This window comes from Bos indicus x Bos taurus, chromosome 26 (assembly GCF_003369695.1).
Source record: "Bos indicus x Bos taurus breed Angus x Brahman F1 hybrid chromosome 26, Bos_hybrid_MaternalHap_v2.0, whole genome shotgun sequence".
In the NCBI taxonomy this organism is placed as follows: domain Eukaryota; kingdom Metazoa; phylum Chordata; class Mammalia; order Artiodactyla; family Bovidae; genus Bos; species Bos indicus x Bos taurus.
The window spans coordinates 18,970,823-19,042,133 of record NC_040101.1 but is presented as its reverse complement, the minus strand read 5'-3'; the positions used below and the strand labels follow the sequence as shown (position 1 = coordinate 19,042,133).

The following is a 71,311-nucleotide window of genomic DNA, read 5'->3' as shown; positions in this document are numbered from 1 at the left end:
GGCCTGAGGTTAAAACCAGCCTAAGGGGATTTGTAGGGACTGTGGCTGCTGGAGAGGGCACACTGTTGTCCACTTTGCTTCTTCAGCCCTGCCCTTTTCTAGGAGATTCTTAGGCTTGTAAGTTACCAGTGCTGTGGTGGTACATAGGGGACGTCACGTTGTTTCACCCCACGATGCTTTGGAATAGAAGTAATCTGTGCTTGGCTCCCAGAGGTGCAGAGCTTGGTTCCCTATATTAGCACTTTGATTCCCAGATACTTTTATCTTATCTCTCTTTCCTGAAAAGATTGTTACTGAGGGAGGATTCTTTCTTCCTAATATATAGTTTCCTCACTGCTGACCAGCTGGGCCATAAACCAGATATAGGGCCAGCTGTTCACATGCAAGATCAGATATGATTAGCTGTTTCCAGGGTGATGGGGCTGGCTTTTTTCTACCTGCCCTTTCTCCCCTCCCACTTGCCCCTCCCTCCCTTCAATCTATAAATCTGTGGCCTGATCTGATCCTGTTTAGAAAAAAAAATGAAAGGCTGGGTTGTAACTTCTCCAGAAGGTGAGAAATAGAAAAAGGTGTCTGGCCCACTCAGAATACAATAGAGTGAGCCTGGAGTTTCCCACCTTGAGGGAAAGAGAAGAGAGAGGCAGGCATCCCTGGAGGCTTTCCGGAGTGAATAAGACTGGATCTGAGCCTCCATTTTCTTTTTCTTTTTTAATGTTTTATTTGTAGAGGCTTTATAGCATATTTTAAAGTTTGTTTTTTTTTTTTCTTTCAAGCTGCGCTGAGTCTTCAGGCTTTTCTCTAGTCGCAGCAAGCGTGGGCGGGGAATGGCGCCTACCGTCTAGTTGAGATGCGCGGACTTCTCTTTGCGGTATCCTCTCTTGTAAAGGCTTTAGAGCACAGGCTCAATAGACGTGGTGCATGCGCTTTGTTGAATGTGGGATCTTCCCAGATCAGGGATGGAACCCGCATCTCCTGCATTGGCAGGCAGAGACGTCTCACCTACCAGCTTCTTGTCCTGAAAGTCTAGGAGTCTGATGGATTCATAATTAACCCAGTACTCCATGCCAGTGATGCAACAGTTTCTTTCTGGGTCTTGCTTAGAGGTTCCTATCTTGAAGGTCTAGTCCACCAAGTACCAACCATCCTACAAGTAAGTGTAAGTCAAAATTGTTCTCACCTGCTGGGGTGTGAGCTTCAAACTTCCCTATTATGTTCTCAGTGCTTGTAAATAGTTGTGATGAAGTCAAGTAAAAAGAATCTCCAGGTAAGTAAATATTTAAACAGCTGTAGGACAGTGGAGTAAAGGTTGACTTTGTATAAAGGGGAGATGTGTTTCTTAGGTTGCAACAAAAGGCAATTCCTTGAATCCAAAGCCTCTCCTTTAGGTAATCGTGCACATACTACTCCCCAGAGGCCAAGGATGGGGCACTGGCCTTGGTTTTCTGATGAGAACATGCTGCTTGTTTCTGAAAAGGTTTGGGTTGTCCTAAGTGGCGCTAGTGGTAAAGACCTTTACCCGCCTTTATGCAGGGGACGTTAAGAGACACAGGTTCGATCCCTGGGTCGGGAAGATCCCCTGGAAAAGGGCATGGCAACCCACTCCAATATTCTTGCATGGAGAACCCCATGGACAGAGGAGCCTAGTGGAGTACAGTCTGTAGGGGCACAAAGAGTTGGACACGACTGAAGCAACTTAGCAGGCACACATAGCTGATTCACGTTGGTGTACAGCAGATACTGACACAACTTTGTGAGGCAATTATCCTCCAATTAAAAATTAATTCATTAATTTTTAAAAATGAATGTGTCCTTGCCTTACTTCATCTCTCTCTGAGGATTATACCCACCTTTGACCCATAAGAAGGACATGCTCCGCTATCTGAGCCAATCGGAGGCCTGGGTAGCACCTGGCTTGTCATCTGGGCGCCATCTCTCTGGTACGCAGCCATCTAAACCCAGCAGGATGTCCCTGCGGCTCCCCACCCTCTTCAGCTTCTGGTCTGGAGAGACCAGAACCCCTCCCACTTCCTGGCGTTCCTACTCTGTTTGTGTTAAAAGCTCCCAAACAGCTCCCTAGCCACCCACTCAGGGTTGTTCTCCCACGCTGTGAGCCCAGGGAACCAAGGCTGCAAAGCTGAGGACGCTGTCCTTAAAGCCTTGGCGAGAGGACAACTGTAAGATGCCCCACCCAGAGTACTGATACTCTTGTCTGAGATTTCTCCACACTGCCCTGTAAGAGGCAGTGTAACAGAAATGAGAGCACAAGTTTTTGCAATAAGACTTAGGCTGGTTGTGATGTTTTGTACTATATGAACCTTCAGTTCAGTTCAGTCACTCAGTCATGTCCGACTCTTTGTGACCCCATGAACCACAGCACACCAGGCCTCCCTGTCCATCACCAACTCCTGGAGTTTACCCAAACTCATGTCCATTGAGTCATTGATGCCATCCAACCATCTCATCCTCTGTCACCTCCTTCTCCTGCCCTCAATCTTTCCCAGCATCAGGGTCTTTTCAAATGAGTCAGCTCTTTGCATCAGGCGACCAAAGTATTAGAGTTTCAGCTACAACATCAGTCCTTCCAATGAACACCCAGGACTGATCTTTAGGATGGACTGGTTGGGTCTCCTTGCAGTCCAAGGGACTCTCAAGAGTCTTCTCCAACACCACAGTTCAAAAGCATCAATTCTTCGGCACTCAGTTTTCTTTATAGTCCAACTCTCACATCCATACATGACTACTGGAAAAACCATAGCCTTGACTAGATGGACCTTTGTGGACAAAGTAATGTCTCTGCTTTTTAATATGCTATCTAGGTTGGTCATAACTTTCCTCCCAAGGAGTAAGTGTCTTTTAATTTCATGGCTACAGTCACCATCTGCAGTGATTTTGGAGCTCAAAAAAATAAAGTCAGCCACTGTTTCCACTGTTTCCCCATCTATTTCCCATGAAGTGATGGGACCAGATGCCATGATCTTCATTTTCTGAATATTGAGCTTTAAGCCAACTTTTTCACTCTCCTCTTTCACTTTCATCAAGAGGCTCTTCAGTTCTTCTTCACTTTCTGACATAAGGGTGGTCTCATCTGCATATCTGTTATTACTGATATTTCTCCTGGCAATCTTGATTCCAGCTTGTGCTTCATCCAGCCCAGCATTTCTCATGATGTACTCTGCATATGGAGAAGGAAATGGCAATCCACTCCAGTACTATTGCCTGGAAAATCCCATGGACAGGGGAGCCTGGTAGGCTACAGTCCATGGGGTCGCAAAGAGTCGGACACGACTGAGCGACTTCACTCACTTTTTCACTCTGCATATAAGTTAAATAAGCAGGGGGACAATATACAGCCTTGACATACTCCTTTTCCTATTTGGAACCAGTCTGTTGTTCCATGTCCAGTTCTAACTGTTGCTTCCTGACCTGCATATAGGTTTCTCAAGAGGCAGGTCAGGTGGTCTGGTATTCCCATCTCTTGAAGAATTTTCCACAGTTTATTGTGATCCACACAGTCAAAGGCTTTGGCATAGTTAATAAAGCAGAAATAGATGTTTTTCTGGAACTCTCTTGCTTTTTCCATGATCCAGCAGATGTTGGCAATTTGATCTCTGGTTCCTCTGCCTTTTCTAAATCCAGCTTGAACATCTGGAAGTTCACAGTTCATGTATTGCTGAAGCCTGGCTTGGAGAATTTTGAGCATTACTTTACTAGCGTGTGAGATGAGTGCAATTGTGCGGTAGTTTGAGCATTTGTTGGCATTGCCTTTCTTTGGGATTGGAATGAAAACTGACCTTTTCCAGTCCTGTGGCCACTGCTGAGTTTTCCAAATTTGCTGACATATTGAGTGCAGCACTTTCACAGCAGCATCTTTTAGGATTTAAAATAGCTCAAATGGAATTCCATCACCTCCACTAGCTTTGTTCATAGGGATGCTTCCTAAGGCCCACTTGACATCACACTCCAGGATGTCTGGGTCTAGGTGAGTGATCACATCATTGTGATTATCTGGGTCGTGAAGATCTTTTTTTGTACAGTTCTTCTGTGTATTCTTGCCTCCTCTTCTTAATATTTTCTGCTTCTGTTAGGTCCATACCATTTCTGTCCTTTATTGAGCCCATCTTTGCATGAAATATTCCCTTGGTATCTCTTAATTTTCTTGAAGAGATCTCTAGTCTTTCCCATTCTATTGTTTTCCTCTATTTCTTTGCATTGATTGCTGAGGAAGGCTTTATTTCTCCTTGCTATTCTTTGGAACTCTGCATTCAAATATGTATTATATCTTTCCTTTTCTCCTTTGCTTTTTGCTTCTCTTCTTTTCACAGCTATTTGTAAGGCCTCTTCAGACAGCCATTTTGCTTTTTTATATTTCTTTTTCTTGGGGATGGTCTTGATCCCTGTCTCCTGTACAATGTCACGAACCTCAGTCCATAGTTCATCAGGCACTCTGTCTATCAGATCTAGGCCCTTAAATCTATTTCTCACTTCCACTGTATAATCGTAAGGGATTTGATTTAGTTCATACCTGAGTGGTCTAGTGATTTTCCCCACTTTCTTCAATTTAAGTCTGAACTTTAGTTTAATTTAATTTAATATGAACCTTAGTTTCCTCATTTTTAATTACCTTGATCAGCTCATGAGAGGATTAGGTGAAATAATAGATTTTTTTAAACTTTTTATTTTATATTAGAGCACAGTTGGTTAACCATGTTGTAATAGTTTCAAGTGTACAGCAAAGTGATTCAGTTAGACATACACAACTATCTATTCTTTTTTCAAAGTTTTTTTCCCCATTTAGGTTATATATAATATTGAGTAGTTACCTATGCTATGGGCTTCCCTGGTGGCTCAGCTGGTAGAGTCTGCCTACAATGCGTGAGACCTGGGTTCGATCCCTGGGTTGGGAAGATCCCCTGGAGGAGGGAAAGGCTACCCACTCCAGTATTCTAGCCTGGAGAATTCCATGGACTGTATAGTCCATGGGGTCACAAAGTGTTGGACATGACTGAGTGACTTTCACACACACACACCTGTGCTATACAGTAGGTCCTTATCAGTTACCATTTTACACAGAGCAGTGTGTAATAATAGCAGTTTTATAATAAGGAACTATTGTGTCAGTCAAGAAAATCATGACTTCTGTTGAATGAATGCTATATAAACTCAAAGAAACAAACTGATGCTGCTATAGAACCCAGAGGAACAAATGAAAGATTTCATTGTCTCCAAGAACACCCAGAGCAGGTATAAACATGTTCACTGCTAACATCAGGTAATATCTCTTTTTGTTTATATCATATAGGCATTAGGCCAGAGGATCTTTGGTCTAAATTAGTGTCCAGGAAAAATAGAGCATGAGTCACTTATGTAGTGTTAAAATTCCCAGCAGAAATATTTAAAAATTAAAAGCAGCAAATAAGATTGATTACTTAGTTTATTCAAAATGTTATCAATTCAACACATACTCCATATTTTAAAATTTGAGATTTTATGTTATTTGCTTCATACTAAGTCTCCGAAATTTGGTGTATTTTGTACTTAAGCACATCTTAATTCAGACTTTCTTCGTTACAAGTACTCAGTTGCCACCCGGAGAGACTGCTTACAGTATTGGACAGTCCACGTCTGAACCTTCACTCTGAGCTATGCGTCTAATCACCTGGGAGATAGAGATGTTTTCTATGGGGCTGTTGGTTCTGGGAATTCAGAGCCAGAGCCTCTCTGAGGACCTTCTCACTGTTCATCTGACTCTTAATTGCTCTTGCCTATAAAGGAGCAAGTTGTCTGTGTCACTGTGTTCCAACCTTGTTGACGTGACCCTGAGAATAATAGTTTTATATGATGCACTGAATCCCCTACGTGGGGCCATACAGTACATACTGGTGTGCTATGGTTTGCCAGTTGGGAATCTCAGATCCAAACTTGCAAGGCAATCTGCACCCTGAGGGTTGTCGGGGGGAGGGAGGCAAGCTTTTTATTGCAATCTGTGCAAAAACCATTCTTACCAATCAAGTGCTCAATCTTAAGTAACACCTCCTTCCCACAAAGAATGAGCAAGTGGCCTCATGAGCTCAGGTGCCCAAGCTGTTGCTGTCAGCCACTTGAGTTGAGCAAAACAAGCTCCTCCAGCCGCTGAGCCTTGGGGTCATCTTGTCCCATGTGGTTGACAGTGGGGCCCAGAAAAGCACTGTGGCCACTCCCAGAACAGCAGACAACAAAGCAGAAAGAGCTGGGGATGGCACAGCTGAAAGATGTGACCCACTGACACCCCGCCCCCAGCCCCACCCAGCGCCAGCCCAGCCCACCTTCAGCTGAGTGAAGCAAGGCTTTGTGTGGGAAGTGAACTCAGCCTCAGGAAGCACGTCCAGGAAGGTGGGAAGCCCTTCAGAGGAAGGGGAAGGGAGCCGTTGTTCCACCCTGGGCATCAGGTTCTCCTTCCTGATGGTGGCCATTGGGCTTTCCTTCTTCTAGGCCAACGGTTCTTGATTCTCTTTGAGACACGAATCAGAGTTCCCAAGAGGAATGCATGTATAAACAAATGAGACTGCACAGGTTACATGGAATTAGTTCAGTTCAGTTCAATCACTCAGTCATGTCCAACTCTGCAACCCCATGGACGGCAGCAGGCCAGGCCTCCCTGTCTATCACCAGCTCCCGGAATTTACCTAAACTCATGTTCATTGAGTCAGTGATGCCATCCAACCATCTCATCCTCTGTCATCCCCTTCTCCTCCTGTCTTCAATCTTTCCCAGCATCAGGGTCTTTTCAAATGAGTCAGCTCTTCACATCAGGTGGCCAAAGTATTGGAATTTCAGCTTCAACATCAGTCCTTCCAATGAATATTCAGGACTGATTTCCTTTAGGATGGACTGGTTGGTTCTTCTTGCAGTCCAAGGGACTCTCAAGAGTCTTCTCCAACACCATGGGATGATTACATGGAATGAGTCATCCTTAATCAATGTACTTGGGCTATGGACTCAGGACTACCTGAACTCAAAATCTGCCTTTCAGACTCTGCCAACTCTTAGCCACGTGCCTTGAGTGAGTTAACTTGACCTCCCTTAGCCTTCCCTCTTCTGCAAAATGATAATAACTTCTTCATTGGACTGCTGTAAGATTAAATGAGGTATTGCAGACAGTTCAGCCCAGCAGGGCCCCATGGGAAGTGCTCAATAATATTCACAATCATTTCAAAGGCCTTGGGAACGGAGTTGACCTGGGAACCTAAGAGTGCTCCCCTGATGGTGTACTCTGAGTGCCACTAGCCTTTTGAAACCTCAGATAACCAAGGAAAAGGTAGGTATGGAATTCTGATAATCAGAATAGTCAATTAGGGCAACTTTGTCAAGTTGAGGGAACTTTGTCCCTTCCTTTTCACATCTCAGTGGAAGGGAAAACTTCAAAGTTAGCTCTGCCATGTGGGAAGCTAAAGGTTAATCCATCACAGCTTACATTTCATCCAATTTGTACCATTGCACCCTCTGCCCTGCTGTCCAACTGACTCCTGGGAGGGACATGACATCTCTTTCCTGTCTGATTCATCAGACAGGAGTCAACATGAATAGGTTCAGCCTATAGCTCTAGGATTCTTCCCACTCCAGTATTCTTGCCTAGAGAATTCCATGGACAGAGGAGCATGGCGGGCTACAGTCCAGGGGGTCGCAAGAGTTGAACATGACTGAGCAACAAAACCACCACCATAGCTCTAGGACTCTGCTTCTCTTTATTCTTGGGTCATGTTGCCTGACTTCTAAAGTCTTAGATTAGCAGTTGAAACAGCCTCAGATCTTTCCTTGATAAGTGTTTGCCAGGCACCACATGTCTCAGCTACTCCACCCGTCCTGTGCCGCCCCTTCTCATCTCCAGCTTCCTTCTTTGCCCTCCCTCGGAATGCCGATGGTGAGCATTGTTGAGCGGCTATTCCGGAATCTGAACCCAGTGAAGTCTTCTAAAACAGAGGAGCCAGAAATGCAAGATGAGTCATCTATGTTCTGAGGGCAGAGGCTTTATTCAAAGGAGAAATTCCACTTTAAAAATATAGGAAACCTGGTTTCTACTTCCAATGACCTGCCAGCCCTATCACATGAGGTATCTTGGCTGTTTCCAGACTGTGTTACAAAACTCTGGACTGTTGGCTTCTGGTCTTCTCCAACTGTTGTAAATGAGATGTGTGGTTCCTTTGTCCCTACAAAAGGGAAAATAGTGTACACCGTTCCCCTCCTGCTGACCAGAGCAGCGAGCGTGTGTGTCAGAAATACAGCTATTGGGTCAGACTCCTTACCTCGGACACCTCACCCTTGAAAGACATAAAACAATGAAGATTTGCACTTTTTAGAGGCAATGGGATGCCTGGACTGGCAAGGGGCTTGGTTTTTATTGATTTCTCAACGCAAATGGCTATGTGAAGGGAGGGACACGTGGAGGGTGTTGCAGAGCATTGTCGAACACGTGGATTTTTGAAGAAAGAGGCTGTAGGAAACCATAGTTGAGCGTGAGACAGTGTGGTCTGCTAAGTAGTGGAAGCCTGGGTTCGGGACTCCCCTCTCCTACTAAACTGATGACTCACCCTTGCTGGCTGCTTCATCTTTTGGGGTCTCGGGTGCCCTGGAGAATAAAGTTATGGTTGTTAGATCAGGGGGTGCCCCTTCCACACCCACACTCATACCCACATGGGTCATCCAGCTAGGATGCCAGCGCTGATTTACATAAAGCAGGGTGAGAGGCGACACTTCCTGCTAGTGTCAAAGCACCCTCCAGGTCTCGGCCCCTCGCTGGGCTTGAGCATCACCTCTCTTCTAGGGCACGTCATGAGTTCCACTCTGCGTCAAGTTGTCCTCCCAATTATAGGGTCACCAGAGCCAAAATGGCCCAATGAAGAGTTCTTTTTAACAGTCCAGTAGTTGAGCCCATGGACGATGGGGTGGCTGCTTGGAGCAGTGGTGGTCCAAGTGTGTCCCCCAATCAGCAGCCTCCACATCACCTGGAATTGTTAGTAATGCAGATTCTAGGGCCCTGACCCAGGCCCACTGAGTCAGAAACGCCAGCATGGGCCCAGCCATCAGCATAACACGCTCTACAGGGAACTATATAGCTCCCTGGGGTTTGGGAACCACTCAGAGCATCGTGCTCTCAGGCAAGTGTGGTGTCAGCAGGTGTTCAGTGGGTTGCTACTTAACTCAAGTTGACATTACCCCAATCAAATGAGAATCCTGCCCCCAGTTCCTATTGAACTGTATCTTTGTCTAAGCTACCTCTTAGAAGACTTTTTGTTTCAGGTCCCAGGTCAGGCTTAGGGCTGCGGGGCAAGAAGTATGTCTGTGGAATTAATGTGCCGACAACCTAGATGAGATTCTGGCCACCTAAGACCTCTTACTATCAATGAGGACTTGACGGCTCCTCCAGGCCGAGTCAGCAGGAAGTGGTGTTGCCTTCTGATTTAGATATTGGCCACCTGACCAAATTCAGCGAGCAGAAACCTAATGCAGCATTTCCACGAATTTCTGCAGGCCTGATACTCAGAAAGCATTCAAGTATTTGAGGTCTGCCTGTGGTGAAATGAACGTTTAGCAACAAAGCAGCCCCATACAAAGGTCCTGTGTGGTGGTCTGTGGCTCTGGGTCAGGTCCGGCCTTAACTGCTAACCGACTGCATGATGCTGGGTGATTTTTTTTTTCACCTGAAAAGGCCTCATTGGCCTCACCCATAAAATAGAGATTGCTCTCCAGAGTTGCTTGCGTGCCCATCCAGCATTTTTGCCTAGTGATGATGCCTTGCAGTCTCGAAGATTTTGGACTGGAGACTGATGACGAGTGACTTTAAAATGGAAAGAGAGAGGAGGACAGGCTGAACTGTGATGCCTTAGCAACCCTGCTTCTTCAGTGCTCGCTCAGCTGTGGGTGGTGCAGGCTGTACCCATCATTCTGGGTTCTAAATCCGACCCAGCTATGCCTATCCCTCTGTCTAGATTCTAGAGTGACTTGAAAACATTGTAATTCACTAATTTCCTGTCGTAATATTTCCAACCATATAGAGAATGTTCCAAAAGTCTTAGACTAGTTTTGTGCTTTAATAAACTCAAGTGTCAATATTAAATTGAAAAAAAAAAAAAAAAAGAAAACATTGTAATTCTAGAGGGGTCACCAGCCCATTCCAGAAGAGGGCTTATCTCTAAAAGACAGACCTCTGCTTATCCGAATCTTAAAGTTATAACTGGAGCCACTTAGAGTGGTGTCTCAATTTTCTCTCCCCCTAAAATCAAGGAGCACTTTCCCCCTCTTAGAGGAAACTAAGTTTTCCCTCTAAGGTTACTTAGACCTTCCTCTTCCTATCACAATCTCAGGGATTCTGCCCAAAAATGAAGATGCAAAGCCTTGTTTGCCTCCTCCTCTTCCCCAAGGTATGGGCTTTATAAAAGGTTTTGCTTGTTATAAGTTAGCTTTCTGAGCTGAGAACTCTCTCTCTCCCTTTCATTCTCTTTCTCTCTCCTTCCTTTTCTTCCTCTAAAGCCCATTGCATAACAATCTCCTGTTTTAACCTTTTGCCAAATCCTACACTTCTCACTGCCAGAGGTTACTGTGCAAATGTTTGAATAGGTAATGTCTACCTTTGAACCTCTATTGCAATAAGTTCAAAGGTTCCATGAGAGCTGGTTAGCCACTCTCAGTACGATACACATTGGCTTCAGGTGTGGTCCCGACTCCAGTGCTAAGGAAAAGGCAGAGGCTCCTGAATGTTGTGCTGAACCAGAACAGACAGCTGTGAGGGGCACATTTCCTGGAACCCAGGAGTGAGCAGACTCTTACAAGGTAAACTGCAATAATGCTACCCGCTCTATAGCTTATATGATATGGGATAGTAGAGATGGGGGTAACTGGGGAGAAAAAAGTTGGACGTTTTTCTCAGCCTAAGGCTCTTTTACAAGATGAAATAGCATTTGTTTGCATAGTGATCTTAGTTGACCTGCATGGGAGGCAAAAAAAATCAGCTGCAAAAGGGGAGTGGAGACATGGAAGGAATCTGAACTGCTAGCAGGAAATGGACTTGGAAGAGAGAGTGGTTGATTTCACTAAGTGCAAATAAAACAGACTTAAAAGCTTTAAGGGTTATAGCCAAAGCCAAGATGTAGGTTTCCTTCATCTTCCATTTTGAAATGTCTGTATGATTGGAAAGGCCATCGGACAGCTGCAGCCCCTCCCGTTTGGAAGGAAGCAGGGAAGGGAACCCTTAGCAGGCTTGCTGTCCGATGCTGGGGTCTGTACTAGATGTGTGTTATACATTGGCTTATTACCTCCTGTAAGGTAAGGGGGTATCATTCCCACATCACAGGTGAATAACATGCCTCTGGGCTCTTAAACAGCTCGGCCTGGGCTGCATAGCTAAGAGGAGGTGGGGCAAGAATCTGAGTCCTGATCGGTTTGCTGCCTGATGCAGAATTCTTGAGTGCTGTGAAAACTGTCCATCATTCCCTCAAAATTTGGCAGTGTCCCTGGTGTGTGTATAGGATTGAACAAGAATGCATCTCCAGGTGCTAGAGCTTTAGAACCACCCAGAATCTTCCAAACTTGAGCGTTTGATCCTGGAGAAAACCATCTTCTCCTGGTCCTAAGATCTTCGTCTGGTTGGTAAAAGAAGAAAGCACCCAGGGAAAAGCCCAGCAGCATTGAATGGCTGAGATTCGACACCCATTCTCCCATCCTCTGCTTTTTGCTGGAGGGAGCTACCCCTGGGGAGATGAGCTTGGAAACTTAGCAAAGACAAGTGTTCCTCCAGCCAAGAGATGAACCCAAATATGGAAAGGCGGGGCGGGGGGGCACCCTCATCCTAACCTACTTCAGCTTTCTTCCATGTCTAAAGTGGGATCCTGTGAGGTCAAGGGACCAGCTCCTATGTTCCCTGAGATTGGGGCGTAGCTCACTCTGGTTTTTCTGGTTGGAAGCTTTGAGGAACTCCTCTGTGTAGAAAGGGAATCCTAATACATCTCTAGTGAAGACCGGGGCTCTTGTTGGTTTTACGTTGAGCCTTCTTAAAGGGACTGAGGTTGGGGGAAAGTGCTGCTTAATTCTGGGGTGTCTGAGAGGTGGTGGGGAGAGATAGGGTTGGGAAAGGGTAGGAACCTCGTTTTTTTCTGCCTTCACATCTGAGAATAGAAACTCCCATGCCCTTCTGTAGCCACAGCAATAGGTGAATCTGATGAGACTACTATGCGTCCTGATGCCCTGAAGACCAGTCCTCAAGACGCTTTCAAGGTGTCTTCACATTCAAAGCAATTTTGATAATAATTGTTATTGTTTAGTCACTAAGTTATGTCCAACTCATTTGCAACCCCATGGACTGTAGCCCGCCAGTATATTCTGTCCGTGGGATTTCCCAGGCAAGAATACTAGAGCGAGTTGCCATTTCCTCCTCCAGGGGATCTTCCCAACCTAGGAATCCAACCTGTGTCTCCTGAACTGCAGGCAGATTCTTAACCAGTGAGCCACAGGGAAGCCCCTTTTATAAAAATATCAAGAAGTAGTCTGCCTTTTCACTGTTGTTGTCTCACGAGTGTACAGTGAAGTTTTTCAGAGGCTCCTGCGAGATGCAGGGTCAGTCTGACAGCTAATGGCATGCGTGCTTGTGGATTCCTGATTTCACAATTTCTCAGATTTTATCTGGGAGGTGACGGTGCGAGCTGCAAACATTTTTAATTAAACATTGGAGGCCTGAAGAGGATGTGTCAGAGGAAACAGACTCTCCGCGCTGTCCCTGTGGTTCTTGATGTGCTTGTTTTGCTGGCTTTTTCAGCACAGCTCCAGGATCTGAGGCAGGCAAGAGGGGACTGGGGAGAGGCGACAACATGCACGGCTGGCCAGCAGAGCTGGCTTCCAGGTGTCCACATGGTCCTGGGAAGGATGTGAGGGCCGAGGTGCCCTGTGGTTGGACCTCATTGTCCCAGGAATCCAGCATGGGTCTCACCTCTCTGCCAAGGGGGGTCTGCGAGGGGCACCTCCATCATCTCCGTCTGGTTCTCCGTCATCAGGCAGACAGAGCATGAGCTGTGAATGCAGGCTGGCTGCTGTATCAGCCCTCAGGGACTGCCAGTTAAGGCTCTGAAACCCAGCCAGAGGAGCTTTGGCGGCTTTTCTCCTTCTGGTCAGAACACTTCCACTTTCTGTTGTGAAAGAAAAACCAGGAAGTGAAGTCCCCGAGCACGTTAGAAGCCCGCTGTGGCCTGACTCCTGACTCAGGGCAGCTCAGACTCGGGGCTGACGGCTTGGAACCAGAGATCCTCAGCCTGCAGGGATGCTCTGAAGCCCCCCTGACCCTGGAGGAGCTGGGGTGAGGGGTGAGGACTCGCAGCAATTCATTTGCCAGGACTCACAGGCACTCAGAGCCAGGAGGCTCCACTCACTGGGAGCACCAAGAGATGTGGTCCCCTCACAGGGTAAGGGGGCAGGGGTATTTGGCAAGGGGTCTTGTGGGTGTGGGGCAGTAGCCTGGGGGGCATCCTGACCCCCAGCTCTGGGGAGCTTGGAACTTCCTGTGTCCCAAGCACGTGTCGGCACTTGCTTTCTCCCCGGTCTCTGAAGGACTTTTTTAAACCCTTCTCATCAGGAAGGTCAAGGGGGAGGAGGAATGTGGAGCAGGAATTGGTTTTCTTTTCTCCTGCCTCTCTTGGGGAAGGGAACCAAAACCCAGACCCCTTTTTGAGGGCCTGAGGCTCTGCCTACAGCTCCCCTGGGCTGTGCTAGGAGGGAAGAGAAGAGCACTACTGAGTCATGTTTGACTCTTTGTGACCCCATAGCATGCTAGGCCCCTCTGTCCATGGAATTTCCCAGGTAAGAATGCTGGAGTGGTTGTCATTTCCTTCTCCAAGAGATCTTCCCAACCCAGGGATCTGGGCTGGAGGGTGCCCTCAATTTTCCTGATGGATTTTGAGATCTTCCGAGGGGAAGAGCTGCTAGATGTGTGACAGATGGAATGAATGCTTTCTGGATGAAGCTGAGTCTGTTTTAAGGGGTAGGGCCACAAGTTGGCCTTCAAGGAGTGAGTGTTGGGAAGGGATTTCATTATTGGAGCTTACTCCCTTCTGTGGGTATCTGTCTTTTTGGTTATTTGAAAAGCAGGATTGAACCTAAACTCTGATTTGTAGGTAATTAGTAGTCTTCAAAAGTAATTAAATTAAGCTAAATTTAATTTAATTTAAAAATAAAAGATTGATCCAGTTAAAAATTTTTAAAAGGAGTCATTGGTTTGGGGGATACTGCCCTCTGTATTCCAGCATGGGAGTTACTTTATGGTTGTTCCCTCCAATTGATAAATATTTGAGGTTGAACACTGAATAGTCTTGGAAGAGACGTCATATAACTTCTTGTAAGTATCACTTATGCAGTTGGCACAAAAAAAGGAACAGAACCAGAAATAAAACAAGAGTCACAAATAATTATAGAACAGACAGGCAATAGAGCTAAGTAACGTAGATTATATGAAATAAGATGCAGGTCGGGGTGGGGAAGTCTGACAGAATGCAAGGCAGGCACACCCCAGATAAACATAGTCCAATTCAATCCCTAGGTAGGGAAAATCTCCTGGAGAAGGCAATGGCAACCCACTCCAGTACTCTTGCATGTAAAATCCCATGGACGGAGGAGCCTAGTAGGCTACAGTCTATGGGGTCACAAAGAGTCAGACACGGCTGAGCAACTTCACTCATTCAATGTAATATTGTTTTGTTTTTTTCCTAAATATTATCCAGACCAAACAGGATGCTTCAGCCAAGTATATTTGTTGAGGTCCTGACCTAAAATAATCTTTTATCCGAGTCATATTCTAACTCTCTGGGGGCAATGACACCTAAAATAATATCAGTGTATCATTGAATGCCTGAATGCTAAACATGCAGGGGGAACTCCAGATAAAAGAAATGGGCTGGGTGTTAGGGAAGGAGAAAGTATACAGAAACGAAGCGAGAGAGGGAAGTGGAAGCCAGTTAAGCACCAGATCATCATGGGTACTCTGACATTAAGACAATATTAGGAGATAGGTGGTGAAGGGAGTAGGCTCAGAGAGGTGAAGCCAGCTGTCAACTGGAATTGAAGCTACAGTCCATATGATGCTAAAAGACATGTTCCATCCACCTCTGTGTGGAGTTAGCCCTTCTTTGGATTTCCTAGATATTTTCATTTGTAAAAAGATTCTTATGTATGGTGACCTAGGTGGTAGGTAGGTAGGTAGATATTGACTTCATGTATCTATTAGAGACTTTTTAGGTTGACATTTTTCTAGAATGCAAATAGTACAGCTATCATTCATTGACTATTTACTGTGGGGGCAGTCCTGTGTTTACTGTTTTATGGGGCTTTCATCTCCTGATCTTCAAAAACAGTCCTATGAGGTAGGTATGTGTTTTTGTAGATGGGGAAACCAAGACGGAACAAACTGGATACAGTATGAAAAGACTGAGTGGAATCTGGCTCATTTAGTTCTGAGGGCAAACTCTGCCTCCATTTCTGATCAGTCTAGTTTAGTGCATGGACCTAAGAGCAACAAACTAGGAGAAATTTCTTTTTTGCAAATCCTCCCACTTCACATCCATGGAAATGGAAAGCAGATTGATGGGTGGTTGCCAGGGATGGGGAGGAAAGAAGAGTAACTGCTTAATGGGGAGAGGATTTCCTTTGGGGATGACAAAAGTGTTTTGAATCTAGACAGAGGTGGTTGTACAACATTATGAATGTACTAAGTGCCCACTGAATTGTTTACTTTTAAGTGGTTCATTTTATAAAGTTACATGATTGCACTGCCCTCCCTTCAAAAAAAAAACAACTCCCACTTCTTGGCAGGTGAATTCCTAAACCAGGATTTGGAGATTTCTCAGAAATCAGGAATGTGATTTCTGTTTCTGTCTGTCTCATATGCCTGGCTAGCAGATAAACTGACTCCCATTTGCGATATGACCTCAGGTGACCCACGTCTGGAAACATCCTGCCGGGGTGACGTGTCTCCAGCAGCCCTGAGGTCAGCCTTCGCTTTTACTCTCTCCACACCCTGCTGTAGACATATCCTGGTCTGTTTCTTCCCCCATGTAACTGTGCATCCTGAGATCAGAAATGCACTTCTCATTCCTCCCCTGGCACAGAGCCTGGTATTTCCCAGGCTCTTAATTCATGTCATTAATATAAATAAGAGCTTTGAAGTGCAGAAGGTTAGGCAGCCCTTGGACTGCTGTTGCCAGGCCATGGTACCCACCCTCTGTTGGGGAGCTGGTCGTAGATCTCTGGGTTTCTCCATGGGTCATTCTACTCTAAGAAGTTGAGGTGGCTGTGGGAGGATGCAGGAGTTTCACAAGGCTGAGAGAGACCTTGTGGCCTCCAATTAGAAATCCTCTGTTTGAAGGCAAATGAGGAGATGGTAATACATTTGCATATAAGTCAAAGGGCAATTACAGTACAAAGTCCATGATCAACTCTTCACTTTGGGGACATCTAAAAATAGAACATCTGATATTGACAAGGAGTTGGAAAACGAGGTAAGTGGAAGAGGGAAAAAGGAAGCTTATCTTCACTGAGGGCTTCCCATGTCCCAGACAGTATACTGAAAGGTTCATCCAGAGCAAGGATACTAATCTGCCCCTTCTGGAGTGCAATGGAGGGAAACTGATGCTCAGTGACATTAAGGAACTGTCAAACTAGGAGAAATCAAACAGGGCCACCTATCTGGTAGATGGTAGTGCTGATACTCAGGTACCTGGAAAGGATAGGGCCTTAAAAGTTTACCACTGGAGCTGAGACTTTGGGGAATAAAGCTGCTTGTTTGCACGTTGCCTTTTCATTCTGTTCATGGGGTTCTTAAAGCAAGAATGCTGAAGTGGTTTGCCATTCCATTCACCAGCAGACCATGTTTTGCCAGAACTCTCCACCATGACCTGCTGTCTTGGGTGGCCCTACATGACATGGCTCATAATTTCATTGAGTTAGGCCAGGCTGTGGTCCATGTGATCAGTTTGGTTAGTTTTTCTGTGCTTGTGATTTTCTGTCTGCCCTCTAATGGATGAGGATAAGAGGCTTGTGCAAGCTTCTTGATGGGAGGGACTGGCTGTGGGGAAAACTGAGTCTTGTTCTGATGGGCAAGGCTGGGCGGGGTTGTGTTCCCTTCCTGTGGTGTGGCCTGAGGCCACTTGCACATTGAATCTGGTGAGCCCTGACCATTGGCCCAACCAGTAGTGTGAAGACTAATTCTGCAAAGAGGCCTCTTTCCCAACCTCTTGTGTCAGCCTGTCTTTATCCTGGCCTGCAGTGACTTAGTCCTAGCACTTTGTCCAGCCTATCTTTGTACAGGCTCTTATCAACTCCGGTGGATGGTACTGGCTCTGCTGACCTCCATGCTCTCATAATTCACTTGATCAGCAATAAGCTTGGGAGGCCTTTGGAAATGTTTACTGAAGCAAGGCTTTCCTTGGGGTTGGGCTGCTGGACTGTGACTTGTTTGGAAGCGCAGTAGTAGATCAAAGCTGACTGAGTTGATCTGAGATCCAGTGGGATTTGTCACCGCCTGTCACCAGGTTATGAGTGGCTCAGCAACTCTTCTATACTATTCTAATGGACTGAGGTAAGATGATTTTGGCATTGACTTAATGAGGGCTTTCCTGGTAAATTCTACCCAACCCAGCTGGCCAAGGTTGGCACCCCAAGGCTCTCTGGCGTTCGGGAACTGAATGACTCCTGTGCTGCAGTGTCTATATCAGGCCCCACTGTCTTATTCAGTCATTTGGAAGCCTTTTCTCTTTCCCTCTCAACTAAAGGCAGATTCTCTACCCCCCCTCAGACGTGCCTCTTCACCATTCCCCTTCATTCACCCTTTTCCTTCATGCTTGTCCTGCTCTTGTGTCTCCAACCATGCCCCATCTCTCACCCAACATCTGGGTATTCCTCTTTCTCTCTTCCCCAGAGGTTTATCCTGCCTAAAGTGGTGACCACTCTCACCATGGAAGAGTGGATGGAGAGTCACAGACAACAGTGGAGAAAGATGGTTTGGTGACAGTGACCCTGGTTGGGATCTTAGTTGGGATCTTAGCAGCCATCGGCTTCCTTTGTGGGGTGGTCGTCCTTGATTGACCTTGGACAAAAGGCTATTGGCAATAAAGCCAGGGGATCAAGGACCACACATCCTTGAGGAGCTAGTGCTCCTTGGAGGTACCTCCACCGTCTCCAGTCTACACTGGCTTCTCCTTCAAATTCATTAGCTCATCTTCCATACTGCATCCTTCTATAAGTGCTTTTAGTGTTTAGTCCCCAGAGGGCAGGAGCTGCGTCTTTTAAGTCTTTGGCCCTCTGCACACGGCACAATGCTGAATACACATGGCACATTGCTGGGTATACACCAGTGTATACAAACAAGACCTTAGTTTGCCATATTCAAAGGAAATGATATGTAAATTTAAAGTACAGAGGATAAATGTATCTCTTGGCACACACACACTTTGTCCAGTTCCACAGATGCTCCCAGAGCCGGGATACATTTCACAGAACACTTGTTTCCCACCTGGGGAAGTGGCTTTATCCCCTGATGGACTAGGAACTCTGAATGAACTTTCCCCATTGCTGAACCCACTGCCTAGCACACAGTAAGTATTTGAATACTTGCAGGATGAATGAAACTTGACCTCACTCAGGTCAGGCTGTTGAGTGTTGCCCTTGCTATGGCAGGAAGTCCCAGATGTGGCATTTCTGAAGAGGGCTAGGTGACTCTGCCCCCATCCCTACCTGCACTCCCTGCCCCACTGGGCATAGGCGACCATCATGTTCAATGCTGGGTTGAATTTTGCAAACTGTTTCCTCCCCCAGACCAACCCCCTCAACCCTGCCCTTCTCTGAACTTGTGACAATGGTGAGCAAAAGAGGAGGATGACTCTCTGGCACTCTGCTGCTGCTGCTGCTGCTGCTGCTGCTGCTGCCAAGTCGCGTCAGGCGTCTCTGACTCTCTGCGACCCCATAGATGGCAGCCCACCAGGCTCCCCCGTCCCTGGGATTCTCCAGGCAAGAACACTGGAGTGGGTTGCCATTTCCTTCTCCAATGCATGAACATGAAAAGTGAAAATGATGTCGCTCAGTCGTGTCCGACTCCTATCGACCCCATGGACTGCAGCGCACCAGCTCCTCCGCCCATGGGATTTTCCAGGCAAGAGTACTGGAGTGGGGTGCCATTGCCTTCTCCCCCTGGCACTCTGGGTTAAGACAATCTCTGCCTAGGGGTGCTTGCAGCCCAAGTTGTCTCCTGAGCCCCAGGAAACACTCAAGACCCAAACCCAAGGACAGAGCAGATTCAACTCCAATACAATAGCTTTTCTTGTGCCATTTGGCAGCAGAGACATCTCCAGTGTGTATACATTGCAACCCTGAGGATTTGTTTACAGTTAGTGGGCCAGGGGAAGCCCTCCCCTTCTCTCTGCCAGCTGCCCAACAAACTGGAACTGTTGGGTGTGGCCTGGGACCTGGGCTAGGAAAAGCAAGGTCTGGGAGACTGGTGTATCTGTCCTGTTTTAATTATTTAAGTGCTCACAGAATCTTTCCATGACTGGAAAAGACTTCTTCGCTGTCTTTGGGGATTTAACAGGGACCCCATTTGGTAATGGTGTCTTCCTGCTTGACCCCACATGAATAATCCTGTGGAAGGGAAAAAGAGGCCCTTTCCTGTCTGCCTGGGGACATCCCTCCCCAACCAGCCCTGTGTGGAGAAGGCTAGAGGCTAGAGCCAGGCAGTGGCCTGAGCACCTGGGCGCTGGTGAGTGGCTGGGAAGTTATCTGTAGTCTTGTAGTCAGAATGTTACGCCAGCCTCTATTCTCAGCAACTGCTGAGAATGATGCAAGATGCAATTTCAGGTACCCTTTGGCCCCGTGACTCAAACTTCACCTTTGGTTTCTTATCTGCTAAGGGTATTGATCTGGTTACTCTCAGAGCTGCTGTCCAGACTGGCGGGTGACGGGAGCAAGGGGAAGAGGCTGTTGATGGAATGTGGCTTTAGTGATGAGGGAGGTTGAGTTCTAGAAATGAGGCTGAGGCTGTCTTCTCAGGCGTAGTCATGTGAAAGGTCTCCAGCCAAGGTGGGATAATACAGAGTAGTTCACTTTTTTTTTTTTTTTAAAGCGTGACTGTTACAGATTAAATGATACATCTCAAGTGCTATGTTCCCAATGAGACCTACTCTAACCTCCCCAATTAAAACTCACCCCACTGCTGTCCCCTCAATCCCTCTTTCCCTACTATAGTTTTGTTATAACTTTTTATTTTGTATTGATCAGATCAGATCAGATCAGTCGCTCAGTCATGTCCAACTCTTTGTGACCCCATGAATCGCAGCACGCCAGGCCTCCTTGTCCAACACCAACTCCCAGAGTTCACTGAGACTCACGTCCATCGAGTCAGTGATGCCATCCAGCCATCTCATCCTCTGACGTCCCCTTCTCCTCTTGCCCCAAATCCCTCCCAGAATCAGAGTCTTTTCCAATGAGTCAACTCTTTGCATGAGGTGGCCAAAGTACTGGAGTTTCAGCTTTAGCATCATTCCTTCCAAAGAAATCCCAGGGCTGATCTCCTTCAGAATGGACTGGTTGAATCTCCTTGCAGTCCAAGGGACTCTCAAGAGTCTTCTCCAACACCACAGTTCAAAAGCATCAATTCTTCGGCGCTCAGCCTTCTTCACAGTCCAGCTCTCACATCCATACATGACCACTGGAAAAACCATAGCCTTGACTAGACGGACCTTTGTTGGCAAAGTAAGGTCTCTGCTTTTGAATATGCTATCTAGGTTGGTCATAACTTTCCTTCCAAGGAGTAAGCGTCTTTTAATTTCATGGCTGCAGTCACCATCTGCAGTGATTTTGGAGGCCCCAAAAATAAAGTCTGACACTGTTTCCACTGTTTCTCATCTATTTCCCGTGAAGTGATGGGACCAGATGCCATGATCTTCGTTTTCTGAATGTTGAGCTTTAAGCCAACTTTTCACTCTCCTCTTTCACTTTCATCAAGAGGCTTTTGAGTTCCTCTTCACTTTCTGCCATAAGGGTGGTGTCATCTGCATATCTGAGGTTATTGATATTTCTCCCGGCAATCTTGATTCCGGCTTGTTTCTTCCAGTCCAGCGTTTCTCATGATGTGCTCTGCATAGAAGTTAAATAAGCAGGGTGACAATAATACAGCCTTAACGTACTCCTTTTCCTATTTGGAACCAGTCTGTTGTCCCATGTCCAGTTCTAACTGTTGCTTCCTGTCCTGCATACAGATTTCTCGAGAGGCAGGTCAGGTGGTCTTGGGGTACAGCCAATTAACAGTGCTGTGATAGTTTCAGGTGAACAGCAAAGGGACTCTGCCATACATATGCATGCACCCATTTTCCCCCAGACTCCCCTCCCGTCCAGGCTGCCATATAACACTGAGCAGAGTTCCATGACCTGCTGGGGTTGTATTTTACTGGGGAGTTCAACAGCAAACCTGAGCAAGAACTAGATTATAGAACACTGTGGAATAAAAACTATCTCCCCAGCACCTGGAATGATGTTGGATACCTGAGCCACCAAGGAAGCCAATGATATATAGACAAGCCCTTAAATATTTTAAGCTGAATGATTTGAATACTCAAAAGTTTCTAGAAAATCCGTTCATAAAAACTCCTCTTCAGTCTGTCTTTTCCTGTGAGGATTATTCTTTCAGGAACACAAAAGCATACACTGCATGGCCCAAGCAGTTTTCCCCTTTGTTGCTGTTCAGCTGCTCAGTCATATCCGACTCTTTATGACCCTATGGACTGCAGGACACCAGGCTTCCCTGTCCTTCACTATCTCCTGGAGCTTGCTCAAACTCGTGTCCATTTAGTTGGTGATGCCATCCAACCATCTCATCCTCTGTCATCCCCTTCTCCTCCTGCCCTCAATCTTTCCCAGCATCAGGGTTTTTTCCAATGAGTCTGCTCTTCGCAGTACTTGGTGATATTTCGTGTGTGTGTGTGTGTGTGTGTGTGTGTGTGTGTGTATGTGTGATGTCACTTCAGTTGTGATCAACTCTTTGTGACCCTATGGGCTATAACCCACCAGGCTCCTCTGTCCATGGAATTCTCCAGGCAAGAATACTGGAGTGGATTGCCATGCCCTCCTTCAGGAGATCTTCCCGACCGAGGGATAGAACCCACGTCTCTTATGTCTCCTGCATTGGTTGGCAGGAGTTCTTTACCACTAGTGCCCTCTAGGAAGCCTGATATTTCACATAGTTCTTTCCTTATCAATATATACAGATCTGCTTTATTTTTCTTAATGTGCTCAGTTGCTCAGTTGTGTCCAACTCTTTGTGACCCCACAGAGTGTAGCCCACCAGCTTCTTCTGTCCATGGGATTTTTCTAACAAGAATACCAGAGTGGGTTGCCATTTCCTCCTCCAGAATTCTCTTTAATACCTGCCAATAATTCTGTTGTATGTAAGTGGTATAATTTATCTGGTTATTCTCCTATTGAGGAAGGCTTTTCTGGTGTCTGACATTATCAACAATCCTATAAATTTAATGATGATGAACATAATAGCTAATACCTGAGCCTGTGGGTCAGGCATTGTTCTAGGCACCACACAGGTACATTAACTTCTTTAATCATGGGGATAGCCTTATGAGGGAGATATTAGTATTGCTATTTTATAGATACAGAAGTACACAGAGGTTATTTACCCTAGGTCACAAAGGTGATCACAAAAATTGGGTGCAACCTGACTCAGAATCCACATTCCTAACCCATGACTCAGACAGCCACTTAAAGTGATGTGCTTTATTGAACTTAGGTCTTTCTACAAGATAAATTACTAGTCGTGTCTTTAGGTCAGAAGGCACATAATTTAAATTGTGGTTTCAGACAGTAGACACATCCCTAAGGAGACTGCCCCAAATTTACATCTCCATGATTGATCCTGCATTTAATACTGCTTCATCACTGCTAACCTGAAGGATGGGGAAATGGGATTTTATTTAGATTTGCATTTTAAAAAACTGTAAGTGAAGTTGAATGTCTTTCCCCATTTTAAGTAACCTGTTTGTTTTGCTTTGAACTTTCTGGTCATTCCCTCTGCTCTTTGTTTTACTGGGTTATGTGCTGTTTTTCATTGACTTCTAAGCATTTCTACTGAGGAAATGAGCTCTTTGCCTAGCTGGAATATTTGATACTATTCCCAGTTTATCTTTGACTTTGTCTTTGATATCTTTTCTGCAGGGCAAGTATCTTTTAAAGTTTTGTATAAGCCAACATTTTCCTTGCACAGCTTCTAGGTTTCGTGTCTGTCTTGAGTCTTCTCCATGTCAGGATTATAAAAAACAATTCTCTCATATTTTTTATCCTCCAGTACTCTCACAGTGTTCAATGTTTTATATCTCGTCTTTGGTCCATCTTCAATGTATTTTCTAAAATAAGTAACTTATTTTTGGAGGTGCTGGGTCTTTGCTGCTGCTCACATGCTTTCCCTGGTTGCAGCGACTGAGGGCTACTCTTTTGTTGAGGTACGCAAGCTTCTCACTACGGTGGCATCTCTCGTTCCAGATCACAGGCTGGGGTCTGCAGTGGATAGGCTCAGTAGTCGCCACCCTCGGGCTCAGCAGTTGTAGCACATGGGCTTAGCTGCTCTGCAGCATGTGGAATCCTTCCAGCCCAGGGATCGAACCCAGGTCCCTGCATTTGCAGGTGGATTCTTATCCACTGTACTGCCAGAGAAGTCCTTCCAATGCATTTTTGTTTTAGGGGTAAGACAGAAATCAGCTTTAGGTATTCTGTCTGAATGGCTAGTCAGTTGTTTCAACACATTGACTAGAAGTGAAAAAAAAAATCTATCTTAATTTGGACTGCAATTTAGTATATGATAATAGCATCCACTGAGGTTATTTCAGGATTATCTCATCACATAGACTTGTCTATTGATAACCAAGAGAAAATTTCCATAGTAAGCAAATTTGGTAATGTTTACTTAACTGCTACCCACCCAATTCCTGTTATTTTTCAAAAATTTTCTATTTTTTGTAAGTTTTATTTTTCTGGGTGAGCTTTAACTTCTTATTTTCCCAAGAAAATTTTATTAGTCTTTATTAGGGTTGCATTAAATGTATAGATATATTTAGGAAGATAGGACCTCTTGACTATTTCAAATATATCTTTCCATTTTTTTCAAGGTTTCACTTTTTAAATATAGGTTTTACACATTTATTCTTATATACACTATTGGAAATGCACCTTTTCCATTATTTTCAAAATATAGGAAAGCTATTGATTTTCTGACTAGTGGTTTGGTAACTGGCCACCTTACTGAAGGCTTCCCTGATGGCTCAGCAGACAGCAAATCTGCCTGCAATGCAGGAGATGCAGGAGATATGAGTTTGATCCCTGGGTTGGGAAGATCCTTTAGAGGAAGAAATAGCAATCCACTCCAGTATCTTTCCTGGAAAATCCCATGGACAGAGGAACCTGGTAGGCTATGGACCAAAGAGTTGGATAAGAGTGACTGCGATTAGGTGACACCTTATTGACATATCTCATGGTATCTAATTGCCTCTTATTTCTTTAGAGGAATTTTAGGATTCCCCTCTCAGCTACTTTTTTTAAAATTGGGAAATATGACAACAAATTTTATGTGGAATATAACTGAATATTGGTCCTTTTGGTTTTTGAATGATTTAAAATAGCATAGGTACCTGGATCCTGGATGAAGGATGAGCAAGAAATTTTGGTTGTTGTAAAAAAATAAAATAAAAGTAATAATGGCATGGTTAGTTGAGGTTTACCCTCTTTAAGAACCAATGCTTTTCTGTATCTGCCTTTAAAAAATTATTATTATTTAAAATTATTATTGAAATATAGTTGGTTTACAATGTGTTAGTTTCAGGTGTACAGCAAAATGATTCACTTATTCCTATGTATATAAATATATATATTCCTTTTTTACAATCTCTTTCATTATAAGTTATTATAAGATGCTGAGTATAGTTCCCTGTGCTATGTCCTCATTATCAGCTTTTCCTCTGGCTAGATTTGCAAAACAAGTTTGTTGTCTCAAATCATATTATCTTTTATTTTTTAGTAGAAGAAAACTCTATTTGCTACAGAAGAGTAAAGGTATAAGGAAAGGTGAAAACTCCTTAGTTCTTTAGGAATAGGTGAAGGATCTTTCAGTAGAATACTTATGTGGTTCACATTCATTGCATATTAAGGGAAAGTTTATCAGTTCCTCCCAAGTGTACTCATGAGGCTATTGGTTTGTAATGTCCTATTGATCTTTTGCCATTATTTTGAAATTTGTCTATACCTAATAACTATTCAGTTAAGGAATGAAATGTTATTGTTGTTTAGTCGCTAAATCATGTCTGACTCTTTTGCAACCTTAGGGACTGTATCCTACTAGGCTCTTCTGTCCACAAGATTTTCCCAGGCAAGAATACTGGAGTGGTTTGCCATTTCCTTCTCTAGGGGATCTTCCCGACCCAGGGATCGAACCCACATCTCCTGCATTGGCAGAGGGATTCTTTACTGCTGAGCCAACAGGAAAGCCCTTGAGGAATGAAATGAAGCCCTCCTAAACTGGAGGTGGCAGAAAGTTAAGGGAAATAACAGTGAAGGCTGGGTTAGAACTTAAAGCCCAACCAAGAAAGCAGAACTTTCATATACAGCCTCCTAAATAACACACAGGCCCCTCTGGAGTCATTATGAGTTGTGAAGACTTGTGACATAGTCTCTAGGAGACAGTAGGTAATTGGATGGAAGAATGTTGATTAATTGGGTATAAGAACTTGGGGACTCTGGACTCTCTTTTAATGAGCTTTCTATCACCACAGAATGAGCCCATACATGCAGGAGAACACAAAAACCAGTTAAACCCAAATGAGTGGACCACTTTCTAGAAGGCAACTTTTTTTTGTAAAAAGCTTATAATTGAAATATATATTCATTATTGCATAGAAAAATAATTAGTTCTTCAAGCTTAAAAGCAAAGATAATTTGTCTTATTGTCCTTTGAATTCCAGAAATCCAGAGTAACAATTACATATTTCTAGGCTGGATTTTTTGCCCACTGAACACTGTAGATGACTTCATCCGATAAGATCCATCCTGTAGCTTCCTCTAAACCTGGAGGAATAGACTGATCCTGACCAGCTTTTGATGTGTTAGAAATATATCCTTTCACCATCTGTTTTGGTTTCACCAAAACCAATACCTTGTCAAAATATTGATTGGGAATGTATGTCTCAAGATTGTCCAGAGTGATTTTTGATGATCTAAGATTGGAGAGCTTGTGGGTGGGGGAGTTTTACTAAGGGAAAAATGAGTCAACTGAGAGTGTGTAGAACAGATAATTCTGAACTAGAAAATGGATCATTTATTCAGTAACCGGTTACTCATTGAAAGTTTCCTCTGTGCCAAGCATGATGCAGCCATTGGAAGCACCGCAGTGAAAAAAAAAAAAAAAAAATCCCCATTCCAATGAAAGCACCAGTTTAATAGGGGAAATGGACCCAAATGGACCAGGACTGTTTAAGATAGCTGACAGTGACGTGAAGAAGAGAAAGTGGGTCTATGATAGTGTTTGAGGTCCAGTAGGGTGATCCTAGAGAGCCTCTGAGAAAATGACATTGGAGTTGAGATCCTACCTAGAAGCAATACATGATGATTTCAAATCTGTGGGATAGCGTTTCAGGCAAAAAAGAAGAGCAAATGCAGAGACCCTAGGATTGGAGTAGACTTATGCTTGAAGAGCAGAATATATGGCAGAAACATAAAATCTTTTAAATGGAAGGAATGATGAGAAGAAAAATTATTTGTAGACTATAGGGATAATCTGAAAGACTCATAGCAATAAACATCGTTGACAAAACACATGAATTTAGAGTAGAAGAGGTCATTTAGGGACTTTATCCAAAGAAAACAAGACTTAAGACATGCTGCCCCAAATCTTCAAAGGAGCAAAACCCAAAGAAGAATATGGGGGTGGTCACAACTTAGGTACCAAGGTTGGTCCCGGGAGCTTGCAAGCAAGTATGAAGGCAGAAGGTGTCCTTCTGCTAGTTTGAGAAGTCAGTATGTCAGGAGCCAGATGAGTAATGTTGGCTCTGGCCATCCGAACCACAGAGGAAAGGAGGGCCCTGGAGAGAATCAGGGGAGGGGCTGAGGACAGATGGGCATCAGAGGGGCTGGGGCTGAGGTGTGTCAGTGTTACCACATCAAAAAGCAAAGGAAGCTTTCCACTTGGGGGAAGCCTGTGGCTTGTTCGACCATCTGTAGATAACTTCAAACAGGAACTCCTAGCTACAGCATAACACAGCTCTCCTTCCTCTTTTTTTTTTTTTTTTTTTTACTGCTATTGCACTTCTCCCTATTCCATTCTTTCCCAACTGGGAGTGATGTTAGGGAGGAAGAACTGCTTGCAGGGGTTTCTGTGGAGCGACAGGTCCAGAATTGTAATTCGAGTGACACAGGACACATGACAAGAGAGAGCGTGGCTTTCCCCCTTGTTATTTGAGCACCTCTGGAAGTGTTAATAGATTCTAAAGCTTAGAATGGCAACCAGTCCAGTACTGGTGTAACCTGAAGATCTTTCCTTCTTTCAAGCTCTTCAGTTTCTCCCATTTAAACAGTGAGAGAGTTACATGATATGGTTGCAAATTCTCTCTAGTGCCAGCATCCTCAGTTTCAAAATGTGTCTGTGTTGTACATCAAAGAGGAGACTAGCAAGACAGTGAAATGAGAACCTATACATTGGGAGAAAATATTTGAAAATTATATATCTGAAAAGGATCTAGTATCTGTAATATATAAAGAAAGTTTACAACTCAACAACTAAAGGACAAATAAGACCTCAATTTAAAAATAGGCAAATGGCTGAAATAGACATTTCTTCATAGAAGAAATGCAAATGACAAAAAAGCAGATGAAAAATTGCTCAACATCATTAGTCATAAGGGAACTGTAAATCAAAACCAAAGTGAGATGCCATTTCACGCCCATTAAAATGGCTATTTTTAAAAAGAGAGAGAATAGCAAAAGTTGGTAAGTATGTAAAAAGCTGGAATCCTTTACATTGCTGGTTGGAATATAAAAATGATACAGCTACTATGGGAAACAGTTTGGTGATTCTTCAAAAAGTTAAACATAAAATTACCATGTGAACCAGCAATTTACCCCCAAAGAATTGAAAATAGATATTCAAACAAGACTTATATACACGTCATAGTACTATTCACCATATCCAATGGTGGAAACAACCCAAATATCCATCAGCTGATGAATGGGGCAGCAAAACGTGGTCTATGCATACTCTGAAGTTTTATTCAGCCATAAGAAGGGGTGAAATACAATACCAAATCATGCTAAGCCGTAAACATGGATAAACCTTAAAAATATTAAGGGAAAGAAGTTAGACACAAAGGTCACATATTATCTGATTCCACTTATATGAAATATTCAAAATCGGTAAATGCTGAGTTGGCCAAAAAGTTTATTTGGGTTTTTCCATAACACCTTACTGGAAAACTCAAAGGAAGTTCTTGGCCAACCCAATACACAGAAACAGAAAGTAAATTAGTGGTTGCCAAGGGTGGGGGGAGAGAACAAGAGTAGCAGTTTAATGGGTGCCTGGTTTCCGCTGTTTGCAGTGATGAAAACGTTTTAGAAATAGCTAGAGATGGTGGTTACACAACCCTGAGAATGTATTGAATGTTACTAAATTGTCCATTTTAAAAGCGGTTTATTCTACGGTATGTGAATTTTACCTCCATTTAAAAAAATATGGGAGCCAGGGAGAAAAGAACTGAAATTCTGTGTAGAGCCTGTGTGGATACCTGATCAGCAACAGCAAACAAAGTGAGTAAGCTCTTTCAGCTGACGAAATAGATTCATCCTTCAGTGTTGACTGCAAACAAAGCCCCTTGCTAGTGTAGGCAAAGTAGTGAAGCGGTCGAGCTCATCCCATTTATGGCCAATAGGACAGGTGTATGTCTGAAATGAAGGCTCAAGAAATGGTAGATCATGATCCAGATTAAACCCAGTGTGTATGTATTTTCCCCCCCAATACGTATACATGTATCCATTCTCCCCACACTGCGCCCCCTTTTTAATATTTGTTCATTTGTTTAATTTGGCCATGTTGGGTCTTAGCTGTGTCATTGGCTTCTCTAGTTCTGGCGCATGGGCTTCAGAGCACTCAGTCTCGGTAGTTGCCCTGCGGCGTGTGGGATCTTAGTTCCCCCACCAGGGATCAAACCCATGTCCCCTACACTGGAAGGCAGATTCTTAACCACTGGACCACGAGGGAAGTCCCCAGTTACTAAGTTTTCATTTATCCCATGCCAGACCTTTATTCATTAAACCAGAAGTTAAAATTTAGCTTTCATAAAGATCCAGTGTTCCAGGTTTTCTAGAGGGAAAAAAAAAAAATCTGACCTTCCGATGACCCTGGGCTCACATTACTACGTGGTAAGAATCAGCCGGTGTGGACAGCGAGTTCCACCGTTAGACAGGCCAAGGGCTCTTTCTCTCCTCCCTTCATGTTACCGGCCAAAAGATCACCCCCTCTTCCCCATCCTACCCTGGCATATTTCACCTTTAATCCTCTTCTGAAAATTTTGTTTACAAAGTCTCCCATTAAATCTCCCATTAACATATACATCTGCCTTGCATAAGAAGAGAGCAAATGTCTGAAGGGCAACAACTTGTTCTTGAGGCCAAGAAGGGAGTGCAGATAAAAATCTCTTATTTGAGGGTGGGATGAGGGCAGAAGGCAGAACCCCAGATCCTAAGGTATCACCAGACTGGTGGCAGAATCCAGGCTGAGGTGGGAGAGGTGGCCGGTGGCAGAGGTGGGTGAGCACAAAGCAGGTTTCTCCTCACTGAGACACTGCTGCCTTGCTATGGATTTTGCAACTTTCCCTGGGGCGGCCCCCCTTCTCAGCCTGGCTTGGGTGGCCAGCCTTTCACAAGACAGTGTCCTGCATGGCTGGCTCTTGAATGAGTTTTGCCTCCTGGACTGCCACTTCATCATACAAGCCTGGGTAAAGCCAGATTCCAAAAACCCCAGCTGTCAGAATCCTGGCAGATTGTGACAACAGGACCTGTTGTTAGGTAACCTACCACCTGTGGGGTCTGGCTTTTATTTTTAAGCTTCTTTTTTTTTTTTTTTCCCACCTAAACACAACGTGGAAGAAACCAGAGTTGGGACAGTCATCTCAGGCTCTGGAAGTTCCATTTTCCTCCATACAATGGTAAGGGACTACTCCAAAATCAGATAATAACCAATTAGAGGCAGAAAAAAATGATGAAACGTGACTCAAGGTTTCTTGTGACTGTTCCTGCTCCCACACAAAATTTCTAGGCTTTATAAAAGCCTTTGTAAGAATGGGCTGAGCTGTTTTTCTTAATGGAGAAATTTCCAGATGCCTCCTAGTGGCAACTGCTTCAAAGCGCGAATGGTGACTGTGAGTTTGATCTGATAAAGCTCTTTGTTGGACTTTATTTACTCTCTTGATTTTGAGTAAGAATGTTTGCTCTTGTCTCTTGAGATATTGTTCTGTAGAGCATTACAGGAAATGTTTGTTGTTGTTCAGTCGCTCAGTCGTGTCCAGCTCTTTGCGACCCCATGGACTGCAGCACCCCAGGCTTCCCTCTTCTTCCCTATATCCCAGAGTTTGCTCAAACTCATGTCCACTGAGCTAGCGATGCCATCCAACCATCTTATCCTCTGTCTCCCCCATCTCCTCCTGCCCTCAATCTTTTCCAACATGAGGGTCTTTTCCAGTGAGTTGGCTCATCACATCGGGTGGCCAAAGTATTAGAGCTTCAACATCATTCCTTCCAGTGAATATTCAGGATTGATTTCCTTTAGGATTGACTGGTTTGATCTTGCTGTCCAAGGGACTCTCAAGAGTCTTCTCTAGTACCACAGTTTGAGAACATCAGTTCTTCAGTGTTCAACCTTCTTTATGGGTCAACTCTCCCATCCATCCATGACTACTGGAGAAACACATACAACATCTGAACATCCTTTGCTGTGACTCATAAGCTGCCGGAAGAATTCAGCCTCCTTGAACTCTATGGCTAGACACTGTAAGGAGGAAAGAGTTGTGGTTTTGTCGATTTTAATGGGGAGACAGCAGTGGGAAATGGTGAATGACCTTGGATAAGTCACTTTACTTCTGGGAGTTTCTATTTTCTTATCTGTAAAATGTGACTTTGTGATATTGGTTGAAATAAATTAGATAATCCATGCAAACAACCCAGCTTGGTGCCTGGCATACAGTTGGTGCTCATATGCTTGCTGCTGTTATTGCCTTAATCAAGTCTGAAAGTTGTGAGGCAAGACCTGGAAGAGATGTCAGTGAAAGTAAGGTCCTAGGATCTACCCAAATGTTAATGCCTCCTTATAGAGAGTAGTTTGAAGCTAAAGTTGGCTGGAAGCTACAAGTAAAGTTGAGTTGTGGAGGGAAGATTTTGTTTCTTTTGGTTCCTAGAGATCTCTTCCTGGCTTAAATCTTCAATGCCTCCCGGCTACCATGTGTCAGGCCCATTCTCCAGCAACCTTTCTCAGACCTGGCTAAAGTTGTCTCTGATAAAAATGATTCCTTCAGGTTCCCTGGAGAAAGAGGACTTTGGACCCAGCAAGTTGTCATGCTTTTGATCTCTGAGACCCTCCTGATGGCTCAGAAAAGAAAGCAATGAGCAAGGCATATCTGGGCCAGCAGGAAGTGTCCTTCACAGGAGAACACATGATTTCTAAGATGGGTGGTATCACCTCTCCAGAGGTTCCATCTTCTGTTTGGCTGATACTAGGGAGAAGCAGTCGTAAGAAGTCCTTCATGACCCTCTGTCTGCCTGGGTGGGAAAGCTCTCTGGAGCCCCCTCCTTTGACTACCAGCTTCTGTTGGATCCAGAGGGCTTCTTCTAGGGTTTGTGAACCAAAAAATAAAATTGTAGTCATTTCTCAAAATTGTCTGGGAAATGATTAACCTCTTTCCTTTGATCCTTTCCCACTTGTGGGAGGACAGTCAAGTAGCCAGGGTGGAGAACGTATTCTAGTATTTCCGACATTGCTACGGTAAACAGTGGGAGGAATTCAGCTGCTGGAGTGGTTAACAATGGCTATTTGGAGGGTTAGACGCTGTATGTGTATGTGTAGCTTCGGTAAGCATAGAGAGCTGATTGAGCAAAAAAAAGTACGGCAATTTCCTCTTTTTCTTTCCTTTTTTTCTTTTACAGGCCTGAATTTCCTGCTGCTCTTCATAAAGATGCTTTTTATCTTTAACTTCTTATTTTCCCCACTTCCAACCCCGGCACTGATCTGCATCCTGACCTTCGGAGCTGCCATCTTCCTGTGGTTGGTTAACAGACCTCAGCCCGCCTTGCCTCATGTTGATCTGAACAAGCAGTCGGTGGGAATTGAGGTAACATGCCAATTACCTTTGCAGTTTGTCAGCCTTCATGGAACACAAACTGTAATTCAGGACCTTAGGAGAGGTGGTTAAGGAGACTGGGAGTAGTGTAGGAAAGTAAGCCTTTTTGATTAGCAAAAATAAACAGAAAATCTACAAGTTGAAAGTTCTATTAATGGTATATTTTTGTTTGTAATGAAATCACAGATTTTACTGGTTTTATGATGCCAAAAATCTAGATGTGGGATTGGCAGACTATAGCATGCAGACAAAACCCACCTTTATCTGTGTGAGCAAGCTAAGAACATTCTTTATATTTTTCAAAGGATATGTAAAAAGAATAAAAGAAAGAGCTAGATCTTATGTGTTCCACAAAGCTTAAAGTATTTACTATCTAGCCCGTTGCAGGAACACGTTGCTGACCCACAGTCTAGATGATAGTTAGGACTCTGCGGACAGAAGAACATTTTCATTGAGAAATACCATGTCTAAGAATGGTTAAAAAAAAAAAAAAGTTATTGAATTCAATTCCAGCTTTGAGTTAATAGTCTCTCTTAATACTGACAGACACTGAACTGGGCTTCTCCCCTCAATTCTTTGACATTTTAGCAAATCATATCACTTCCTATTAAGGGTTAGTGCCACGAATTTTCTCTCATGATTTTTCATCTTCAACTCTTTTCAGAGAAGAAAGCATTAAAGCTAACCCTTTCTGATCTTGTTACAAACTCTGTGCTTCTAGTTGGGAATTTGACTCCAAGTTGCCTCCATTCTCTACCACCCTCCCTTTTATTTGGCAGACTTTCATCAGCATCTTACTGTCCCTATAATCCTGATACTTCAGGCCACCATGTCTTTTCAATCGTCCCTTTCCCCTGAGTCTTTAAGAGCAGACTGTTGATTTCCCCTCGTTAACTTCAACCCACTGAGGCCTAACCTTTATCACTACCATCCCCTCAGACTTCTCTGCGTCATTCATAATCTGACTTCTAAATTCAGTGATTCACAGCTAGGTGCTACTGTACAGGACAGGGAACTATATTCAATATTCTGGCATAAACCATAGTGGAAAAGAATATAAAAAAGGATGTATATATGTGTATAACTGAGTCATTTTGCTGTGCATCAGAAATTAACACTACATTGTAAATCAAGTATACTTCAATAAAGAATAAATTAAAAAAATAAATTCAATGATTCTTCCTCTCAATTGATACTTCCTTCTTAAAACTTCTTCCTTTGCATTTCATCATATTCTTCAGTGAGATTTCTTCCTAATTCCAAGATAGTCTTTCTTTGTCACTTAGATTCTTTCCTCTCTTTATCCTAGAGTTTCAGTCTCACCAACTTTTGATTCCTCTGAAGCAAGGATTGGCAAACTTGTTCCATGAAGGCCAGATAGTGAAGAGTTTAGGCTCTGCAGACCACATGGGTTGTGTTGCAAATATTCAGCTCTGCTGTTACAGTGTGAAAGCACCAAGAGATATGTAAATGAGGGCAGGGCTGTGTTCCAATAAAACTTTATTTAAAAACTGGCTAGCCATGGTTGGCCCCAATTATAGTCTGCCAATCCCTGCTTTCAATCCTCACAGCTTTTGAGAAAACCACCCTCTAATATGATATGAATATGTACCTGAAGGGCTATGACACCCAAATCTGACCTCTCTTTTGAGTTTAAGTCCATCTCAGTGACACTTGAGTACCTCAGGCTCCACACATCTCTTTATTGCATGTTTTCTCCCTTACATACCGACATGCACACACGCGCACACGCGCACACACACACACACACACACACTCTTGCATACACACCGGCACCCTCTCCTGCTTCCCCTCCTGGTCCATCTCAGTTAAATTCATCTCTTCTTACCCAGTTGCCAAAAGTTATCATGTTTCATTCTTCCTCAATGCTGTCTATGTAAGTAGACAGCAAGACCCCATCTTTCTTTCCTAGAAATAGAACTTTGTTTTTGATGTCTTGACTTAACGCGACATCTGATGGAAATCTTCCCTGATGCTCCAGATTAAGTCAGATCTTTTGTTAGAGTCTCATGGGTTCTCTTGGACTTGTAGAGCCGCTATCTTGGTAGTAACTTGCAGTTTTGAATGCCTATTTAATTGATGGCAGGGCTTCTCTAACTTTCATGAGGGTTGAATCATACCTCTAGCTCCTATGGCAGCTCCAGAAGATCTAGATCAGGACTGGATCCTAAAGTTCCAGATGACATTTCTAGACACATCCCAGCTATGCCCTCATTCTCAGATACCCTGTTCTTGAGCTGCCTGCCAGGATCTGCAATGTGTTTTCCCGCCTTCTTTTTTTTAAGTTGAAGCATAGTTGGTTGACAATACTGCATTACTTTCAGGTGAACCACATAGTGATTTTTTTTTTTTTTTTGCAGACGATATTCCATTATAGGTTATTACAAGATACTGGGTGTAATACCCTGTGCTACACAGTAAATCTTTGTTGCTTCCTCTGCATCTTTATTCAGGCTATTGCTTGACTCTGAACTGTTTTCCTTTCCCTCCATTCTATGAAACCACATATTTTTGGTAAATGCTTACTGTCGTCAGAGTCTCTAATGAAATATTATTTCTTCTCTGTAGGCTTTCTATTTGATTCAGGATTGGTTACTTCATTCATCTCCCAAAACATATGTTGTTATTATAGTGTGTACATCACGGTGTTATATTTGCATGTTTTCCCCTTCTTGCCCTACCCCAGCTCCCAAAACTCTCATTTATGTGGCACTCATGGGCAGATCCCATGGAGAAGGGAAAGTGTATCCACTCCAGTATTCTGGGCTGGAGCATTCCAAGAACTGTATAGTCCACAGGGTTGCAAAGAGTCAGACAAGACTGAGCGCTTTCACTTTCACTTCACTTTCACAGGCAGTACTTTTGTCTCAACTCACTTTGCATCTACAATATTTGCACAGGGCCTTGAACATAGTATGCATTTGATAGATGTTTAAACTTAATATGATTTTTTATAAAAGGGCTTCCCTGGTGGCTTGGATAGTAAAGAATCTGCCTGCAATTTAGGAGACCTGAGTTTAATCCCTGGGTTGGGAAGATTCCCTAGAAGAGAGCATGGCAACCCATTTCAGTATTCTTGCCTGAAGAATTCCACGGACAGAGGAGCCTGGCGGGCTATAGTCCATGGGGTCACAAAGAGTCGGACACAACTTAGCAATTAAGCCCAGCATAGCACATAACTATAATATTGTCTCTCCTGTGTGTGTGTGTGTGTGTGTGTGTATGTGTGTGTGAGTGAGTGCACATGCATATACCTAGGGAGGTGGGGGAAATTACCAAAAACATAACTGCGACAATCTCTGGGTTTCTCTGATATGAAGATACCACAATTTTGAGACTTAAAAAAATTGATTGATTAAATACTAAAAGGGTCATAATTGTGACCTCAATAGTAAATATTTATGTTCTTTTCAGTTCAATCCATACAGGTTTGAAAAGGGTGGGGAAAGACTCAGACTTGACTTAAACTTGGTCTTGTGTCTTAGGGAGGAGCACGGAGAAGTATTTGCCAGAAGGACAATGACCTAATACGCTACTACTTCTCAGATGCCAAGACGACATATGAAATCTTCCAAAGAGGACTTGCTGTGTCTGGTAAGCCTGGCTATTTCCCCTGGCCTGTAAGACCAAGATGGGCTCTTGTTCCCTACCTCTCCTTCCCTGTCTCACTTCTAAAACTTTGTTTCAGTGTGGTGGTCTGAGAAGAATTAAAAATACTGCATGGCAGGGACATGAGCAGAGGATCTGGGTGGGTGCTGGAAGCTGTGTAGCAGGACAGACTTGGGCTTGAAACCCAATTCTTCTATTGCCAGCTGTGTGACTGCACAGACCACTTTGCCTCTCTGAATCTGGTTCTTATTTAATACAAGGAGAACTTCCTGGCCAAGTTGTTAAAGAGTTAACAGTAGGAAAATATTTTGGTTAATTCACTAGTACATTTGTTTAGGAGGATGTGTTTCATAAATGTAGTTCCCTGCATTATAGAATCTGAGCTAGATTTAGCATTCAGGCCTCCTGACTTTTTACCTTGACCTTGCCCCTAGTATCGTACTGCTGGCCCTTGTTGCTTCTCTTAGTATCACAGAGGGTAATTGTCTTTTGGACTTTCCTAGAAGCATTATCCCATGACCTTTGGTAGGTTCATTTCCAATGAATGAAAGAAGTACATCAAGGTTCAGTACTTGTATCTGATATCATTGAACACAATGCTCGGTTTACTAGCTTCCTTTCAGAATCAACAGGCTTATAACTCTCCCTATGTATTTTTTTAAATGTTTATTTATTTGGCTGCATCAGGTCTTAGTTATGCCATATGGGATCTAGTTCCCTGACCAGGGATCAAACCCAGGCTCCCCTGCTTTGGAAGGTCAGTATCGTAGCCACTGGACCACCAGGGAAGTCCCACTCTCCCTGTAACTTTTTTCTTTAGGGTGATACTCTGTCCAGGTAGAGGTTTACCTATGTGACTTTTTGTCCTCCACTTCCCTTCTGCCTTTTAACTCCGGGAGTTGGTGATGGACAGGGAGGCCTGGCGTGCTGCAATTCATGGGGTTGCAAAGAGTCAGACACGACAGAGCGACCGAACTGAACTGAACTGACGACAATATTTAATAGCCAATTCCTGTTGAGGACAAACTATAGTACTGCATGGATAGCATCTACTTATTTTCTTACACCTCAGGGATTAGTTGTTATGCTGCTGCTGCTGCTGCTGCTACGTCGCTTCAGTCGTGTCCGACTCTGTGCGACCCCATAGACGGCAGCCCACCAGGCTCCCCCGTCCCTGGGATTCTCCCCAGGGAAGAGTACTGGAGTGGGGTGCCATTGTCTTCTCCGATTAGTTGTTATACACCCCCATTTAAATTTTTTATTTATTTATGACTGTGCTCGGTCTTCTCTGATGCTCACGGGCTTTCTCTAGTTGCCACGAGAGGGGGTTACTCTTTGTCGCGGTGTGCAGGCTTCTCGTTGCAGTGGCTCCTCTCTGTGCAGCAGGGACTTTACAGCATATGCAGCCTCAGTTGTTGTGGTGCCCCGGCTTAGCTGTCACAAGGCATGTGGTATCTTCCTGGACCGGGGATCAAACCTGTGTTCCCTGCATTGACAGGTGGATTCTTAACCACTGGGCCAACAGGGAAGTCCAACCTCATTTTTTAAAGTGAGGAATTAGAGACTCAGAGGTTCAGGAATATTTTGAAAGTGACAGAACTAGAAAATGTTGATGCTGGTACTGAAATCTAAGTCTCTGTCTAGATTACTTTATTTTATATCAACTCTTAAGTGCTTTGTAAAAGTTGTTGCTCCTCAAGACAATGAAAGTTTATTGTAAAGAAAACTTCTATCTGAAGGTTCCAGAGGGGACTGTACTTGGTATTTCTGGCTCCACATCAGTACTGATTTAGATTTCTATCCACATAACAAACAAAAACAAACCAACCGCTAGTTTCTTTACTTATTTGGCAACTTAAGATAGTATATAGCTAATACAATAGAACTTTCCTTTGGGACTTCAGACTTTTTGAAGTTTTCTTCACTGAGCATGGATTGTTATTGGAACTAGATACAAGTCATTCAGCACACAGCATGTGGCACATAGGATACCTTCATTTAGAATTGTTTTTCAATGTTAAATTAAAACTAAACAGATAAATTGGCTTCTCAAGTAAGTAGGCATGAAAAATCCAGCGTATTTCCATAGAAAAATGACACATTTGATTACAACTGGGATGGAATACATCAGCCCTAACCTCTATCTTTATAGGGTTCCCAGGTGGCTCTAGTGGTCAAGAACACACCTATCAATGCAAGAGACTTAAGAGACATGGGTTTGATCCCTGGGTTAGGAAGATCCCCTGGAGGAGGGCATGGCAACCCACTCCAATATTCTTGCCTGGACAATTTCCATGGACAGAGAAGCCTGGCAGGCTATGGTACACAGTGTTGTAAAGAATTGGAAACAACTAAAGTGACTTAACACAAACATACACAACCTCTATCTTTAATCCCTGCCCAGTAGATGGTCCATGTACGGATCACCTGCATGCATGAGTGCTAAGTTCCTTCTGGTGTGATTCTGTGCGACCCCATGGACTGCAGCCCGCTGGCTCCTCTCTCCAGGGATTCGCCAGGCAAGAATACTGCAGTGGGTCGCCATGCCCTCCTTTGGGGAGAATTACCTGCAGATAGTGTTTAAAATATAAAATATATTTTATATTTAATATGTTTATATTATATTTAATATATTTATATTATATATATATTTATTTAAAATAAAAAATAGTGTTAAAAATAAAAGATACTGTTTATGAGGACTTGCAGAGAAGGCAATGGCAACCCACTCCAGTACTCTTGCCTGGAAAATCCCATGGATGGAGGAGCCTGGTGGGCTGCAGTCCATGGGGTCGCTAAGAGTCGGGCACGACTGAGAGACTTCACTTTCACTTTTCACTCTCATGCATTGGAGAAGGAAATGGCAACCCACTCCAGTGTTCTTGCCTGGAGAATCCCAGGGATGGGGGAGCCTAGTGGGCTGCTGTCTTTGGGGTTGCACAGAGTCGGACACCACTGAAGTGACTTAGCAGTAGCAGCAGCAGTGTTTAAAATATAGATCCTCTGGCTGCACTGTGTTTTACTGAACTGGAATTCCAGATAGTTGCTGTTCAGTCGCTAAGTCCTGTTCAGCTTTTTGCAATGCCATGGGCTGCTTCTCTGTCCTTCACTATTTCCATGAGTGGGCTCAAATTCATGTCCACTGAGTTGGTGATGCCATCCAACCATCTCCTCCTCTGTCGTCCCCTTCTCCTCCAAATATGAATTTTAAACAGAGCTTTCCAAAGGCTTTGTGTGCCGAAATTTCAACCCTACCTAGCTTAGGGCCCCAATTTTGCTGTGAAGTTGCTAATAGGTAGATTCTTTATAGATGGCCATGTCTTAGAACAGAAAATCTAAATTGATTAATCAAAGGCTAGGCTATTGCCTAGTCAGGACTTTGGCTAATCAAAGTGAAGCTGATTCAGGCACAGAGTTTAATGAAACCCCAGTTGGTGCCCCCTTGGGCCAATTATTTGACTTATTCCTTGACCATGGGCCTCTGCTAGTATTTTTATCCATAGGGAAGTGATAAGGAGATGCAATAGAGTTTTTCTCACCTCTATCACCTCTGCCACTTAACGAGCGCGCTTGAAGTTGTTCAAGTTCATGATTCTTGGTTCCATGGGGATAATGATAGTTATTGGGAAGACCCAGTGAGTTAATGTGACAGCGCAGAGTAAGCCAGGGCCCATAAGAGGTATGTATCACTGGGGGTTAATGATAGTACAAACGGTGCATCGGCAGAGTGGCGCACACTGTAGGCTGGAGCAGGGGCTGGGAACCCCTAAAGCAGGGCTTGCCTGGCTTCAAGGAACATCTCAGTCTGAGACTTGACTTCTTGAGCATTCCATGCAGCTGTTTCAACAGAAAGAAAAAGCACTAATATTTCCTGTGAAGAGTCTCCATGTTCATTAAAAAATATATATATATATATTTTTAGTCAATGTGGCTATCTCTTTCCTGCTTTCTTTCCTTTCTCCTCTGTCACTTAGTCTGGAAGTTCACTTATTTGCCTCTGAATTCCTAATAACCTTCTTTCTGAATGCTTCCTTTTGGCTAGAACTGAAATCCCCTCAGCAATGTGGCTAGATCCTCTATGTAAAACTTCCTTCCTTTCTGCACTCCTATTTATAACTCAGTTTCATTCTGGCTTAGATATGGGTGTTTCTCAGCCAGTTAGGGCTTTTCCGTAGCCTCGTAAGTACCATAACTTCTGTGACTTCTGTGGCTGAAATGACTATTTCCTCTAGTAAGTGGATGACTTACTGTAATTTAAATAAGTCAGAATAGTTTCGATTTTCAGAAGTTTAATTCTTCTATTGTCAAATGTGAGACACAGCTGTAAAAATATTCAAGGCTAATGTACATGAGTGTGTACCCAAGTGCTCCTGCGTACGCTCATGTGTGTTCTTGTAGCTCTTATGAGTCTCAGTGTCTCAGAAGACACTCTCATATGAAGTACGTTACCAACCGATTCATGAGAATGAAGCTTGACAAATAAGGGAAAAGGTCCCATTTTAATAGCTGTGAAAGAAGTTTAGACTAAAGTAATAACTTTTAAAATCTGTTAAACCAGAAGACATATTAAAAAGTGACTATTTAGTGTCTATGACTTGATATGTGCTGGTGGGAGAAAAGGCAAATTGTCCCAACCGATTCACCAAGCAATGTGATGCTGGGTATCAAAAACCTGAGCTGTATAATGTGGAACTCTGCTCGATGTCATGTGGCAGCTGGATGCGAGGCGAGTTTGAGCGAGGATTGGATAGGTGTATATTTATATATATGGCTGAGTCCCTTCGCTGTTCACCTAAAGCATCACAACATTGTTAATCGGCTGTACCCCACTACAAAATAAAAAGTTAAAAAAAAAACCCTTGAGCTTTCTAACCAACTGTCCTCACCCCCAGCTCCTGCCACCCTTCCCAACCCAGTTATTTCATTTAAAATATCATGTATGAAACGAGATGCCAGTCCAGGTTCGATGCACGATATTGGATGCCTGGGGTTGGTGCACTGGGACGACCCAGAGGGATGGTGTGGGGAGGGAGGAGGGAGGAGGGTTCAGGATGGGGAGCACGTGTATATCTGTGGCAGATTCATTTTGATATTTGGCAAAACTAATACAATTATGTAAAGTTTAAAAATAAAATTTAAAAAATAAATAAATAACAATAAAATATTCTAAGGAAATGTTCTAACTTTGAAATGATCAATTTGAAAATATGTATCATAGCATTATTTGATGTGTCAATTTTGGAAACAATCTCCATGCCCAAAATGAGATCAATTCAGCTGTACACTAGAATCCTTCATTACTTGGCCGTAATAAGGCCATTAAAATCTCTATAGAGAAGAAATAATAATTGGAATATTTGTATAAAATGGGGAAAGAAAGCAGGATACCAAAATATATATGGGGAATGAATATAACCTTGAAACTATCAAAGGAAGTATCAAAGAAAATACGTAATATCAGTCTTGATAATGGTGTTTATGTGATGAGATTATTGATGACTTGTATTTTTATTTTTGTCTACATTTTTATGAGCATATTTTTTTTACTGTGCACATATGCTAAGTCGCTTCAATCATGTCTGACTCTTTGCGACCCTGTGGACTGTAGCCTGCCAGTCTTCTCTGTCCAAGGAATTCTCCAGGCAAGAATACTGGAGTGGGTTGCCAAGCCCCTTTTTTATTGTAGGGAAACTCAGTCCAAGATTACCCAATACGGCTATTTGTGTTCACTTGTAGGTTTTTGCTTGTTCACGTCATGTGGGCTAGTCCATATTCATGGCTTTCCCCAAATGCCTGTTACCATGGAGGTCACATATTCCAAGATGGAACCACCCCTGTTTTTCAGCATTTCCTAAATGTTGCAGATGCAGTTTTCAAGGCTCTCTCTGTCTTTGAGAACTGAGTACTTATCACTTTTGCATTTCCTTGGCACGTAAGAGAAGCTTGCGTCCTTACTGGATTTATCCTTTGTGTCTTGTCTCTTCCTAACCTCCGTTTACTTTCTCTGGTCCAAAGAATCTGCAACTGGAACTGATTTTCTCTTAATATTATGTTTTTAGACAATGGGCCTTGCCTGGGATATAGAAAACCAAACCAGCCCTACAGATGGCTGTCCTACAAACAGGTAAGTCAGGCCCATGATTTTGGATAAGTTCTTTTGCTTATGTGGTATCCTGAGCTAATTTGTTCTCTCTGGAGTCTTGATTGCTTTTTTTCCCTCTCTCTCTACCTCTCTCTTTTGTAGGTGTCTGATCGAGCAGAGTACCTGGGCTCCTGTCTCTTGCATAAAGGATATAAACCATCACGAGAAAGCTTTGTTGGTATCTTTGCTCAGAATAGGCCAGAGGTAACTGTGTTGAAATTAACTGAAAGAAATGAGTCGGGCCAAGTCTAAAGACTCCCCCAAATCCAGCACTCTGATGCTTGATGGAGATTTATGAAAGCTGTTTAGAGACCTCAGACTCTTTAAATATTGTTCCAGTTGAAAGAGTTATAGTGCAGGGCCTCTTTAATATTGGTTGAATGGTGCTATTTGCTGGGTGACTGGGCTTCTCCTATGTGTTTCCAGTTATGTGTCATTTTAAGCCAGTCTGTCATATGAGGAAAATAAGGAAACTGTGAGGGGACTGGCAAATAAGAGCTTGAGGGTGACGTGGAAAGGGATGAACTGCTGTTAGAATTGGAACTTGCACGTTGTCCCTGAACTAGTGACCAAGGCCTCCACTTCTCCTGAGACCAGCTGCAGCCATCTTTCCACAGTGAGTTGAAAGCAGATTTTAGACATTACAATGATTGGAATTAAGCTTATCTCCAAGTTCAGGTGAAGTCATTAGACCCAGTATCCTCAGAGAAAAACCTTTGTGTGTTTTGGAATAGTTGCATGACATATGCTTACCCAAGCCAGTTGTTTAACTGAAAATCCAAGGTGGGGGCAAGCCAGGCTGCACTTCTGGGTGCATCTATATACTTCATCTTCCCTTAACCCAGCCTCAGAGATATTCTTGACTCTAGTTCAGGAACTTAACACCAAACCTGGTATCTTAGTCTATTAGGGCTGCCATAAAAAAAATACCACACACTGGTGGCTTAAACAACAGAAATTAATTTTCTCAGTCCTAGAGTCTATTCAAGATCTCCAGTTCAAGATCAAGGTGTCAGCAGGTGTGTTTCTCCTGAGGCCTCTCTTCTTGGCTGTAGACAGCTGCCTTCTTGCTGTGTCCTCACTTGACTTTTTCTCTGCCATCCCCAGTGTGTCTTCCTCTTCTTATAAGGACAGTAGTTATATTGGATCAGGGTCCCATCCTTATGAGCTCTGTGTTGTGCTGTGCTTAGTCACTCAATCATGTTTGACTCTTTGTGACCCCATGGACTGTAGCCCGCCAGGCTCCTCTGTTCATGGAATTCTCCAGGCAAGAATACTGGAGTGGGTTGCCATGTCTTCCTCCAGGGGATCTTCCCAACCCAGGGATCAAACCCAGGTCTCCTGCATTGCAAGCGGATTCTTTACCAGCTAAGCCACCAGAGAAGCCTAAGAATACTGGAGTGGGTAGCCTATCCCTTCTCCAGGGAATCTTAACCAACCCAGGAATTGAATACAGGGCCTCCTGTATTGCAGGCAGATTCTTTTTTTTTTTCATTTAAATTTATTTATTTTAATTGGAGGCTAATTACTTTACAACATTGTATTGGTTTTGCTATACATCAACATGAATCCGCCACGGGTGTACACGTGTTCCCCATCCTGAACCCCCCTCCCACCTCCCTCCGCATACCATCCCTCTGGGTCATCCCAGTGCACCAGCCCCAAGCTTCCTGTACCCTGCAGGCAGATTCTTTACCGGCTGAGCTTTATGATCTCATTTCACCTTAATTCTTTTTAAAAGGTGCTATCAACAAAAACAATTGCCTTGGTGTTAGGGCTTTGACATGAATTTAAGGGGGAACATAATTCAGTTCATAATGACATTTAAGACCCACCATTATCAGGTTCTGACCCATCAGCCCAATTCACTTCCTGTTACTCTTTATGCTTTCTGATGTATATGTAGTGATGTCATGCAATCCTGCTTTGTTCATTCACTTCCTTCATCCTTCTCTGTCTCCATCTCCATAACCAAATCCTACCTGTCCTTCAGAGCCCTGCCCAATTTCCGTCACTTTTCCCAAAGTAGTTCCAGATAGCTTTACTCCATCCCTGAGAGTGACTCTGTTTCCTTAAGACTCCCCTAATGCTTTCTGTACCTTTTATGGATAGAACTTATTACACTCTACCTTTGTTTTAATAGTTGTCTTGGTACCCACATTATCTCCTTTATTTAATTATATTTTATAGCATCAGCAATGGCAGTCCCTAAAGCATCACACAAAAAAAGAGATTTGAGGGGACTTCCCTGATGGTCCTGTGGTTAAAACTCTGTGCTTCAAATGCTGGGAGTCTGGGTTCCATCCCTGGTCAAGAAACTAGATTTCACATGGCACAACTGAAGATTCTTTCTTTTAACACAGAGCCACCAAATAAGCATTTGTTGACTAAATGACTGAATTAACACACTTCGTCGTCAAAGCATATGCTAGTCCTTATTTGAACATCTCTCCATACAGTGGGTCATCTCTGAGTTCGCTTGTTACACGTACTCCATGGTAGCTGTGCCCTTGTATGATACCTTGGGAGCAGAAGCTGTCATATACATCATCAACAAGGGTAAAATTTTGCTATTACATTTTAACTTGATTCTTTCTTGATGCTGAGTATTTCCTCAGTATTGGTTTTTGTTAACAGACTTATAATGCTGTGATCAGAAAAATGCTCAAGTCTCTCTTGTCCTGTAGCACCTAGGATATAATTTAGAGGGAAGTTAGAAAAAGCCCATGAATCGGGGATATACTCAGAAGTTTCAATGAAATGCTTCAAGGTGGCGTCATATGACAATATAGTTCTGGCAGTGAGCTATTTTCACTGGCCACCCTGGATGAAAGGCCATCGAGTGAGTGAATAAATCACTTAATTGACTGTATCACTATGGAACTACTGTTTAATTTCCTACTCTTGTAAATCGAAATGAGTATAGTTTTCACCAGCATGTACCAATGTCCATGTCCATGGAGAGTCTGTAGACAAAATGACTATTGTTAGAGAAACAAATTCAAGTTCAATGGGCAAATAAGAGATATACTAGATGTTACCTTCCATCACAGAACTGGTAGATTAAGTGAGTAGATCCATTGGAACTATAGACTTAATCAGAAAGTTTCCATTTGTGCAAACAAGTATCAAAGCAATTGCTACCATTAAAAACTATAAAATGCTTGTCTGCTAAAATCCTACTTGCCCTCTCCTTCCCCTTGTAATCCCTCCTCCCCATGCCCCTAAACAAAGCAAATGGACAGGACCACATATGTGACCAAGTGTGTTGTCTGTATTCTTAACCTGAAGGAATTTTGTGGCTCCTCTAGAAACTATAAATGGTTGGCAGTGTGCAAGGAAACTAAGTGCTTCTGTTTCAATTAAGTTTATTTTATTATCAATGGAATGTTTCCGATTTTATACATTATAAATCTGATTTACAAACATAATCTCCTTTAGGGATCCAGTAGTTTTGACATTTTCAAAAATCTTTTCCTCTTTGTGAGAAAATCAGATGCACACCAACACAAGAGGCTGACCTCCGGCTCTCTTTCTGCTTTCAGCTGATATCGCCATGGTAATCTGTGATACACCCCAAAAGGCATTAGTCCTGATCAGTAATGTGGAAAAGGGCCTCACCCCAGGCCTGAAATTGGTCATCCTCATGGATCCCTTTGAGGATGACCTGAAGAAGAGAGGGGAGAAATGTGGAGTTGAAATCTTATCCCTGTTTGATGCTGAGGTAGGGGACTGAAGCTCAACTGCCAGCCAGAAGGGTGGTCTCACACTGTGGGCAACTTGCAGGACTTCCATACAAGAAAGCAAGTTGATGTCCTCCAGAGGTGGCAGGGGAGGAGTCAATTACACTCATGCTATTAAGCTATGGGAATCATTTCCCCAAGACAACTCAGAAAGCCTGCCAGTGGGGGATTAAGCTATGGGAATCATTTCCCCAAGACAACTCAGAAAGCCTGCCAGTGGGGGAGGAAGGTCTGTGGCCAGCAGACAGACTTCCAAGTAGAGAATTTATAAATACAGAAGTAGTTAGAGGGGGGTGATCCTGGAACCAGGCTTCCTGGGTTCACCTTCTAGCTCCACATCCATTAGTTATGTGACCTGGGGCCAGTTGCACCACATCTTCTTTTCCCCCTCTGTAACATGAAGATGAAACCATCCCTACTTCACAAAGGAGATTTAAAGAGTTAATGAGAGAACATAAAGTGCTCAGGGCAGTAATATAATGTGCAGTAAGCCTTGAAATGTCAATTATTCATTTTATTTAAAATGATTTAGCAATGGTCCTGGAAGACTGAACCTTGAGAGTCTGATGGGAAGTTTGGACATTTGGGATCTGCCCTCATAAGTTGGTATTATAGAGAACTTATACTCTACCCCGAGGCTTCCATTGTGCCTGAATGTTGGCTTTTGGGCCTGACCTGGGTTGGAATTTGGGTTGTATTCCTGCAGAGGTGTTCACATGCAAAAGGAAAAAAGGACTGTATTTGTCCTAAGACTGTCTATCTCAACTAATGTCTTTCTTGCTTTTCTGTTCATGCAGAATTTAGGCAAAGAGAACTTCAGAAAACCCGTGGTAAGTTTTCTTCTGCCTGATCTTGAGTCTTGCCTTCTTCAGCTCTCAAAGCTCACAGTAGACTAAGCCCTTATGCTTCCCTCTCCAGCCTCCTGCACCAGAAGATCTCAGCATCATTTGCTTTACCAGTGGGACCACAGGTCAGTGCCCAGGAAGTTGCCCCACATGCCCCTAGTTGGCCAAAAACGTGGCTTGAGTCACTGACCACTGGTGGGCTGGTAAATATACTTTACAAGCAGCCCTTTACAAGGGACTTATAATCTAAGACTTCTGAATATGGTTGCCCACTTAGAAAAACCCAAGCATAAGCAAACACATTTCAATGAACAACCAGGAGCAGTTTACATGTATGGAATGGAAGGGCCTTTAAGATGGCTTTATAAAGTCAACTTCCTCCCCCAGCCTACCACTCTCTCAACATCACTTGAATGGCTTCACTCAATCAAGATAGCCCAGTGGTAGATTTAAACAGATCATTCCGTGTTCTCTTTCTCCCCCTCTATGTAGCTACCTAGCTATTAGAACTCTTAGTAACTTTTAATTTGAACCATAATAATCTAGAAGTCATAGCCATTCCACTGTACCCCGTTTATAAAGTGATGGCTAGGTAATATTGTTAGATCTGAAGTCTTCAACATGAAAACAGCACAAGGCAGGGTGGGGGCCACTTGGATTCTTTTTTGTTGCTATCTGAGACTGCGGCTGTGCCCTGTGTGGTAGCAGTCAGAGTAGCATAATAATGCAGTCAGAGTAGCGTTTCTGGGGGTATCAGTCATTCATAAGCAGAGTCATTTACACCATTCATAAAAAGACCCGGGGACAGAAGAAGTTCTCGGCTCCATGGAACGGAACCAAATGAATGTAGCTTCTCATTTCAATGCCAGAGACAACCTGTTAGTCACTTACTGCATCTTCCCACCTCTTGTTTCCTACAGGTGATCCCAAAGGAGCCATGTTAACCCATGCAAATATTGTTTCCAATGCTTCTGGTTTTCTCAAATGTATGGAGGTCAGTGGTCAATTGAAAACAAGGCCCTCATTAAAATGTAAATCTGTCGTAAGATTTTAATCTTAAAGTGAGAGGAGGCAGAGAGGGAAAAAACTGATTGAAGGCCTGAGTGTGGATGAATACCGGTACATCTTTGTCTGGAGTTTTGCCCTTTTATTTATTTATTAATATATATATATATATATATTTTTTTTAATCTGGACCATTTTTAAAGTTTTTATCGAATGTGTTATAGTATTGGTTCTGTTTTATGTTTTGATTTTTGGGGGGCTACAAGGTACATGGGATCTCAGCTCCCTGACCAGGGGTAGAACTCACACCCTCTGCATTGGAAGGTGAAGTCTTAACCACTGGACCTCTGGGGAAGTCCCATAGAGTTTTGCTCTGTTAGGGTCACTGCAGATCTCCACACTCAATGCAGTTAGAGCAGCCCTTAGATTTACACAGGGCACATCTGCACAGCTGTATGCAGCAGTCCTAGAAAGAAGTGTTTAAATCCTCTTTGGAAGAGGAAATTGACATTAACCCATTGTTGTCTCTTTTCCATTTCCTGATCTCTAGGGTGTTTTTGAGCCCAATCCTGAGGACGTGTGTATATCCTACCTCCCCTTGGCTCATATGTTTGAAAGGATTGTACAGGTAAGATCCTATATTCCTAGCAGGTGTGTGAAAAGAGGGTCCTGACTTGCTAGTCCCACATTTATTCCAAGGGCAACTCTGCAACATTTGCAATCTACTATTTAACGTGAGGGCACGGGCAGCAGGGAGTTGTCACAGCTGAGTCCTAATCTTGGCGTCACCCCTAACCTGTTGCAGAGTCTTCCTGTGTGGAGTCTGTCTGTATCCCATGGGGTGAATGCTTGCTCCTGCTTTCACACAGGGTGCCGGCAAATCCTTGGAGCTCATAGCCGGGAGCTTACATCTATCCTGCGCGGGGAGATGAGGCATTGTTTTTTCTTGTCTTTGGGCTAGAGGTTTTGAAAAGATCTAGGCTTAACGAAAAGGAAGTTCCCCACAGAGGGGCAAAGAAGGAAACTTTGATCCAGATAAGGTGTCCAGAGTGTGTCAGGGGGAGCTGCTGACATGGCACCTGCACTGGAGAAGAGCTGGCCTTCTGTGAGTGGTCATCTAGCTTTTCAGGCTATTCTGAGGCTGGCTTGAGAACCAAAAGCAAAAACACAGGTGTCATTAGGGATGGAAAGTCCCCTCTCTGATCCCTGCTTAAATACCTCTTCAACCAGCTTATCTGTTGGTACATGAAATGCTAAAATGGAAGATTCGGTTCCTTGGGTTAAAGTGCTGATATCTGATTAATATAATATTAATTCTAATCAGCGTGTTTTTCACATTTTCAGTCAGTTCAGTTGCTCAGTTGTGTCCGACTCTTTGTGACCTCATGGACTGCAGCACTCCAGGCTTCCCTGTCCATCACCAACTCCTGGAGCTTGCTCAAACTCATGTCCATCGAGTCCATCCATGTCCATCAAACTCATGATACCATCCAACCATCTCATCCTCTGTCGTCCCCTTCTCCTCCTGTCTTCAATCTTTCCCAGCATCAGGGTCTTTTCCAATGAGTCAGTTCTTCGCATCAGGTGGCCAAAGTATTGGAGCTTCAGTTTCAGCATCAGTCCTTCCAATGAATATTCAGGACTGATTTCCCTTAGGATTGACTTGTTGGATCTCCTTGCAGTCCAAGGGACTCTCAAGAGGCTTCTCCAACACCACGGTTCAAAAGCATCAATTCTTTGGTGCTCAGTTTTCTTTATAGTCCAACTGTCACATCCAAACATGACTACTGGAAAAACCATAGCTTTGACTAGACAGACCTTTGTTGGCAAAGTAATGTCTCTGCTTTTAAATTTGCTGTCTAGGTTGGTCATAGCTTTTCTTCCAAGGAGCAAGCATCTTTTAATTTCATGGTTGCAATCACCATCTGCAGTGATTTTGGAGCCCAAAAAAATAAAGTCTCTCTCACTGTTTCCATTGTTTCCCCATCTATTTGTCATGAAGTGATGGGACCGGATGCCATGATCTTAGTTTTCTGAATGATGAGTTTTAAGCCAACTTTTTCACTCTCTTCTTTTGCTTTCATCAAGAGGCTCTTTAGTTCTTCACTTTCAGCTGTAAGGGTGGTGTCATCTGTGTATCTGAGGTTATTGATATTTCTCCTGGCAATCTTGATTCCAGCTTGTGTTCCATCCAGCTGGCATTTCATATGATGCACTCTGCATATAAGTTATATAAGCAGGGTGACAATATACAGCCTTGATGTATATTCCGTGAATATACGTGAAAACTTCGGGAGTTTTCACATTTTATCACTTCTGAAATTGAGATGGTCTTAACCACTGTAGGCGTGTTCTAGTTTGAGTGCTTTTTTCTTAGTGCTATGTAATGAACGGGCTCTTAGAAACGATGCCTTAGACACTCACCCAGAGCCATGGGTGGAATAGGGGTGGGCCTGCAGCCTCACAATCTGACTTACCTGTCCTGCCACCTCAGCAGAGGTGAGTGTCATCCTGTCTAGGGAGTAGGGTCTCAGAGTTCTGGGTACATGAAGTGTCAGGGGTGAGGGGGTCCAGAGAAAAGTGTGCATTTTTGTTGCTGTTCAGTCACTAAGTAGTATCTGACTCTTTGAGACCCCATGGACTGCCACCTGCCAGCCTTCCCTGTCCTTCACTGTCTCCCAGAGTTTGCTCAAAATCAAGTCCATTGAGTCGGTGATGCTATCTAGCCATCTCATCCTATGCCACCCCCTTCTCCTTTTGCCTTCAGTCTTCCAGCATCAGGGTGTTTTCCAATGAGTCAACTCTTCACATCAAAGTGCCCATTGGATGTCCTTAATTTTGTCCCAAACAGACCCGACTCAAAGAGGTTCTTTGGCTCTGAGCCCCACGCTCTGGTTTTGCTTTTAGGTCATCGTGTTCTCTTATGGAGCCAAAGTCGGATTCTTCCAAGGAGACATTCGGCTGCTGCCTGACGACATGAGGACCCTGAAGCCCACATTGTTCCCCACAGTGCCTCGACTCCTTAACAAGGTCTATGATAAGGTACTTACCTTGCTTCTGCTGGGCTGGCCCTGAGCTGTGCAGGGCTTTAGGCCTGACTACAGCTCCTAGAGACTCTGTGTTGCTAGGAACTGTGCTCCAGCTCCACCCTCACCCCCACCCCACCAGCATCCACTTACAGCCACACTTACAAATGCAGCCATGAAAAATCGTACAAATGAAACCCCCTTTCCTCTGGATGAGATTACTTGGATGTGATATGGAGAAACAGATTAATTCAGAGACTTGAGGAACCTCTCAAAATTCAGCTGACTTGGAAATTGTTACTCTGGTTCCATAACACCTGCTGGTTAGGGTGCTTCTTGCTGAGGTGCTAAGCCCATGGTAAATTTTCATATACATTCCATCATTTCATTCCTACAAAAACCCAGGAAATCACACCAACGTTTATTATCCCTAATTTACAGATGATGAGACTGAACCTTGGAGGTTAAATAGCTTGTCCAGAGTCAGGTCTAATAAGGAGATGAGCCAAAATTTCATGGCCTCATGACAGATTTAGCTGTTATTGATCTCTGCTCTGTTTTTCATTAAGGTTAGGAAAATGGTGATTTTTCTAATCCAAGCATTTCTCTTGCCTTCATTAGCTGAGAGTCTTCCAGGAAGGCACAAATATTTGATTTTTTCCCCCTTTATTTATCAGTCTTGAAAATAATGCACTGGTGTCCCAGTGACCTTCAAAACTGGTCAGTGAAAAATTTTCTTTGTAATATTATGATACTATATAACATACATACATATGATCCTAAATCAAAAGCCCTAACAGGTACAGAATCAGCTGTTTCATCAGTACTCCCGGGTAACTTTGTAGATAGATGCTACCTTTTGGGGACATGCTGTATTAATTGTCAAGGTTTTTTGCTAAGGACAAGGAATTTGGAGGAGCTGGAGCTTTGTGTGTGTGTATGAACTTCACTTCTTTGTTAGCATGAACTTTCATCATTATTCAGCATACCAGTGCATGAATAAGAGTCACTTTCTTTTGATGCTGCTGCTGCTGTTGCTAAGTCACTTCAGTCGTGTCCAACTCTGTGCGACCCCATAGACGGCAGCCCACCAGGCTCCCCCGTCCCTGGGATTCTCCAGGCAAGAACACTGGAGTGGGTTGCCATTTCCTTCTCCAAGACATGAAAGTGAAAAGTGAAAGTGAAGTCGCTCAGTCGTGTCCGACCCTCAGCAACCCCGTAGACTGCAGCCTACCAGGCTCCTCCGTCCATGGGATTCTCCAGGCAAGAGTACTGGAGTGGGCTGCCATTGCCTTCTCCGCTTTTGATGCTAGGAAGCGCTATCTCTTGTTTGTTGATGAATGGCTTTGGTGAGTATCCAGTAGGTTTCCAACTAAGAGGAGCTGTCACTCCTCTCACTCCTGCAGGTACAAAATGAAGCCAAGACACCCTTGAAGAAGTTCTTGTTGAACTTAGCTGTTGCCAGTAAATTCCGTGAAGTGAAAAGGGGTATCATCAGACGTGACAGTCTGTGGGACAAGCTCATCTTTGGAAAGATCCAGGTATGCTGGGTAGATCCTGATGGAGCCAGGTATGTGTCTGGGCTGCCCTCAGCTTCAGCATACTTTGCTTTTCCTTTGATGGTCAAGCGTCTCTTTAACTGGAGACCCTTTGGCACTTTCTGCGTTCACTCAGCCTTTTGAGATCTCTCTCAGACAACGTTGTCACTAAAGGGATTTGGCTGAAATACAGAAAGTGGATTTTTCTTAGGTTCTAGCTCTTTCATTCTCTTGGGTGGTCTGTTGAGAGTCCTAAGTAATTTGAAAGATCCAACAATACAAATTACCTGAGGAAATGTAAAAAAAAAAAAAAAATGCAGGTCTGGTTCCCGCTGTGGATGGTGGTTACCATAAGAGCCAACACTTTAAGTTCTTTTCTACAATGATGGACCCTTTCTAAGTGCTGTGTGAATTAATGAGTTTAATCCTTATGACAACACTGGATAAGTAGGCTATTCTGCCCATTTTGCAATGCAGGAGACTAAAGCCGAGGGAATAGTTTTCAGCGGGTCTTTTGTTTCTATTAAACAGGAAAGCCTGGGTGGGAAGGTTCGGTTACTGATCACCGGAGCTGCCCCCATCTCACCTCCCGTCTTGACGTTCCTCCGGGCAGCACTGGGATGTCTGGTAGGCCAAGTACTTTTTTTTAAAACAATTTTTATTAGGGTGTAGGTGCTTTACAATGTTGTGTTAGTTTATGCTGTACAGCAAAGTGAATTCGTTATATATATCCATACATCACCTCTTCTTTCCTTCCCATTCAGGCAATAGGCACCTTTTTGGGATGATAGCTAATTTCACTTTTGCACAAGTAAAACTCACTATTTAAATAAAAATGAAAACACAAATGAAAAGTGCCAAGGAGAAAGTCAGCCAGAAACTCAAAGTCAAGAGAAAATATCCTTCCAGTCACTGCTTAATGCATCTGTATACAGAAACCTTGACACAAACAGCATCAATGTTAACAAAACTTTGCCATTTGCAGCAGTGTGAATGGGCTTGGAGGGCATTATGCCAAGTGAAATGAATCAGACAAAGACAAATTCTATGTGACGTCACTTATATGTGGAATCTAAAAAATGCAACAGACTAATGAATGTAATAAAAAAGAATCAGGCTCACAGATACAGAGAACAAAGTCCAAGTGGTGGGTAAGGGCAGTTTAGGGGTAGGAGGGTAAGAGGTACAAACAGTTAGGTGCAAAGTGAGTTAGAGGATATTGTTATATGGGAAATACATCTGATGTTTTATAATAACTATAAATGGAGCATCATCTTTAAAAAATGACATCCGTGTTCTAATATACTTGTTAAGCAGTGCTCGCCCCGTCCATATTGATCCTAGTCAAATAAACATCATTTTAATGGTTTTGTAATCATTTATTGAATGTACCCAAATAACTAGTCTCCTGTTGATGCGTGTTAAGTCATTTCAGTCGTGTCCAACTCTTGACTCTTAAAGACCCTATGAACTGTAGCCAACCAGCCTCCTCTGTCCATGGGGTTCTTTAGGCAAGAATACTGGACTGGATTGTCATGCCCTCCTCCAGGGGATCTTCCCAACCCAGGGATTGAACCTGTGTTTCTTACATTTCCTGCATTGGCAGGTGGATTCTTTACACTTGTGCTACCTAGGAAACCCAGTTTCCTATTGATAGACATCATTTTTTTTTTTTTGCTGTTATAATCAATGAGATGATAAGGATATTTGTGCATATTTATGCAACTATCAATTTAGGATAAATCTTTGCAAGTGGGAATTATTGGGCCAAAGTATATGAGTTTTTTTTACATGTTAATGTTAATGCTCACACTTCCTCAGAAGGATCTTGTCTTTCTTATACATTCCTGCAAATAAAGCACAAGTCCTGATAGCCCCACCTTCTTGCTAGTGATAGATGTTTTCAGTCATTTAAATCTTAGCCAAATAGATACTTGAAAAATCTTATTACAGCTTTGTTTCTTTTATTAACACCAAATATCTTTTGGGGGGCTCTTTTTTCCCTTGCCTTCATCGCATTGAACAGTCACAGATGTGTTTAATAGTATTTGTGGGGTTTTGTGTGTTTGGCTGCACTATGAGGCACGCAGATCCTAGTTCCCCAATCAGGGACTGAACCCGAGACCTCTGCATTGGAAGTGCAGAGTCTTAACCACTAGACCACCAGGGAAGTCCCTAAACATCCTTTCTATTGTTTACTGGCACTTGTATTGCTTTCATGAATTACTACATTACCTCCTCATAGAAAAAAGAGCAAAGGAGAGTTCGGTTCTCTTTCACCTTGCTTTCTAAGAATTCGAATAGTAATAAAATCAATCTTTGTTGTGTTACAAGTGTATGTCCTAGTCTCATCTTTTGCGCTGTGTATTGCTAGATAAAAGTTTTAAATGTTTTTGCACTGAGTCACCTTTTTTATGTGGTTTTATAAGAGCTTAGACCTTAGGCTTCCTGACCCAACCCTCAATATTGCATAAAACTGTTTTCACCCAGATTTTCTGGTAACCTTGTGGTTTTACCTTTTTTCAATTAAGTCTCTGCTCCATCTGGAATTTAGTAAAAGGGCTTGAGTACAGATAGTCTCATATTTTCCCCCTCGATGGCTAACTAGTTCATTCTTTCAGCCAACACGCACAGTATGAATGAAGCAAACAGCCTTGTCCTCATCAAGTACCACCTATGTGTATAACTGTCTTCACAACAGATTCTGAATTGATGCCAAGGCCAGAGTTCCTCTTTCTTCCTTTCCTTCCTTTCCCTCAGCTCCTAACACCCATAGATCAGAAGGCCCTATGTCATATCCCTCCCAGAAATGCCTTCCTCTCTTCCAGCAGCTCTGCCTGGGACAGACCCCATCTCCACTTCAGACTGTGCATGTGTTTCCCCCACAGCCCCTCTCCAGTCAAGGTTATCCTTTATACCAGCAGTTGGTCTGTGCTACAGACCAAATCTGGCCTGTTCCCTCTATTTGTAAATAAAGTCTTGGTGGAACACAGCCATACTTATTTATTTATGTATTGTCTACTGCCACTTTGGTGCTATATTGGCAGAGATGAGTCATTGACATAGAGACCAAATGGCTCATACAGTCAAATATATTCAGTCTCTGGTCTTATATACAGAAGTTTGCCAACCCCTGTTCTACACCATAGCTATTTCCCTTAAAAGATACTTCTCACTTTCTTTAGCTCCTTCAGTAGCATGCCCTTGCCTAGGTTCAAGTCCAGTTGCCATTGGATTGCATGTCACTTAATGAATAACTCTCTTTTCCCCATCAGCTTGTAGTGCCACATTTCCCGAAGTATAGTATGTTTCCATACTTTGGTCAATTTCTGGACCCTTTTGGTTTTTTAGTGAATCCACAGTTGCAAAGACCCAGCAGCTCAGGCTCTCACGAATCCAAGGTTTTAGGACACTAAGTGTCCTCCAGCTCTCAGACACCTTGCTTTCTTCATGTCTGGCCATAGGGCATGGCCAGCTCCTGCTGTATCTTGAGTGACTCTCAAAGCCCTTCTTTGGTTCACACAGGTGTTTGAAGCTTATGGTCAAACAGAATGCACTGCTGGCTGTACAGTTACATTACCTGGGGATTGGAAATCAGGTAGGTTCTTTGTTTACTGGACAGTGGGTGCAATGGCTGGGTGAACAGTTCTAGATAAACTAGGATTTGGGTGTTTAGATAGCCTCAATACTCTGGATGAATGTGGCAGATCCTAAATCTAAGGGTTGGTCCAGGCTTTTCTATCTCGACTGTCTGGCACTGCCAAATGACTTTTCAGTTTTATTCTTCTAGAGTTAATCCATAAATATCTCTCAAACATGGCTGGAGTTATCACCATTTCCCAGTATCCTGGCTGATTCATTGTGGTGTGTTCTAGGCCACGTTGGAGTCCCCATGGCTTGCAATCATGTGAAGCTGGAAGATGTACCTGATATGAACTACTTTGCCGTGAACAATGAAGGAGAGGCAAGTAGGCTGTGCCCAGCAGTCCTTTTTACATAATCGTGGTGGGGATGTGTGTATCAGAAAAAGCACACACTTGTGAGCAAGTTTGTGTTTGGTTCTTTCGAGAATTTTAGGACTTCACTGTCTTGGAGTCTAACTTTGTCCCCCACAATAGAAATTAAAATCCGGCGCTCTTCATTAGTGTCATTGGTATTAGTCAATCAGTTGTGTCCGACTCTTTGCAACCCCACGGACTGTAGCTCACCAGTCTCCTCTGTCCATGGCATTCTCCAGGCAAGAATACTAGAGTGGATAGCCATTCCCTGCTCCAGGAGATCTTCAATCCCAACCCAGGGATTGAACTCGTGTTCCCCACATTGCAGGCAGATCCTTTACCATCTGACCCACTAGGGAAGCCAGTGTTCCTCATACGTATAGTGGAAGCGTCAAATGAATCAAGGTGGCAGGAAAAAAAAAGGATGAAAGGCGGGAGTAGGTGTTTGTAGCAGCCTTTGCTGTTGTCACCATCGCCTCCCAACTTCTGTACAGATCTGCATCAGGGGCCACAACGTGTTCAAAGGATACCTGAAGGAGCCCGAGAAGACACAGGAAACCTTGGACAAGGATGGCTGGCTTCACACAGGAGACATTGGTCGCTGGCTCCCGGTGAGTGTTTCTTCAAAACTTCTGGGTGTCCCTTAACGAGGGAATAGACTTGCTCAAAATGAAAGTCGCTCAGTCATGTCCGACTCTTTGCGACCCCATGGACTGTAGCCTGCCAGGCTCCTCTGTCCATGGAATTCTCCAGGCAAGAATACTGGAGTGGGTTGCCATTCCTTTCTCCAGGGGATCATCCCAACCCAGGGATTGAACCCAAGTCTCCTGCATTGCAGGCAGATTCTTTACCACCATCTGTGCTACCAGGAAAGCCCAAGAATACTGGAGTGGGTACCTTTCTTTCCCTTCTCCAGGGGATCTTCCTGACCCAGGAATCCAACCGGCATCTCCTGCATTGCAGGCAGATTCTTTACCAACTGAGATCCCAGGGAAGCCTGGATACCATGAATGACTTGCTCAAAGATAGGGAAAAATTTGGTGACTTTTCCAAAGAAGTGTAGTAATGTATTTTGTTGTTGTTGTGAGTTTTACTCTTCTTGTGGCAGAAAAAACTCAAGATAACTCCATGGGCCTGTAGTGTTTGCCTTTTATAGGGATACATATTTTTTCCCCCACTTAATATGCAGACACATCAAAATGAGGGGGCAGGATTTCTAAGCCAGGTGTATGCAGAGACTAGTTTTTGCCTCTCAGTGACCTTCACAGCCTCTCTTGGTGAAAGCAGACTGAGACTGTCTTTAAATCATAGCTTGCTGACAAAAAATCAGCAGTAAGTAGTCTCTGTAAACCCCATCTGTTTTCCTAGGAAGAGAGGAAATTCTTGCATAGTAATGATGGTGCCTTAGAACCCCTGAAGGGAATTTTCATGAGCTTTCCTCTCTGGAAAGTTTTTGTCTCTTATGTGCTGGGGGAGTGGGAACGTAACCAGATTTAAAACCCCCTTCTTGCTCAATATTCTCAAGATTTAAGTGATATTCAAGGAATGTTTGACAACAAAATCTCCAAGAACACTGGTCCTAATAATGTATTTTATAGATTTGGGTATTATGGTAACATGTCTGTGTCTGTATGGTAAGAGTTCTCAGGTCTAATAAGCCCAAAGTATAGGCAATAGATGTGTTTTCACACTAGAATTATAAAGGGCTGAGCTTTATTCATCACTTTCAGATAATGTCTGTTAGGCTGAGCTGGTGGTTAATTTCTGGAGTTGGCCTTGCTGATGGTTCCAGGATTGGTTCAGTCTATTGCCCTATTTCGGGTGTGATCATGTGGACCGTATTTGCCACTTGTTCCAGTTCTACAATTCAAATCCCTAAAAACCTATGCTCCTCAAATCAATTAGCCCAGAGATAGAACCTGCAAGTGACCTCTGGTGGCTGGTCAGAGAGCTCTCCCTGGCTGTTCCTGTCCTAACAAGCGCAATTACTGACTTGTTTGATTAGCAGTGGCACAGTGGAGCTGTACAGACTGCTCCTGGATTTAAAAGCGATAGAGAAAAGGGAGACAAGGAGGGGAAGATCATTCTAAAGTCTAAATAAAAGATAACACCTTCCCTGTTCCCAAGAGTGCTGGAATGAAGTAATTGGAAATTAAGTTACTGGATATTAAGAGCTGCAAAATTTCTTTTTTGGATGAGGCAACCATGTGCATAATCCCAGTGGGTCCAGGGGACTTTTTCTGAGGCTGCCCACTGACTCTTCACAGACACAGTATAGACAGGTTTTGTGGAAGGCTGCATCCCTCCCCTTTCCCCAAAGCCAAAAAGAGAAATGAAAGATTGTCCAAAAGTCAATGGAGAGGTCAAGTTTTAAAGGGAAGATTAAAAACAAAAAAAGGAAGATTACCTCTGATTTCACCTTGCTCTTCACTGACATCCCTCAATAGGCTCAGAAACACTGATGCTGTTGTCTTTCTGTCTGCTGCAGAACGGAACTCTGAAGGTCATCGACCGAAAAAAGAACATTTTCAAGCTGGCCCAAGGAGAATACATTGCTCCAGAGAAGATAGAAACTGTCTACATCAGGAGTAGTCTGGTGTCGCAGATTTTTGTACATGGGGAAAGCTTACAGGTAACATACATTTCTTAATCACCAGTTTTATAAACACTGTGCTTAAACTTGGCTTCTTGGGAGTGCGGGAGGATTGATATGCAGAGGTCAGAGTTGCTTTAAGCTTAATATTGAGCACCATTTCTTTTTGAACAATCACATTTGAATGGAACATTTTTGTAGAGATGTTAAGTGTGAAAATGAGATTAGAGTTCCATGAGGGTTTGAAATATATTTTGAGAAAATAGTAGGATTCCGTTCAGTTCAGTTGCTCAGTCATGTCCTACTCTTTGTGACCCCATGGACTGCAGCACACCAGGCTTCCCTGTCCTTCACCAACTCCCAGAGCTTGCTCAAACTCATGTCCATCGAGTCGGTGATGCCATCCAACCATCTCATTCTCTGTCGTCCCCTTCTCCTCCTGCCTTCAATCTTTCCCAGCATCATGGTCTTTTTCAAGGAGTCAGATATTCGCATCAGGGAGCTTCAGCTTCAGCATCAGTCCTTCCAATGAATATTCAGGACTGATTTTCTTTAGGATGGACTGTTTTGATCTTGCTGTCCAAGGGACTCCAGCCCTGAATGTCAGGCTTGGGAACCATCATGTATTAGGGAGATGTAACGCTGCCTTCTTTGCCCCACTAGGGGGCAGTGCTGCGCTAGTTCACATGCCTTTATTTCCTTTCCAGTCATTCCTAGTGGGAGTGGTGGTTCCTGACCCAGATGCACTTCCCCCATTTGCAGCCAAGATTGGGGTAAAGGGCTCTATTGAAGAACTGTGTCAAAACCAAGTAAGTCTCAGTCAGGAAAGCCTATGCACACCCATGGGCCCATCATGGGAGGGGGATTCCCTGTTCTCCCACCCTTCAACTTGGGCACCCACGGTTTCCCGGAACCTCCTCGCTGGAAGAACAGACTCTTGCTGTGTCTGTACTGGCTGGTTTTATTAGACTGGAAGATGGGATGTGGAGTTTAAAAATAACTACCAAAATCACTATTCTTTTTATAGTAAGTTGTGCATTGTGAAAAAATTAATTGGAAAATGAGGAATTAAATAATGCCATCCAGAGAAAACCCCTGTTACCATTTAGGTTTGCTTTTTCTTCTCATTATTTTCTTTGAGCAACATTTAGATATCACACATTCTTGCGCATACCCCTACATCCTGCTTTTATCCTGATGAGTTTAGTTGGTGTTTTGAATTGGTTCCTGCTCAGCCTTTTCTTTAGGCTCTTTTTCAACAGCCAGTCTCTAAGCTATGTTTTATATTCCTAGACTATAAAGAAAGCCATATTAGAAGACATGCATAAAATTGGGATAGACGGTGGCCTTAAATCCTTTGAACAGGTATGTATTACTCATGTTATCCTGCCCTCTCAAGTCACACTAGAAAGTGTTCAAGTTTGCATTTATAATGGGGTCAAGAAGTTCAGTTTCCAAGGAACTGACTTCAGTGGTACTGTTAACCCATTGACGACAAATGGCAGTGACTTTTGCATTCATTTTTGTAGTCCCTCTACGCTGTTCATTATTCATTCTCCTTCTCCACTCATGTCTTTCCCAAATTATTAGTGTGAGAATGGGCATATGTTACTATTCTCCTAACCCTCCCACGTCATCATGCCACTTCTGTAAGAGAAAAGATTCTTCGAGTTTCCTCGCGTAGCATTTATTTTTCATTTAGTTTTGACCGAGCTGGGTCTCTGTTGCTGTGTGGGCTTCCTCTAGTTGCGGCGAGTGGGGCTACTCCCAAGTTGTGGTGGATAGACTTTCCACTGTGGAGGTGGCCCCTCTCGTTGTGCGGCACTGGCTTTCGGGCACACAGGCTCCAGTAGCTGTGGCATGTGGACTCAGCGGTCACGGAAACAGGCTTAGTTGCTCCACCGCATATGGAATCTTCCCAGACCAGGGATGGAACCCGTGTCCCCTGCATTGGCAGGCAGATTCTTAACCACTGGACCACCAGGGAAGTCCCACATAGCATTTAGAAGGGCTCCGCAGAACAGCCCGGATCACTAATAAATGTGCGTACGTGTGTACCTCTTCCAGGTCAAATGCATCCATCTACATCCAGAGCCATTTTCCATTGAAAATGGACTCTTGACACCAACCTTGAAAGCAAAGCGGGGAGACCTTGCCAAGCACTTTGGAACTCAAATCAAGAGTCTGTATGAGAACACCCAGGAGTAGGTTAAGGTACTTAACAGCTGCAAGGGGCCCATAAGTATCCTGCCTTGTAGGAATGTGGATTTAAAACTAATCTTACGTTCATTTTCTTTTTGTCTTTCCTCCTGTTGTTTTACCTACTAAATTATAAAACCATAATTTTGGGGCTTTTAAAAAATATTCAGTTAGAGATTATTTAGTTCAGACTTAGCCTTGAACTAAATAACTCTTGTCTTTCCCATCTTAAACGTTGCTTAGATGACATCTTAGGTGTTAGGACTGCTTTTATCAAGACACCTTCCTTCAAGGTCCATCCGTACAGAATCTTTGTTCCTGCCTTGTGAAATCCAGCCTTTATAGGTGATAACGTTCAGGGGCCAAAGTGACCCATTGAGACTTTTTCCTTGTTTTATAGTTAACTTAACTCATTGGTGGTCTCAATATTTAGAGTTTCCAATGTTCAAATTAAGAGACCTTTAAGTTCTAAGGAACTTAAGAACATAGTTTCTATTTCATAAAACCCCTAAAATTAAGTAGAGTTTTAAGCTATAACAATATTAATCATGTTTATGAGACAGATTTCTTCTATGTCCTTCTGTGTTCACTAAAGTCTGTGTCCAAAAGGGAAGAATTTGATCCCACTGAGCATTTCCTAAAGTCTCTAGTTTGGGAGAATGTAAAACTGGGCCTGTGACACTGTGCCCGAAAAGAATGTTCTGAGGGTGTTTTCCACAGTATACCTGGTGACCGAATCTATTCCCAACAGTTTGCTGCTGAGCTGGAAGCTGTGGGTAAAGGAGCTGAAACCCACGTCAAGTGCAGCTTTCCAGTAAATGAAGGAAGCACTGAGTAGCAACCTCCCAAACTGGGAATGAAGGCATGAAGCCTGCACGGCAGCCGTATCTCCTGGGAAGGAATCGACTGATCTTTCATCCCGACTCCACTTCCTGCTGTACCTTACCCGCCTTCAACACGTATTGATATCGTCTGAAAATACAAGGTGTTAAGAATAAACTATTGCAGAGAACTGAATTTGTGGTGTGTTTCCTCATGGATCATGAAGAGAGTCAGCCTTAGACAAGGGTTCCTTGACAATCACGGAAGCTAGTGGCTCTCAAACTTGGCTATGTACTAGAATTACCTGGGAGTTTAAAAAGATACCAATGCCTGTGTGACACTTCATGGATTCTGGTTAACCTGGCCAGGGGTACAGTGTGGGCAATGGGATTTTTTTAAAGGTCCCTAGGTGATTCTAGAACGTCACCATGTTTGATAGCTACTGAAGGAAATGACCTTGAGGATCAGGCCTTCTGTCCAACAGCTGTGAATAAAAAAATACCAAAGCCTGACTCCAGCTGAGCACAGTTGGTGCTCTTTCTCCTTTATCATTCATGTAGTCTTGAAGAGTGTTCCTTTCTGGTCTTTCTAGACCCTGAGCCCAGAAGAGCTATCCTGGGATACTGAGACAGAAGGGAAGGCAGGAATGAGCTTCCCTGCATGTCCTAGCTCCTGCTGTCTCCTTGACCTCCTTTCCCACTACCCCCTCAGTCATTCCAGCTAAACCCACACTAGCTGCCTTCCTGTCCTCAGACATGCCAGGCACATTCTAGCCTGTTGTTCTGCCTAAAGTGCAGACGCTCCCAGAGACACACGACTTGTCCCCTCATATGCTTTAAATGTCACCTCCATCAGACTGTCCCACCTGCTTTCTTCATAATACACGATTCCAGCTGACATATATTTTACTATCTGTCTACCTCCCTAGTCCTCACTGGAGTGGGCCAGAGTCCTCTTTCATTCATTGCTGAATCCCCAAGTGCCCTTCCGTTAGTGTTCACAAGCCAACCCCCCAATCTCAAGTTCTCTACCTTGGAAAGAATTACTCTTTGAACAGGTGACTACTGTAATTCTACTCTTGTGTTTAAAAGAGCCTGACTTTAAGCCTCCAAGTCCACCAGCCTAGAACCAAATACTCACATCAGCTTCAGGCTTGGAGCAATTCAAGCGAACATGAGCAGACATGACTGGGTTGAACGTCTCCTAGACAGCGGCCAAGATGGTGTAATATAGAAAGACCCTGAGCTCACCTCTCGTGGGCACACCAAAATCACAACCATCTGCAGAACCACCACTGATGAAAAAACTGGAACGTACCCAAGAAGATCTACAACCAAAGACATAAGGAAGGAACCACAGTGAGACTGGGCTGTAAGGGCAGACTCGTAAGGGCAGGTGTAATCAAATCCCATACCCCTTGGCTGGGCGATCCTCAAACTGGAGAATAATTATATAGCAGAGGTTCTCCTACAAGAGAGAGTCCTGAGCCCCATGTCAGGCTCCTCAGCCCAGGGATCTGGCATCAGAAAGACAAGCCCCAGAAAACTGGGGGAAATACAGGCTTCACTTTTCAAGAGTACACACAAAATTTCATGTGCACTGGGACCCAGGGCAAAAGCAGTAATTTGATAGGAGCCTGGGCTACATCTACCTGCTGGTCTTGGAAAGTCTCCTGGAGGGGCAAAAGGCGGCTGGCTGTGGCTCACCCTGGGGACACAGACACTGGAGGCAGACATAATAGGGAACATTCAACCATGTGAACACTCCTGGTGGCTGCCATATTGGCTCATCTGCACCAAGACTTGGCCCCACCCACAACCTGAAGGCTCCAGTGCTGGGATGCCTCAAGCCAAACAACTAACTGGGGAGATAACAGCCATACCCATCAGGAGACAGGCTTCCTAAAGACTAAAGGGCCCACAGTCCTGTCCTGACATGCCCCTAGGCACAGCCTAGTCCACCATGGGGTCAAAGTCCATCTCCACCCACCAGTGAGGAGATAATAGCTAAAAACTTTCCTAATCTGAGAAAGGAATCAATCAGCCAAGTCCAAAAGCACATAGAGTCCCATACAGGGTTAACTCAAAGAGGAACACACCAAGACTCTGTGCCATCAAAATGACACAAATTCAAGATAAAAAGAGAATACTAAAAGCAGCAAGGGAAAAGCAACAAATAATACACACGGGAACTCCCATACACTACAAAGCTACAGTAATCAAACCAGCATGGTACTACTACGCAGAGAGAGATTAACAGAGCAGGACAGAAGTCCAGAAATAAGCTCATACACACCTATGGTCAATTAATCTACGACAAAGGAGGCAAGACTATGCAATGGAGAAAAGACAGTCTTTTCAGTAAGTGGTGACGGGAAAACTGAACAGCTTACATGTAAAAGAATGCAATTAGAACATTCTTAAATACCAGGTACAAAATTAAAGTCAAAATGGATCAAAAGACCTAAATGTAGGACTGGATCCTATAAAACTCCTTGAGGAAAACAGAACACTCGATATAGATCACAGCAATACTGTTTTGAATCCATCTTCTAGAGTGAGTAATGGAAAGAAGAACAAAAATAAACAAGTGGGATCCAATTAAACTTAAAACCTTTTGCACAGCAAAGGAAACCATAAACAAAACAAAAAGACAATCTGAAAAATGGGAGGAAATATTTGCAAAGGATACAAACTAAAAGGGATTAATTTCCAAAATACAGAAACAGCTTAAAATTAATCCAATCAGAAAACAGCAGAAGACCTGAACAGACACTTCTCCATACAGATGGCCAACAGGCACATGAAAAGACGCTCAACACTGCTAATTATCAGGGAAATGGGAATCAAAACTTCAGTGAGGTATTTCCTCACATATATCAGAATGGCCACCATCAAAAAGTCTACAAATAATAAATGCTGGAGGTGCGGGAAAAAAGGAACCCTCCTACATTGCTGGTGGAAACTGGTATAGCCACTACATAAAATAGTACGGAGATTTCTTAAAAAACTAAGTTACCACATGATCCAGCAACCCCACTCCTGGACATATACCTGCAAAAGTTGAAAACTCTAATTTGAAAAGATACATGCATCCCCATGCTCATAGCACCACTATTTACAACAGCCAAAACACAGAAGCAACCTAAATGTCCATGAATGGGTACAGATGTGGAATGAAGAGTGGAGTATCACCCAGCCATAAGAAGACTGAAATAAGGCCATCTGCAGCAAGATGGAAGGACCTAGCGATTGTCATGTAAGTGAAGTAAGTCAGATAGAGAATGATAAACACTACATGGTATTACTTACATGTGGAATCTAAAAGTGATACAAACGAACTTATTTACAAAACAGAAATAGACTCACACACATAGAAAACAAACTTATGGTGACCAAAGGGGAAAAGAGGCAGGGAGGGATAAAGAGAGATATGGGAGATGTTATAGACATACACTAGGGCGTCCCTGCTGGTTCAGCAGTGAAGAATCCACCTATAATACAAGAGACATGGGTTGGATTCCTGGGTCAGGGAGATCCCCTGGAGAAGGGCATGGGAACCCACTCCAATATTCTGGCTTGGAGAATCCCACAGACAGCGGAGCCTGGTAAGCTACAGTACATTGGGTCACAAAACAGGTTGCCACAAACATGCATAGATACACACTACCGTATATAAAACAGATAAGTGAGAACCTACTGTTTGTACACCACAGAGAACTATATTCAAGATCCTGTCATAACCTGTAATGGAAAAGAATCTGAAAAAGAATATATGTGTGTGTGTATACATACCTAGATCATTGCTATACACCTGTAACACTGTCAATCAATTATACTTCAATTAAAAAAAAAAAGTCTACTAGAATATTATGATCTCAATATATCATTAATTGAATATTTATTTGAGGCAAATATGTATGTCTGAAGACTCATGATTAAAGATGTCGATTTTCCAAGAGGCAGTAAAGCAGCAGTTTTTCCATAAGGAAATAACACGCCTTTTTAGTCAGCAAAAAGAAAGATGCCTGGAGTAAAAACTATGATTTATACAGAACAGCCATTTATCTTTATTTGATTTGACAAAATCATCATTATTAAAAGACGGGTAATAAAATCTGAGCTTACACTGAATCTGACAAATTAAGTTCTATAGTATCTAGAGTATCAGAAATTAGGCCAAGGGGGACAGAGGATAAAGCATCGCATGCAGATGCTCCTGGTAGAGGGGGGGCTCTATCTGCAGGTCAGGTCCACCGTGTGCAGCGCACACAAAATCCTAGAGAAAATGCAATTGACTCACTTGGGTGAAGTGTGTTTCCTTTTGGGGAGGGGGAGAAGTGGCAGAGAGGTGCAGGGATTCAAAGGCATGTGCAGAATGGCTTCTCCATTTCAAAGTGGTAATAAAAATATTTAGATCATGGCACAAGGGCACCTTTGAGGAAAAGAACACCTTAACCAGAGTAGGCTCATTGCATAATTCTTTAGTAATATGTACAGTTTTCAAGTAATGGAGTGGACTGAGAGGAATTTTACTTCAAAAGCGGCTATCTATTTTTCTTCTCGCCCTCTGGGGCTTGATCTGTTTCGGCGTCACAGGGGCACTTTTCTACACAGTTTCTAGGGAACCATCCTCTTATTCTTGAAACACCTGAGGGAGAAAATGAAATTGATATGAAATAGATATACCAAAATGAAATCTGTGAGACTTGTAAATCCTGTTACTTCAAACTGATAAGCTTTTAATTACCCCCCCCCCCATTTTGATTAGCACAACTTGAGGCTAAAATTAACTAACTAAAAATTCAAAATATATGCATTCCTAACGAGCTAGAAAATAGGTATTTCCCAAGTTCCATCATCTGGGAGCGCTCCAGTGGAGTGGGGGGACCTGGTCTTCAAGCACAGGTGTGTGACTGGGAGGGAGTCTGACGCACCGTAACACTTCATCTGTTCTAGGGACCTATCTCCCTGGAGGTCTGCTTTTTAGATTTTTTCTTAACACGTGCACTTCTATATCAAGCTTGCATAACCTATCACATGGGCTAATTTATGATCAACCCAGTGTTTTCAAAAGAGCATCCTAGGATAATCTTTACAGAAATAATTCTTAAAAGTAAATTTTAAAAAAATCAAAGACATGGAATGTTTCAATTCACTAGTTTTTATCATAATAGAATGATTCACTCAATGGGTGCATGCATAGCACAGCAGCTTAGTCACAGGCTCTGAGCCAGACTGCGTGGGCTGGAGTCTTGGCTCTTCCTGCATTTAGTGTGGCCTTGGGCACGCTGCTAAGCTTCCCCACATTTCAGTTCCCTCACCAACAAAATGTCAATGACAGCATGGACCTCAGAGGGCTGCTGGGGACTGAATACCACAAATGAAGCATTTCCACAAGTGTGTGCTGCATATTTAAGTATGGGATCCAATGTTCACTAATCATTGCAAAGACCCGATAAATACAAGTGCTATGGAGAAGTAATACACGGAGCTTCTTTTTGCTGCTTAATGAGTATTTCCCTATCGTTCCCCTAATGCATGTGACTGTTTATAAAAGTTATTCTTGTAAAATCTGCAGTTATTGCTGGCAGTCTTATCCTTTAAACACTCGCTTTCATGTCCATACCTTCTAAAACGGAATCATCAAGAATTTTGTCTCCATACAACCAGTATCTGAAATATTTAAAAGATTAAAATTAATTTTTCTTTTTAGGCTAGATGCCAATTTCATTATTCAAGAAGAAATTCAGTACTTTCCGTTATTTACCGTAACCCTCTTGTAGCTAAGATGAATTCCCCTTTCTGTAGCCTTATCCGAGGCTCTTCAGTGCAGGGGCTCGTGAAGAATGTTTTGATTCCTCTATTCAAAGGACAGCAGGTACCACTATAATCTTCTATCACTTTATACCGGACCTGTCATCAGTGAGTGGAACAATTTAACATTAACCCACGTATGAAGTTTTTTAACCTTGAATGTAAACCGTTAAAGGTAGACCCAGAATATCAGGCAACAAGTCTTTCCCTTCTGGCTCGCTATCTACCCAGTTCCCTTATAGAAGGTAATTAATTGATGCTTCTAATTCCCAGGCTTTTCTTACCTTTCATTTCAAGCACATGGCTAAGAATAAAATTTTAGAAGCAGTGCTGACCAATGGAACTTTCTGCAATGGTGGAGATGTTTTATACTTGTGGTATACAGTGTGGTATCCCCTAGCCACAAGTAGATACTGAACACTTTTAATGTGGCTGGTGCAACCAAGGAATTTGAATTTAATTTAAATTAATTTAAATTTAAATAACCACATGTAGCTTGTGGCCACTGAATTAATTGTTTAGCATCACTTTAAGGACAAGTTTCCCACTGGGGAACTATACTGAGGATAATTATCTTTTGACAATATAAATTGACTAAATTCCCTCCAAACCTCCAGACCAATCTGAATGAAAACAAAAGTAAAATGCATCAAAGTTCAACAAATGATTAAGAAATATTATTTAATAAAAGCCAACAGTTGGTTTTTTACTTAGAGGCAATTTTAAAAGCTACATGGAAGTGCTGAGCCTGACAAAGGAAAAGAAATTAGTATCATTGCAAAAGAATTACTTACACTTCTGACTCTTTTATCTGCTTTTTGTTTCAACTGTTCTATCTGTTTGGAAGATATAAAAAGAAAAAATGAAGTCTCATATCTCAACACTGAAAAACAGGCTTTCCTCATTCACTGTATCAGAGTGACATGACAAACTCCCAATTTTCCAACATTTCAAATTGCTACAATTTAAAGGCTACACTTTTTTTTTTAAAGCATGGGAAGAAGGCTCTGTGACTAAAAACCGGCACTGAAGTGGGACCTTCTTCTCAATGTTCCCTCTCCAGTGTCTTTATCCGTGTATAATCACAGAGCACTCCCTGTGGCCCAGCAATCAAGGAGATGTGCTCTCTGCCTTCCGGGGGCCTCCAGGCTAGTCCCTTAAGATGAAGCAGTCTAGAGACTCCGAGTCTTCACAGAGACTGCAAAGTTCATCAACGATGAGTCTTGATTAAAAGTCGTCATTTCGACTCCTCTTTTCCACTTATTCAGCTACAACTTACTATATGACACTACACTAGATACAACGGGAAATGATCTCTGCTTAGAATCTTGCCAAGTTAAAGATACAAGGATTAAATTGAGACCTCATGTGCTCATATAACTAGTGTATGATTAGGTACCAAATCCAGATGAGTCTAGATGGGGGCGGGGGGACTGGAGCTGATCTGAGTAATTTCTGATAAAGAGGAGGTCATATGGTATAGAAAAAACTGGGGGGGCGGAGAATTGTATCAGGGATTTGCTGAGTGGACTAGGCTGATCGGAAAGGCTGATTCCCCCCAGGATGTAGGTGGTCTGACAAAATGTGGCCCAGTGAAGGGAAAGGCAAACCACTTCAGCATTCTTGCCTTGAGAACCCCATGAACAGCACGAAAAGGATGTAGGCGAAAGGCAGCTTTTGGCTGGGTTTTATAAATCCAAGGTAAGGAATCAGGACTTTATCTCACAAGTATGGCGCGATAAGAGATTTAAATTGAAGGAAGTCAGACACGACTGAGCGACTTCTTCTTCCTCTTCATGATACAAGGAGTGCTTGGGAATTCACTTAGATTCATTTTGACATGCTGAAACAATTCTTATGACTTATTTTACTATAAAATGCGATCGGAGTTAAGAAGAAGAGGAAGAAGGTGGGGTAAAAAGGAAGACTATTTGAACAAAACACTCACTGTTAAGCTGTACTGGTGACAGCCTTCTCTGATTGGCCAATCCAGTCCATCTCCTTCAGGGACCCCTGACCATGTGAATACTTGTTTGAAGTTCTTCCATCTACTTCCCATATCATAAGGAAAAACAAAGACTTCATCTAGTTGATAATACTGAATTCGATCTTTAGCCTGTGGGTAACAAAGAGGTAAGATGGCAGAGACATCTGCCTTTAATGCTTCTAGAAATACTTCCTCCTTGTTATAACATTAGAATACACAGGAGTAATAAACACTTATTACAATATAGGAAGAACTTGACACACAAACACCAACCTCGTATAAGATCATCCACAAAATGTGTGACAGGGCTTTTTTAGGAGTAAGTCTAAACAAGACTGAATTTAAGCATTCAAAAATGCTTATTAAAAGTTAGTAACTTTATTTCATATATAAAAAACCCTCAATGTTCCTACTTGTTCAGTAGAACAAAAGGATCCAGGTGTAAAGAACAGATGTTAACAAAAAGATTTAAGAGAAAACAAGGGTTTATTCAGGCTGGAAGGAACCTGTAGGAATGGCCAGGAAAGGTGTGACAGGTGAGTCATTTTATGAAAAATTTTTTTTTTTTTAAGTTAGCAGGTTAAGTGTGAGCGATCTTTCAGTTTTACATACCATTACATATGTCTGCATACTTATATAGGCACTTCTATGCACATTTTATGCATATATATATCCAAGTTTCATAAATTATATTCTAGGCACTTAATCGTCATCTTTTACCTACGGGAATAAACTGGCTTAGGATTTCTGAATCTCTACTGACACCTAGCGGTATAAAGATGCACTGTTTATTCCTACAATGAGCATACAAACCCAGTGATATTTATTGTGTAATAAAATATGGTAATTTTGACCCATTTTCTTTAACTTAATAGAATCATTTATTTGATTTTTATTGAGCAACATAGTGCCAGGTTTAAAATAACTTCTAGATTTAGTGTGGCACTTTACAGATAGCCTTGGTCATCGGCAAAAAAAGTTACTCTAATGTCAATGTTATGCTAACTAGAGATTATACCTTGAAATATTTTATTATCATTGGATAGTATTTTAGAGAAAAGCTTCTTGCAGTTACTGATAAAGTGATACTGATAATAATTCAATTACAAGAACTGTCAAGCTGTAACATGAAAACATGTAAGTTCATCCCCATCCTGATAATGAGTAACTTCTTTTCCCTTCTTATAAACAAAAACTTCAGCGTCTTAAAATGGATTAAGAACCTCAGAGAACCGAGACCTAGAATATTAAAAAAGACAAAGTGCTAAGGATGAGAGCAGTTTACAAAAACAACAAAGGCATGGAGTCTGTGTGAGAGAAGCACACAGTGAAGAGGGAACTCCGTGCACAGTACGTGTTAAAAACTGCCAGAGGCGAGCAACAGGTGCCATGGGAAAAGGGAAGAAGAGTACTTCACTTGGTCCAGGGAGAGTCAAGGAAGGTTTCTCGGAGGAACTGACAGCTGAACCAAGTCTCGAGGGGCAAGAAATAAGGAAAAAAGAGCTAGGAAGAATATTCTAGGCAGAGTGAGCAACATGTGGAAA

At 43.1% G+C, this 71,311-nt stretch overlaps 2 protein-coding genes and 1 non-coding gene across 7 annotated transcripts in view; 1 reads left to right on the top strand and 2 right to left on the bottom strand.

The window, feature by feature from the left end:
* The first annotated feature begins 10,657 nt into the window (after positions 1-10,657).
* ACSL5 (acyl-CoA synthetase long chain family member 5) lies at positions 10,658-62,159 on the top strand. Of its 4 annotated transcripts, XM_027528753.1 has the most exons (23): positions 10,658-10,803; positions 15,940-15,994; positions 32,230-32,414; positions 35,930-36,038; positions 42,113-42,177; positions 42,298-42,399; positions 44,655-44,754; positions 45,741-45,919; positions 46,736-46,768; positions 46,857-46,908; positions 47,704-47,777; positions 48,339-48,416; positions 50,696-50,830; positions 52,221-52,355; positions 52,884-52,979; positions 55,878-55,950; positions 56,228-56,316; positions 56,845-56,961; positions 58,839-58,982; positions 59,651-59,752; positions 60,237-60,308; positions 61,011-61,157; positions 61,894-62,159. In XM_027528753.1, the coding sequence occupies exons 3-22, from the start codon at positions 32,259-32,261 to the stop codon at positions 61,149-61,151; spliced, it is 2,052 nt and encodes a 683-aa protein (XP_027384554.1). In that variant the 5' UTR covers positions 10,658-10,803; positions 15,940-15,994; positions 32,230-32,258; the 3' UTR covers positions 61,152-61,157; positions 61,894-62,159. The 4 variants fall into 4 exon arrangements, with proteins under 4 accessions (XP_027384554.1, XP_027384552.1, XP_027384553.1 ...); XM_027528751.1 differs by lacking the exon at positions 15,940-15,994; XM_027528752.1 differs by lacking the exons at positions 10,658-10,803; positions 15,940-15,994 and adding an exon at positions 13,122-13,421.
* TRNAG-UCC lies at positions 54,450-54,522 on the bottom strand. The gene has a single exon. It is a non-coding gene; the product is annotated as a tRNA-Gly (tRNA).
* Positions 62,160-65,841: 3,682 nt separating the features above from the next.
* Positions 65,842-71,311, bottom strand: part of ZDHHC6 (zinc finger DHHC-type containing 6) — a 15,198-nt gene continuing 9,728 nt past the window's right edge. For both annotated transcript variants that reach the window (XM_027528858.1, XM_027528859.1), the window contains 5 exons: positions 69,729-69,896; positions 68,575-68,616; positions 67,734-67,879; positions 67,593-67,639; positions 65,842-66,614 (listed from right to left, as the gene is read on the bottom strand). In XM_027528858.1, the coding sequence (XP_027384659.1) occupies positions 66,511-66,614; positions 67,593-67,639; positions 67,734-67,879; positions 68,575-68,616; positions 69,729-69,896 (507 nt within the window). In that variant the 3' untranslated portion in view covers positions 65,842-66,510. The remainder of the gene's footprint in view (positions 66,615-67,592; positions 67,640-67,733; positions 67,880-68,574; positions 68,617-69,728; positions 69,897-71,311) is intronic.

Coding starts and splice junctions, on each gene's coding strand:
- ACSL5 (XM_027528751.1), top strand. CDS start 32,259: ATGCTTTTTATCTTTAACTTCTTATTTTCCCCACTTCCAACCCCGGCA. Junction 58,983..59,650: donor TACATGGGGAAAGCTTACAG/GTAACATACATT, acceptor TTTCCTTTCCAG/TCATTCCTAGTGGGAGTGGT. Junction 59,753..60,236: donor AAGAACTGTGTCAAAACCAA/GTAAGTCTCAGT, acceptor TTATATTCCTAG/ACTATAAAGAAAGCCATATT.